General features: G+C 33.1%; 1 protein-coding gene across 2 annotated transcripts; it reads right to left on the bottom strand.

The window, feature by feature from the left end:
* Positions 1-1,172: 1,172 nt before the first annotated feature.
* Positions 1,173-13,953, bottom strand: LOC143042269 (paramyosin). Of its 2 annotated transcripts, XM_076214533.1 has the most exons (16): positions 13,707-13,953; positions 11,076-11,243; positions 10,372-10,428; positions 8,908-8,994; positions 8,471-8,637; positions 8,049-8,127; positions 7,511-7,756; positions 6,411-6,607; positions 6,019-6,151; positions 5,289-5,746; positions 4,283-4,478; positions 3,937-4,065; positions 3,224-3,595; positions 2,779-2,979; positions 2,375-2,542; positions 1,173-1,976 (listed from the first exon to the last, which is right to left on the bottom strand). In XM_076214533.1, the coding sequence occupies exons 1-15, from the start codon at positions 13,815-13,817 to the stop codon at positions 2,381-2,383; spliced, it is 2,763 nt and encodes a 920-aa protein (XP_076070648.1). In that variant the 5' UTR covers positions 13,818-13,953; the 3' UTR covers positions 1,173-1,976; positions 2,375-2,380. The 2 variants fall into 2 exon arrangements, with proteins under 2 accessions (XP_076070648.1, XP_076070649.1); XM_076214534.1 differs by lacking the exon at positions 11,076-11,243 and having other exon boundaries at positions 13,707-13,952.
* Positions 13,954-72,089: the final 58,136 nt, after the last annotated feature.

Raw genomic sequence — 72,089 nt, forward strand, 5'->3', positions numbered from 1 at the left:
AGCAACTGTCAAGCTCGATTATAAATTGTGGAATCGAATACTAGTAAGTTTGAATTTAAATCATACGTTATCGATTGGTATCGAAGTGTACTATTGAAGTAAAAGCTTTGGTGTATGCTTGTAGCCTTCTTATGTGGTCTTTGCAGAATTTTCAGCAGCTGACAAGATGAAGAACAGCCATTATTTGCTCATGTTACTTTCAGACGTCATTGCACTTAATCGATCCATTGAATGTGTAATGACTAATATTTTTATCTTGGAAAACATTGTTAGTTTGGGTGAAACTTGAGATGAGAAAGTACGAGTACTCTTAGATCGGTACTTTATTTTTGTTTCGTGTGGATCCGATAAGTCAAGCCCTTTCCAAATAATTTTTCAGAGTTTATTCTTCTGTTGTTCTTTACATCACTGCGACAGATTAGAGTGAAGCTTGGGCGTTTTCACACATATGTAGTCCGACTGTTCCCAGTCAGGAGCTTTCAATTCAGAGGTTGTCATATGTGACTGAATGATAAATTTGTTTTTGTGGGTTTCTTTTGCTTTTTTACCATAATCAGGTTATTTGCTTTCTCGTGAATTATGTAAAAATGTGTTATCCCTTAGCCTTTTATAGTTAACTATGGGATTTGCTCATTGTTGAAGGTAGTAAAGCATTTAAAACTAGTTGTTTATAATTTCGTTCCTTTTTCTTACATGGATAGTCATCTCATTGGAAATAAACCACACATCTTATCTCTTAATCATCCCTTAGTTTACCGTTATATAGTAACTATATATATAATTTTAGTCTCGATCAAATACTGCATTTTGTATAAAGAAAGATGGCACTGCCATTCTATTAAAACCTCAAACCATTATATGAAAAACACAATTTTGGGGGTACCAATCTAAACAACAAACAACACAAAGGCTATTTGAAAACAAGTGTTAACAAAATACCGAACTCCAAGTTAAATTAAAAAGAATGAAGGCCATAAAAACTGCCAACATCAAACGTTAGATTATATTAACCAATGGAACGATTGAAACCCAACTGTCATATTCCTGACAAGGTACAAGCATTGTCCGAAGCGGATGGTGGGTCAAACCTGGTTTGTTCAATCAATGTGAAGAGTTTTCATCTTTTTTAAAGGTTTTGCGCTGTGTTTTTTTTTAAATACAACAATAACAAGTTTTCATACTTCCATCATTTTATTAAAAACAATAAAGCAAGAAGTTAAAGCAACAGTGACGGAATTTATTTTTCAGCATTGGTAGACGTACATTACAATTCATGTTCGTCGGATAAAGAGCTATCGTTCACTAGCTGGACCTCTGAACTAGATCTAAATCATCTAAATGTTTAACAGGAAATGCATTATTACCTTCTCTTGTTTTTTCATTAACATCAACAAAATATCAACATTATAATAATCAGAATTAAATATTCAAACGACATATATATCTTTCTTATGCAAACAGTCCTTATTACTCTGTACAAAACTTCTTCTTCAATATTACATGTATAAAAACAATAAAAATATCTTCTCTCTGTATATCACAATGGAAAATAAATAAAAATGAAATATTGCACTTTAGAAAATAAAATATAGATAAAATTGTGCTATTTCAACAAAGCATTTCCCTGCACGTCACTAAGCTCTTTATTGCCATAAAAAGGCCACTGTAGACACTTCTTTGACATCAGTACAAGAAAATGAAAACTGTGTGCATGCTTCGCTGTGCCGAGCATTGGTTCCGACCAATTTACTTCAATTTATGACAAAACAGAAAAAAATAATCCTTTTGAAATCATGCAGCAAACACGCGCAGTGATACGCACCAGATATGAATGTTCAACAAAAATAAATATAAATCTGTACAATATAAATTAAGGGAAACAATTGGAATTATGTCTCTTATTACTGTCACGTATCAACATTTACACAGCTCTTTTTTTAAAAATGATGATTCAATGAAGTCTTTTTCCTTGAAATCTGAAAAGATAGAAAATAAATGAATTACTCAAATGTTCACAAATGATAGGATCATTTCTTATGACATATCACGTGTGATCATATTCACGATCATTAAATTGCAAACAGTTTGAATCTGTAAAACTACGATGTTAAAGATAGCAAAATTAATTTCAATTTCTTATTGCAATATAATTTCTTACATCAGATATAAGATTTGTGTATAACGAAGTCGATAATGCTTGTTATGCACTGTAGTAAATTAAAAACTGATTGTGATTTTGAAGTGTCAGATAAAGTTTTCTTGGTATATGTTTTTAAAATCTTATGTATGGGAAATATCCCTTATGATGTCGATGTCTCATTGACCTTTACACTACATTTTGTATTCCCAAACAAGGAACCAGTATTAAACTTACATGAATTTAGACCCTGACTACTCTGGTTACTTCCCGTGAGACAGACATAGATCGTGATCTGCGGACGGTTTGCAAGTTCTTTTCCGCCATATCTGCCCTCTGTTCGGCTTCATCAATCAATGATTGGGCTTTGCGGTATTTATTCATAGTGATACTTGCAACGTCTTCCTGCAATGGATTATGGGAAAAGATAAGTATATGATATGTCTATTGCTTCTGAATTGTAAAAAATGTTAATGAAATTAATTCGTTTTGCTTTAACTCTTTGATATTAAATTATTTGATACTTATGAATGTATTATCATTTCAATTCTTGTATTTGATTTTTCTTTGGAACTTATGTATTCTTTTCCTTAATTTTTCAAAACGAAAAAATGAAGGACAAAAAGCAGAAAGACACTTACGGCCTCTTCGATCATTCTCTTGTATGTCTTGCATTTCATTGTGAGTTGATCGGTGATGCTAGTGAGTTCGGCAACCTGGCGACGGTCTTCATCAGAGGCTTGAACGGTTTCTTTCCATTGACGTTCGAATTTACGGGCTGATGCGGCAGCTTCTCTAAGACGTCTCTGGTCGGCTTCCAATTCATTTTCCAAGTCACGGATCTAAAAGAGAAAATTATTATTAGTATATATGCACATTTGAACTTTTCGATTTATTTTTATCTTGTGGAAGAGCGAAGTTAATTAAAGATTTACATAAAACATGTTTTGAAGAGATAAATGGAACTTCTTATCTGCTTGAACAAATAAATGAAGCAACCGGAAGTAAAGGAATAGTATTCATACTCTTCAAAGATACTAATTGCCTGATTTGAATATTTTAACTTCTTATTAAGAATATACTTACTCTAGCCTGGAGTTTGGCAATCTGTCTCTTTCCTTCTCTTTGGGCGAATGCCTCAGCCTCTTCAAGTCTGACAGTGATTTCTCTGATCTCGATTTCAAGTTGTTTACGGAGTGATTCGGCATTTTTGTAGTTGTCTTGTTCCTGTCTGAGCTCATCAGCAAGTCTGTTGACCTCGGCTTGGAGACGGTCAGCACGTTCCTCGGCAGCTCTTTGTCCGTTAAGGGCATCATCCAAATCGCTCTGCATGGCGGCAATGTCGGCTTCCATACGGCGTTTGTCGTTTGTAAGGGCTGTTACTTGAAGTTGTACTTCGGTAAGACGGACTGTTACTTCTCCGAGTTCGTTTTCGGCATTCTTGCGGGCTCTCTCGGCCTGTAAAGTTATTAATATCCAATTCATATCTCAAATCACATTATAATTCAAACAATTTTAATTTACCGAATATGAGCAGAAGTCAATTACTAAATTTAAAGTAAGTTAATATAGCAATTAGCTCGTCATGTCATAAACAATCCAAAAAGTCCATTTAACTTTTTATCTCAATAACTTATTATAATAGTGATACAATACTTTCTTTTCAAGATTGAATTTATTTTTCAATATATTTAGTCGTATAGCCGTTTGTGCCGATGCAGCGTAAAGCAAACTAACACCAATTAATCAAAAAGCCTCCTTTTAAATTAATAATCGATATAAGTAAAACTTATGCTTACATGCTCCAATAGAGACCTGGCATCTTCCAGTTCTTGTTGGATGGTGATACGCTTCCTTTCGGAAACTGACAGTTGGTTTCTAGTGTCATCCAATTGACGTGTGGCTTCCTCCAATTGCAATTCCAATTCCTTTGAGCAGAAAATAAACAAACAATTTGTTATATTTTGTAAACAACTAAGATATTTGGACATCAAATTCCGCTTCGGAATCTTTTATGAAATGAGAATGAGTATTTAACAATTAGCCAGGGATGTCCCTTTGTCCCTGTAATTTTTTAAATAACTTATTCTTAGAACAATTTGATATATTTACAAATAAAATTATAAAAAAAGCAACTGTTATTACCCTGTTTCTGTTTTGAAGACTCTTGATCTGTTTCAAGTACTCGGCGTTGGCGCGGTTGGCGTTGTCTAATGCACCTTCAAGTTCACGGATGTCAGTTTCGTACTTCTTCTTGATTCTTGAAATTTCAGTCTTGTATCTGGTTTCTACCTCAACAAGTGTTCTCTGGAGCTCATCAATTGCACGTGCGCTGCTCTTCCTGTAAATGTAAATTGAATGTTATCGGAATTCCCTGAATTCGAAACCAAGAACCAAACAAATATAGAAACTAATCTACAGAACTAGATAATTTCTCTTCATATAGCAACTAAAAATCCGAAAGCAGTATCTTTTCTCAAGATGTTATTAGAACACAAACGTTGTGATTGGAACTGCAGCAAATGAACGTTGATGCGGATAACTTCTGCCGGCCATGATGAAAAACTGCTGAATGATTTTTATTTGGCTTCAAGAAGTTGAGAATCTGATAAAATTTGATGTATTTTTGGAATCTTGATTAAAGACTGCTGTGAACTGACCTTGTAGATATAAAATTTTATAATGAATCAGGGTGTGAGGCTTATCTATATTATCATCTTAAACCTATGTATCTAAAGAGTTCAGAAGAATCAACCTTTATCATTTAAGCTGCATCTGAGTGCGTCATTTATCTTACTTTTTGTTGTTTTTATTGCAAGGAATTTAATTATCTATTATCTAATATTTTGCTACACCCACACCTAATTGCATGGTTGCTAAGGTAAATAGGTAAATAGAAAAATAATACCTATGTTTCGGTTTCTAATTGAAAATAACAGCTGTTTCTTTTTAGCATATGTTGGTTCTTTGATTTTAATCAATCAAATTTTATAATTTTTATTAAAGAAACTTGTTTTTATTCCATAATTTTAATTTTAAATAATTGTAAAAGATTTAATAAGTATAATTAATGCCACTTTTCGGAAAAGATTAAATAGTTTCTTCCTAATTCACAATACTACTTCCGTTTGTTATTCAATCAATTTCATACCTGATGCTGTCAATTTCTTCGTCCTTCTCGCGAAGTCTTTGTTCCATCTCGGATCTAAGTTGGTTGAGGGCAGCTTGGGCGGCGGCAAGTTTGGCTTCAGCATCACGGAGTGCCTCTTCGGTGTCACGAAGAGCACTTGCAAGGTTGTCACGCTCAGCCTCCAACTGTGCCTTCAGTGCTGTCAATTCGTTGATCGTTCTGTTGGCAGCTTTCAACTCATTGTTGGCCTCTCTGAGGGCATTCTGGAGTCCAGCATTCTCTCTCTCCAAGTTGGCGTTCTTTTCTGCGAGTTCAGCGTTGGCAACCTTGAGTCTTGCACATTCGGCTTCAAGATTGGCTTTCTCGTTTCTAAGTTGACCGTTCTCGGCTGAGAGATCATCACATCTCTTTTGTAAGGCAGCATTCTCGTTCTCAAGTTGTCTGTTCCTCTTTGTGAGGTCTTGGACAATGATTTGGGTCTGCAAGGGTAAGAAAAAGAAAATTAGAGGGTAATTAGAAATTATCTATGAGACGTATACTATAGTAATTACTTCTCCTTCCGCTGATCTATGGCTAATTTCAATGATGCTGGATGAGTTAAATTTCACAAAATGCTTTGCTATAAATTCTTAGTCTAGAAGTTAGAAATCGGTCATCTGAATCAAACTTTTGATCAATATTTGCAACATTAGATGTTCATTTGATAATTAATTAAAATAAAGATAAATGAACAGAACGAAAGATTACGTACGTTCTCGAGTTCAATGGTGATTTCTCTAATTTCAACAGTGAGCTTGTTCTTGGTTTTCTCAAGAGTGTTGCATCTGGTTCTGAGCTGTTCACAGGTATCCTCGAGTTCCTGGATCTTGATACTGAGTCTGCGTCTGTAAGATAAAAGAAGTCACGTGATATTCTATGTGTGAAAGACCGATAAATCTGACTTTCGAGATGCACATGATAATAAAGATAGTAGTGAAAATACATTTCTTTTACTTTTTATTTTTCTCAGTAAGAGACATAAAGTTATGAGAAGGTAAACCATTTTCAAATAGATTATCCTTTATTTCATTTTTTTAAATTTTTACATTCAAGGAGGAAGTGTTATTCTCTCTCCAGCAAAAATAATTATTAGACAATTTGTACCTTATCTCCTCGAGCTCTTCTTGTTTGGCCATGAGTTCTTTGTCGTATTTGGTCTTCAGAGCTGCGTATGTGGCACTGAGTGAACTGAGCTGGGCACGGAGGCTGGAGGCATTTTCGGATTCTTCTTCATAACGGGCGTTCAAATTATCGTAATCTGACTGAATGGCTGCCAATTGTACTTGAAGGTTTTGTCTTTGCTGGAAAAATGTTTTGAATAAGATTTAATATTTTGCTTTTTTAAGGTAGATCACCAGTATATATTTTTTGAGACAGATTTTTTTTATAATTTGCCAAAATGAAGATTTTACTATGCTCTTTTCAAAAATTTAATAAAAAGTATGGGTCACCGTGCAATTTTTCAAGCTATGAGTCATTGAAAATTGCCAAAATTTGGTTAGTTTGTTCATAAAAAAACACATTAGTGTGCATAAAAAAAATTCTATGAGATAGAATTTTGAAATAAATTGTGAGAAGAAAGGTTTCATAATATGTTTTAAGAAAATAAAAAGAAAACATGGTGTCACCGAACTTGTTTTCTTGCTACAAGTAAATATCAAAATTTTCCCTATTAGCCCAGTATAAATTTTGTACTAAAAGAGTTCTCTCCCCTTAAATGGCTCATTTGAAAAAATGATTTTAAAACCAAAGAAAATGATATTTGTTAAAATATTTTGTATAATACAATTAATTAACAAGTTTTCTTTATATAGAAAAAACTTCTAACAATTGAATTGCAAATCTGTCTCCAAATTTGCAGATTTGGGCAAATAACTAGACCGATTTTGTACTGTGATTGTACAATCCAAGATGGCGGTATACCGTCAATCTACCTTAATATAAATTAAATTAATATAAACATACAATGATAATTTTAGTGTATAGTTTGAAATTATCTAATTATTTAATTGAATAGTTTGTTAAACAAACAGTCCAAAATCAAGTATTTTACTGTAAAAGACTTATGGAGGTATGTGGTAAGAATGCTTATGAGACAACTATCCACCAAAGTTCAAATGAAGTGGATGTTAGCATTTATATAACCATGCTTTCGAGAATGAGACTACCATACAAAAAGACCCATCGTAAAACATTTTACTGACCCTGCTCTCGTCATCAAGGTTCCTCTTCAAATCGTCACACAAAATTTGAAGTTGGGCCTTGGCTTTGGCGAGACCGGCATTGGCACCGTCCAGTTCCTGAACCTGGTGTTGGAGATCGAAATTCTCTTGCGTGAGACGAGCCTTTGAGAGGTTGGAGTCGTTCAACTGGCGAGTAAGGTCATCAACAGCAGCTTTGAGACGGCTGTTTGATCCCTCAAGGGCATCGATTTTGGAATCAGCTGACATCTATCAAGTGGAATAAAGGATATTATATTTATAGAAAAAGTAATTTAATAAAAAATAGGAAGCATACTATAGACTGAACAGTTAAAGAAACAAAAATCCTGAACATACTCAGTTTGAATATAGTATAAAGTAGAGAACAAATTTAGATGGATGTTTCGGATTTCAGACAAGTTTCGACTGGCTTTTAAATATAATTTATCTCTATGTTTCATATTTACATATTTAAGCGAAAAGTAGAGAGAAACTGATGTAATATAAAGATTTAAAAACAAAAGAGTGAGTAAAGTTATACCTTGGATTTTTGAAGACCATCATTCATAGCTTGGAGAGAATCAATCTCAATGATCAGTTGATTCTTTTCCTTCTCAGCTCTGAAATGATAAAAAAGACAATGTTTATTTGTCAGAAATGTTTATAACTGTTTTATCTTTTAATTCGAACATACAACGAGAACGCTTAATATTATATGATGAAATTCGTTTATATTTTAAAATATAATGATTTCAAAAAAGAATCACCAGTGGAAAAAAATAACTCTTTTAAGTCTTAAATGCTTGATTTTTATTACTTTATTGTTATTGGCTTTGAACTAGCTGTCAGCAACTGCAAATACTCTCAGATTTGTATTTGGTCTTGTGGAGAGTTCGCTGTTTCATTGGCAACCATACCACATCTTCTTATTTATCTTAAATAACACAAAAAGTATGTTTTTACCTGGATTTGGATTTACCCATATGTTCCAACTGGTCGGTCAGATCGTTGAGGGCTTCCTGGTGTCTCCTCCTCATGTTTTGTTCTGTAGCCTCGAACTGAGCACAGCTCAATTCCAAATCTTTGCGAACTTTGTTGACCTCTGCTTCACGCTTCCTGCTTACTTCACTCTGAAAATTGAAAAAAAAACAAATTTACCTTTCGAATGTCGTTGTTTTTTGTTATTCAGGAGAATATGTTGTCTAAAATTTTCAAATTGGATATGATAACTTTTAGAAAATAAAAAAATCACTAAATTATAAATCCTTGTCAATCATTTTGTTGTTTAACTTGAATTAAAGAAACGAATATGATCGTTACAAAAGCTTGTATTTTTACTTTTGAATTTGGAATTGATGGTGACATATATTTATAAAATGACATTCATCTTCAATACATACTACAGTTGTTGATGTTCCCATGGCATCCTCGAGTCTGTCAGCCATTTGATCTAACTGGAAGGTCAGCTCCGCGCTTTGTTTTTCATACTGGAAAACAAGAGAGACAAGAAGTCAAAACACTTAGCAGTGGTTCTGTAGGTATACAACTAAATCTGTGAATTTAGTTTTGTTTTTAATTGAAAGTTACATCGTGACTTTCAGATGCACAACAGCCATTCAATATCTCGTTAGAGTTTGTTTTTGTCAAGTGTATGTATGAACGTTTTTGTCAGGATACACAAAGTATCTGTTCTTTTCCGTTCTCATTGTTTTACAAGTATTTTGATAAAGTTTTGTATTTAATGTGCAAAAATGTGCAACAGTTTTATCATGTGTATTATTAATATTTTTAATATTGTTGTTATTTAATAATCGACATCATTACCATTTACAATTTATTATTTCATAAACTAGTGGAAGGTATCATGAAAATATTCATGGTTTCATTTATATTATTTACATTACGGTTATTTATTCATTTCATTTCGATCAAACTTTTGTAGGTAAGAACGAACCCAGCCGAAATATTTTTGGAATGTACACACGAGTGTATTGAGTTTCAGTGAAGTACTAATATAGGAACTTTACACGTGTTTGATGACTTGGCAACCGTTTTCACTCCTACACTACGAGAAGTAATTATAGCTTTTCTATTACAAATTACAAATTGCTGTTAGATGTTATCGATAGATCCCAGTAGCATCACCAATTTATGATTTATTCACTATAATTAAGATATATGTCAAAAATATATTTTGATTTGAAAAGTTCAATGATTTATTAAATAGATAATTTTAATTAATATTTTATTTATGAAGATTTAATCATTTTATTCAGGACATAAAATCAACACTTTAACAGATAATTTCTCTAGAATTGTTATGTCTGGAATGTTATAGGAAATTATCTGCTATATTGATTTTTTATGATTAAGAACAGCTGCATTTAGGTTAGATAGAATATATGATAACTAATAGCAAATGGTATTACTGCACGATTCACGCGCGGCACGTGCCAATTGTTTACACTAGATGAGGATAATCATATACCTTCAGGTTATGTGTGCAAACGAAGGGTTGAGGAAAATACATTTCTTATTAATTATTTAATGACCAGACAATAGGTGATTATTTTTATAACTAGATCTAATAACAGATGTGCACTTCCTGTTATCATAGTATTCTCTTGTTCGTTTGTATGTTTTTATACACTGACTATAAGCAGTTACATCTAAAACTTTTCAACGTGCTTGATGTAGAGACAAGGGTATATGACTGACATGTCTGCCCGTGTACCAGTTAGAAAATGTTATTTTGTCTTGATAAAATAAGACAAGTCTTACTGTATATTAACAACCCAGTTATGTTGAAATTTGTCAGACGAATTTGAATGGTATTTCTGAACTCGGTGTATTACTATACATACCCTTAATCTCATCTCCCTCTCGGAATCTAAGGAATCTTCGAGTTCCCGGATTCTGGACTGTAAAAGTAAAATAAAAATTATTAACAAATGAAAATATAACAATTACTAAAAGATGAAGCCACACATTTTATTCAAACCAAAGCGTTAATGGAAGCATTAGTTTTGCAAACAAAAACTCACAAATAACATTTAAAAACAATTTCGATACGACACTATTCTAAATAAAACTTTTACTTTTTAGTAATTGCACAATTATCATGTTATTTAAAGATTAAGTAAGTCGTAAGATTATTTATTTATTTACGAGCAATATGAAAGTTGTTGTATAACTACTTTTATATGGACACACCACCAATAACATAAAGGGTAATTGTGTATTAGAAGTGTTAAGGAAACGTGAGATAGAATAAGATTAAGGTAAGCATGCACTGAAAAACAAAATCAAAAGTCAAAATGGATGTGAAAAAACAAGAAAACAAGTAATTCAGTGGCAATTGTATATACAAATCTTAGAAATAGTTGTGATATTTGTATTTGGGATTTACAACTCAAAACATATGTTGTTTTCGGACATTTGGATATTTTAGGTAGTTTGTGCAGTAGGATTTCAGTTGACCATGGTACAGGTGTGATGACAGGACAAAATCTTCGGAAAAGTGACAGATCTTTTTTGGGTGCCGTGGACAGGAGTTTTCACCCTATACCTGTAATCTAAGTTCCTCATCTTTGAAAAACCTTTGTTGTACAGTTTCTACAGATGAGACGTTTATTGTAGAAGGAGCTGGGAGTTTTTCTGCTCGCTTTATAACCTTTGTTACTATAGTTTTTCTAATCTTGACATCGTCCTCATCGCCATCAGTTTCCGTGACTGTCTAACAAATTATAAGTGGTATCAAATATAAACTAAGGCCAGCTCACCCAATTTAATGGACCGTCAAAACCATTGATAATACATTAGTATAAACCCTTGCAAATATTTTGTAAATAGAAGCAGTTCTTTCATTTATGCATGCGACTATAAAAACTTCTAAGAGAGTGTACAAGTTTTAAATGCATGCTTTTATGAAGTTCTTGTGTATGTCTATAAACATGATAAATAATATCTTTAAAATGTATTTTGTTCAGAAAAACTAACAGGGAAGTTATTATATCTCTTTACACAAAAAGTCTGTTAAATTAAAACATTTTGGAAACACAAATTGTGTACTTAGTAATATAAACTTATTAACATGATTAAGATGATTAACAGACTCACTTTAAAAAATCATTGTAAATTTAAAATTTGATTTGAGATATATACGGATCTTGGCTAAACGTCTCGAATCGAAAGGAGAATGAGTCAAATGGACATAATATAATATTATTATATTATCATTTTTCTAGAATAGAGATAAGTTTTTTTTATCATTTGTATTCCTTGAGGACAAATCATGCTGAGTTATATGTCTTGATGATAAATGATGAAGCATTCCTTCTTAACCACTAACAGAGAACCAAATATGATAAATAGTTGGCAATGTTTCCGGAATTTCTTACTGATACAAGAATAGAGAAATTGATATTAAGATACATTGGTAAGCTATAGATTCAAAGCTGTCAAAGAGATCATGTCTAATTAATCGAGCAGACCCTCTTCTGTTTTCCTTATCTGTCCACAAAAAAAATATAACTGTCATTTTATTACGGTCTTTTAATTAAACAATAGGATTGATTCGTATGCTCTGTGTGCCAAAATATGTCATTCTCAAAGGTAGATGTTTCTCATTCGATAAACTTAAGGGAAGACGTTTGAGCTATTGATATAGCCATTTGATCAGAGGTTTTTCTATTTGAATTTTCCTCGGAGTTCAGTATTTTTGTGATTTTACTTTTTTCTAATGTAATGCAGAAAGCTATTAACATGCTGTTTAATAAAGCGTTTAAAGTGTGGAGCTCTGTACTGACAATCCAATGAATTTTAACTCGATATGTATATGAATAATTAAATAATAAGCTAAACATGCTAAATAATTAATTAAAAAAATAAACGTTTTTTTTTAAAATTGAACTAATTAATCATGTAATTCTTAATTCGAGACATTTGTAAGACATGTAAGACAACGTCAGTATGATGTGAATATCAAAGCTTTCGTCGAGTCGCTATCTATTTTGATCATTTCTAGTAACTTCTCTTAATAAAATGTTTCAAGTTATAATCAGGATATGTTTTTGTTTTTGTCTAGGGATAATCAATACAAATAAAGCAAGTATAATGGCTTCCTTATCATAATTCCTATGTATTGTATATTATTATTGATGTAATGTAACTCTCTATTAACAACATCAACGGTTGCTGAGCGCATCCTTGTAATGACCAAAATAGGCGTGGATGCCAATTGGCGGAAAGTACCGATCAATCACGAAGATGATAGCTTAGATCAGCAATATTGTATGACCTTGTTTGACCTTGCCAATTCGCAATCAGTTAATTAACTTGATATAATACAGGTATAATTAAGAATTTTTATATGTTGATTATGAATTGCTGTAAAAACAAAATTACAGAACCACTCAAGAAACATTTGGCTAAGATTTAAATTGTTCAAATTCCAAACTTAAGATAGCAATTTCGAATCCCTTCACGCCATTTTAGTAGATTACATGATAAGAAGGCAAATGTTTTAGATATAAATCGTAATGTACTTAGATTCCAAGTGAGCTTTGTCTGTGCATGCTGTGCAATCATCCACGTTAGGCTATGTTTACATTAAGTTGTAAACAGTTAATATCTTAAATCGATACATAAAACTTTATGCAAGAGATAAGATAGTATACTTATACTATCATTCAAAGAATTTCTATTGCGTCAGAAGCCAACTTGACGTTAATTATTCCTTGTTTTCCATATTGTAAAGCATATGTTGGTTAACAAGCAGTCTGTGGTGTTTTTTTTTCGAGCTCACAATGTAAAGCAGTAATATCCAAAGTATTCGTTGCTGATTGAAAACAAGTCCATTTGAAAACATTCATGGCAAAGGTATAACAATAACAATAGCATCACACGTAAAAGCAATTTCCTGGAATATTATTCCAGATGTTTCAATTCTTTTTTTAAATCCAATATTTCAGATTTGAAGCAATAGCAAGCACACATATTCGTATTACTGCACAATTACATTGGCATTTCGTATTTTCTTCTTGTATATAACATCCTAAAGCGTTATAACCTTAAAACTTTTAGGTTTGAAAACATGTTTAGAGCTTTATCGCATACTGCAGATTTCTCTGCAAAACAAAGCAAGCGAAAGACATCACAAATAAACATATTTCAACATTTTGTTCACACATTTACTCACCTCCAGTCTATTTTGGCTGCTTGGGGAGCTGCCTCTGTAAACATTGTATGAGTGTCTGACGATCCTTGTGCTGGAAACGTCTGAGTCGAGATCACGATATAAAGACGACATTTTGAATATCTGTCCTAAGGTACACTATATCCACAAAAATAAAGGTATTAAAAAACGAATGCGAAATGGAGCTATCCTTCCTTTACCACTGCTCGACACAGGCTTTTGTGAAGCTTTCTATTTTGAACGCCCGAATGAATGCTTAAATACTGCTTTACAATTTACATATATATCGCCTACCCACCGCTAGAGGGCGCTAATCAGAAAGTATGTGGAAGATGGCTTGAAACACGATACAGATAGTTAGATCAAAGGATAAAACCACGCGCGTTCCCCGTTGCTAAGGAGGTCATGTGCTTGCACGTCAGAGTAAATGCACCGTTAATTTCTCTCTTAATCAAAATCAATTCATAAACATTTACCCTTGAAGCAAGGAAAAACACCGAAGAAAACAAACATTAAAGACTTCCCCCTTAGCTTCAGGTATATACACCTACCCCCTTATTCGGAAGGCACACGTTTTACACGTTTTTGACTAATGTAATTGTAATAGAATGACGATCTAGTGAGTTTTTCGCGTAACAATCATAACATGTGCATTTTGTGTAATGTGCAGTGTGTCAAATTATAAGTAATTCAGGTACCATATATGTATCCTGATACTCAGCATGTTCGTTTCACTTTCTATGAAATTAACATTGCTGACTTCCGCATTGTGATGTTTCTTCTGTCACAACAATTAACTAATTATCTATTGTTATTTTTTAAAGAAAATTTACTTATCTTGCATGTTGATGTATATTGCGATAGTAGCACATATTTCTGTTATGTAACATTGCATTGATACTGTATGCTAGTTCAAAGTTTATAATCATGAACTACTTTCACTTTATTCAATATACGTTTGTCAATCCAGAAAAAGTTCTATGAAATATTTGAAAATATGTTTAACAGTTTCAACATTGTTCTATACATAATTACTCTTTTTATGTATAAGTATTTTTTGTATTCATATGTGATAAGTTGATTTTTTAGAAGTAATTGGTTAATTTTCATGAATTATTTCATTTCCGATTATGTAAAACATTTAACGGGAAGCAATGTTTCGGCTTAATTTATTGGATTGTCATGAAAATGAATGAAATAGTTGCCACTGAACGTCACACAAACAACAGTTAATCATCCTCATTTCATTGGGATTTCTGATATATGAGGGTCTAGGTGAGTGTCCTTCATTTCCGATTTCTTTATTTCTTTAGGTCATTTGTCTCTCTTCTTTATTTTTCTTTTCTTTTATTCTCTTTTATTTATATTTTATTACCGTACTATTCTCTATTCTTTATTTTTTGGTCAATTTTTCTCTTTTATTTATTTTTATTTTTCTTTTCCATTTTTCTGTTTTATGGGCCCATTATTCTTTTTCCTCAATTCTGTTAACCCCATCAATACCCTCAGATATGACGAGGCTGTTATAAAACCTATTTATATATACAGTATATGTACTGTCATAGAAATATAGTTCCTAAATCATTTCGACGCAAGATGATGTTCGGTGAATTTTGTCCGTTGTCTGTTCTTACCTAAATAACGCATTGAAAATCGACTATTATATTTACATCAAGAACCACACTTTTAATTTCAAACAAGAACTAGGTGACATCTTGATCGTTTACAAAAAACGGACATGCTTTAAAGCACTAGCGCCATTTATATGCTTTGGAATTTGTGAATTACGTTGAGGAATGTTGTGCCACGAATTGCGTTTCCTTTATTTCACGTTTATTTTAGCGAAACACTGTCTCTTACATGTATGTCTTGTTTCCTTATAATTATAACGATGTAACATTATTGCAATAGTATATTTTTTTTATTTAAAAAGTAAGAAAAAGGGGGGGACTGTCTTTGCATGGTCAGTTATTTTATTGTTAATACTTCCTTATTTTCATCTGAAACAGACATTCCTAATGACTCCCACGTGTGTTACCCGCAGGTGTAATCAGAAAGACAAACAAGATATTTATTAACAGACTAATCTTATTACTCATAAAGCTATACAATTAATTAATCCAATTAACTAATGACAATAAAGTCAGAAAGTGAGGTCAACGTTCGATTGATCTCTGCTGTTATACATGCATTTGGTTTGAACCTGTACAAGGTCGTGTTATATGTAACTGGCCATAAGAACACACAATCATGTACACGACAAGTATTTTCTGCCTTTATATCCTCTTTCTATTGAAAATAGAGAACAAAAAATGATACCAAAAGTAGAGAAGATTAAATAGAAAAGAAGGGCAATCCAGTAAGAATGTACTTTACAAAAATCTAAATACTAATACATAAAAAAGCGTCGAACCACAATTTATTTGACAAAAATCAGCAAAGACCCATCGAAACAACATCTGATACAAAAATCAATAACTCTTTTTGGATATTTTGATGATATTTTGACTCTCAACAATGAAGACTGCAGTATGCACACTAAAGGAATTTTTAATTTCCTATTGTTAATTATCTTTTTTAAGATGGTGACGTTCCCTTGTCACCATCTTGTGATTATAAACTCAACTTGTTCGATTCGCTCATCATGTACGTAACAACGTATTTGTTTTTAACGAAATAAAATTTCTGTATTGCGGAAAAATTATTACACTTGTGTTTTTTTTTCGATTTCACAAACTAGTCAATATTTTACTTAACTTTATCATCGATACAAGAACATCATTCGTAAATATAAATCAATTAACATGCAGACATCTTATACATTCAGACAGTACACCCAATATTTTATGATAATATTCTTTACAAAGCATAACAATGTCGGCGTTGACCTCAAAAGCTAACAAAAAAGTTTAGACAGATTTATTCAGGAGAATATATAGTTACGATACTGTTGTCAAGTCATTAAAGATGGCATATTTTGGTATTGATATTGATTCAATCTTTGCATAGGAAATAAACACATTTATTCTAAAACCAGTTGTTGGCACGATATGGGTTATGTTCTTCTCATGGATTTTATGATGGTATGGTACTTATAACCCCTAATGGGAGGAGGGAGTGTGCTTGATTTTCACATGATGAAGACATAATCTTTCAATCAGTTTAATTGAGATCTGGAGCTGGCATGTCTTTTACTGCTAGTAGTCCTTTATCAATTTATGTATCTTCATTTTGCTTAGTTTCTTTTGTTACCTATTATGACATCAGACTCGGAATTCTTTCAAACTGAGTATTACTGTGCGTTTTGATGTTTGTTTGTTTAATCTACATTTGATAGAGGTAAAGGGGGAGGGTTGAGATCTCACAAAACATGTTTAACCCCGCCGCATTTTTACGCCTGTCCCAAGTCAGGAGCCTCTTGCCTTTGTTAGTCTTGTATGTTTTTTTTGCTACTTTGGTTTATTTATATGTTTTGAACTTTAGTTAGACGTACATTTCCACTGATGAACTAGTATACATTTTTGTTCAGGGTCCAGCTGAAGCCCGTCTTCGGTTGCTGAAGACCCAAAGGTGGCCTACGGCTGTTTTTTTGCTTTTTGGTCGGTTTGTCAACACTTTGTTACATTCCCTATATCCATTCTGAATTTTATTTAATAGAATTGTCTTAAAATATCAGTCCTTATTGGATAACAACATGCGCTACATTCTTAATGTAACTCTATAAGAGAATTCAATATTCCAGAATTTGTTTTCTTTTGACGTCTTCGTTTTTTGTTTTTGCCATGGCATTGTTTTTTGTTTTATACAGAAGAATACGAATATTATACTTTGGTATCTTTTAAACAAACTTTTCAGATGTCATTGAAAAAAAAAAAAAAAAAATCAAAAAATAAGTCGTATGCTTATTTCTGTGCGTATATTACACGATAAAAAACCTCATTTCTAGAATAAACTTTCATCAGGTTCGTTCCTGACTAAACAAATCCTGAAAGCTAAAAATGTATTCAAAACATCGTTATTTTTAGGAATTATTCAACTTGAATCAATAAACGTTTCAGCAGATAAAGCTCCTAACCACATCCGATATTCATATTAGTTAGAACGGCCTGAACATGCATCAAATAATACTAAGATATAAGGAGTGGAGGAAAGTATTTACATTGCATTTATACATACATGTCTTTTGGTTGAGTTAAATCATATCGATTGAATATTTTTAAGGATTTGTGATTCGTTAAAACTTGATCACATGAACATTTGTATTTACTCAGTTTGCACGCCAAAGCTGTCGTGTTTAGTTTTTCGTAGGTCAAAAACATCATATTGCACATGGGCATACAGCATGTTACTAAAAATACATTCTAGAAATCCCAAAATTAACATTGTTCATGCAATAGTTGTTGATTAATAAAATAAAAATTGTAGCCTTTGGTTGAGGTCAGTACGATGTTATTTCGACCTCGGACTTCGTCCTCAGTCAAAATGCTTCTCTTAGGTCGATATAACCTAGTATCGACCTCATACAAAGACTATAATTGTATAGTGTCTTTCTATGTTGCGATGTTATATTATTGTTTCAGGTTGGGCGAAGGTTTAACTTGGCGCCTACCGAAACGTTTAAACCCGCTGCATTTGGTTGCACCTGTCCTAAGTCAGGAATCTGATGTTCAGGGGTTGTCGTTTGTTGATATGGTTCATAAGTGATTCTCGTTTTTTTTTATATAGATTAGACCTTTGGTTTTCCTGTTTGAATGATGTTACACTATAGTCATTTTTGGGGCCCGTATAGTTTGCTGTTCAAATTGAGCCAAGCCTCCGTGAAGTTTCACTCTACCCCATTCACTCATCGACATATTAATTATACAAGCCACAGGGAAATTTCGCTCAACCCCATTCACTTATTGATATATCAAATATACTGCCCTCAGTGAAATTTGTCTCTACCCCATTCACCCATCGACATATCGATTATTATACTACCCCATTCACCCATTATTGTCTCAAATATACTGCCCTCAGTGAAATTTCACTCTACTCCGTTTACCCATTGACATATCAATTATACGAATACTTTCAGTAGAATATCAATTATACGACCCTCAGGGAAATTTCGCTCAACCCCGTTCACCTATTAATTGACATATCAATTGAATATACTTCCCTCAGTGACATTTCACTCTATCCCATTCACTCATTGCCATATATTAATTATACTGCCCTCAGTAAAATTTTACTCTACCCCGTTTACCCATTGTTATATCAATTATTCAAGTACCATCAGTGAAATTTCACTCTATCCCATTTACTCATTGACATATTAATCATACACGTATCATCAGTGAAAGGAGTATAGATCAGATAAGGGCGAATTTCGGCCTGAAATTCAAAGTACATCTAATGAAAGATATTTGACATTTTTTTCAACACTAAAGTGTCTACTTCATTCTATTCAATTAGTTGTTGTAAAAGATTTGACTACTTTGGTCATTTAAAAAATTAAAGTTTATGCTGAAATATGAAAAATCTATCAAATATACCATTAAACGTCACTTTTCAGATGTTTTTTTTTTGTGTCGAAAATGGAAGTGGCCGCATTTGTGATCACTCTCAACATTTATATATGGTATGTTTTATCATTAGATAAAACATATCTTTATATATTAAGATTGAACACAAGAGCGACTACTTACAATTAAGTCAAAAATCGTCTTAAATTTAGCACAAATGTTTAAATTTTGAAGATATTAGTATTTTTGCATGAAATAATGATGCATATCTTATGTGTTATCAAAAACAGCCCATATTTATGTAACAATAGTATTCTACTTTTCAATAAATAGCTTGAAGTTAACAATAAGGTTCCATTTACCGAAGGAAAAGCTGGAATTGAACTTGGCGGTAACTACTCCAAAGGTGGTGGTGGTGGTGGGAGGAAGGGAGGGGGCAAACACATTTGTGGATTCTTTACCATTTTATTTAGGGTTTAATATTTTTTTCTTTAAAGTTTTTGGTAGGTTCAAATTTTTTGCTTAGCTTCAAGAAGAAATCTTCTATTGCACAGTTTGTGAATAGATTTTTAAGATTTTTGTGTCCAAACTTGCCCTAACTAATCGGATTTGAACTCTGCGGTCGTATCAGGCTGCGCCCAGAGATGCATTTTATTTTCATTTTGTTTTGCTTGTGTCAAAGTCAGTGTTGAGTATATCAGTCTTCTCTAGATCTTTTACCAATTTAGTTATCAGGTTTCTATTTAGAATGGTGTCTTGGTAATGTTTGCATGCATACAGAGCTGGTTGTTTCGAAAAAGGAAAATGACAATTCAATGCATTGATCACTCATTCACCTCAGGAGGACACTGACCGTAAGGGGGCGCTGTATTATTGGAGTTAACTACATCTTGGATTGTATGCCAACTATTTAAACAGAAACATCATTTACTATACATTAAGTAGATAATTAGCACAATTGATCATTATTCGTGCTTCGTTTCTGAAGAACAAAACAGAAAGAAGACTGGTACACGCTCTTGAGTAAATGCAGCTTTAAGGGCCACTTGATTATTCTGTCAGCGTTTTCTTCCTCTCAACAAATCAATAAATCTTTACTTATTTTTATCTTTATTTATTTTTATCTTTACTAATTTTTATTTATTTTTTATTTTTTATCATTTTTATCTTTTGTTACATATTTTTGTTTTTCATTATTTTTATCTCATATTATATTTTATCATTTCTTTTTTTAATTACCTGTTTTTTGAAAGATTTTTTTTTTCATTTGCTGTTACCTGTACGTTTGTTATTCTCTCCATGCTGATCCGAAATCCAAGATGGTCAGCACGCAAAAACGAATATTTTTTACTACATCCCATAATTCAGTTTTAAATTTTTTTTTATATCTTATCGTCGAGGGTGTATGTTTCGATGATTGCATTCAAGTTGGTTTATAACAGTAAATATTTCATTTGTTTTTAAAACAGAAGTCCCGAAAAGCGGATATGTTTCTTCTTCTTCTTCTTCTTCTTCTTCTTCTTCTTCTTCTTCTTCTTCTTCTTCTTCTTCTTCTTCTTCTTCTTCTTCTTCTTCTTCTTCTTCTTCTTCTTCTTCTTCTTCTTCTTCTTCTTCTTCTTCTTCTTCTTCTTCTTCTTCTTCTTCTTCTTCTTCTTCCGAATACGGGAGTAGACTCCTAGGTAGGAGTGTAAAACTTCCCGGAACTTGTGTGCTATGTTAATATGGACTTGCTATGTTCATATGGACTTAATTTAAAAATAATATGACAAAGCAAAATCGTTAACAATCGTTGACTCTCGAGTGTATATACAAATAAAACTGTCGCATTCATTAAGACCCGATTCGTGTACTATGTATATGCGGGCTATAGTAAATAAGAAACCTTATAAGTACAAAAAAAAGACAGAAAGAAGAAGAAAATATGAAGATCATCAATGATCTTTACCAGTATGATAGTGTCTATACAGAAGGCTAGTTGTAAACTCTGATTACCTTGCTATAACACTCAATCTAGACGTGTGTAATTCCCCCATATAAGTATTCTTTTATTAATTCCATTAATTTTGTGATCAGAAAATCAAAATGGCCCTGTATGAAAACAGATGGCCATCATGCCAACATGGATGACGTTTTTCTCTCCAGATTATGAACAAGGAAAAAACAAATTTGAAATGAGACAACAAACTTATATTTTTTGGCTGATGCAAATTTCATGCACGAGAGAGAAAGAAAAAAACCGACACAAAGACAAACAAGAGCTATTTTGTGTTTTTATTAGTACACAGTACTTGGTGTTTCGTTTTTATTAGTACACAGTACTTGGTGTTTCGTTTTTATTAGTACACAGTACTTGGTGTTTCGTTTTTATTTGTACACATTACTTGGTGTTGTGTTTTGTATTGGTACAAAGTACTCGATAATTTGTTTCTATTTGTAAACAATACTTGATGTTGTGCTTATATTAGAACACAGTACTTGATGTTTTGTTTTTATTTGTACACAATACTTGATGTTGTGTTTCTTTTTATAGATTGTACTTGAAGTCTCGTTTGGTTTATTGATATTGTTTCTATTTATGCATAGTACTTGATGTTGTGTTACTCTTTTCACTCAGTAATTCATATTTTGTTTCTATTTCATTTTGTACACAAATCTTGATTTTCCGATTCTATTTGTGCAAATTACATGATGTTGTGTTTCTATTTGTGCATAGTACTTGATGTTGTTTTTCTTGGTGTACATATTAGTTGATGTTGCGTTTTTTTTATGTAAACATAATACGTGATGTTCCTGTTCCATTTCGTCTAAAAACAGTACTTGATGTTGTGTTTGTATTTGTAAACAGTACTTGGTGTTGTTTATTTTGTACACTGTGCTTGATGTTTGATGTTTTGTTTAGCATTTACACAAGCCAATAGTACTTATGTTGAGTTTGTGTGTGTATAAACAGTACTTGATGTTGTGTTTGTATTTGTATAAACAGTATTTAATGTTGCATTTGTGTTTGTATAAACAGTACCTGGTGTTGTGCATGTACAGAATAAACAATACTTGACTTTGTGTGTGTGTTTGTTAAAACAGTACTTAATGTTGTATTTGGATAAGAGTATTTAATGTTGTGTTTGTGTTTGTATGAACAGTACCTGGTGTTGTGTTTGTATAAACAGTACTTGATGTTGTGTATAAACAGTATTTGATGTTGTGTTTGTGTTTGTATAAACAGGACTTGATGTTATATTTGGATAAAAGTGTTTGATGTTGTGTTTGTGTTTGTAATAACAGTACCTGGTGTTGTGGTTGTGTTTGTATAAACGGTACTTATGTTGTGTTTGTGTTTGTATAAACAGGACTTGATGTTATATTTGAATAAAAGTGTTTGATGTTGTGTTTGTTTTTTTATAAACAGTACCTGATGTTGTGGTTATGTTTGTATAAACTACTTATGTTGTGTTTGTTTTTGTTTAAACAGTATTTGATGTTGTATTTGTGTTTGTATAATCAGTACTTGACTTTGTGTTTGTATAAACAGTACTAAATTTTGTATTCGGATAACAGTGTTTGATGTTGTGTTTGTGTTTTTATAAACAGTACCCGGTGTTGTGGTTATCTTTGTATAAACAGTACCTGGTGTTGTGGTTATATTTGTATAAACTACTAATGTGGTGTTTGTTTTTGTTTAAACAGTATTTAATGTTGTGTTTGTGTTTGTATAAACAGTACCTGGTGTTGTGTTTGTATAAACAATACTCAATTCAATTCAATTCAATATTTTATTTAAGTCTCATCTCTCAATAATATATAATACAACATTACATTAAATGTAAAAATATGTAAATATAAAAAGAGAGCCATTCTGTACAGAATTACAAGAGACTATAACATTAAAAATTATATAAAGAATGCATCTATTATAAAACATATTGACATTAACATTATTTACAGTATAAAACATTTCTACGTCTATTTAAACTAAGATTACAGGCTTTGGCACAGCTACGAATCATATTATTATCTGTAAATAAAAACACTAATTTATGTTTATCATCAAAAGACATAAAATCAATATTAAAATGTGTTGCTTCATCAAATAATTTTTTTCTAAAATCATCATACAAAGGACACGATAAAATAACATGGGCTTTATCTTCTAAAATATTCATACAATTATCACAGACTCGATCTTTTAAAATTAATTTTTCAAATTTTCCGTTTCTATTCTTAGTGGTGCTACACCACATCGAAATTTGGCAAAATAACTCCTTTGCGAAAATGGCATTGGAATTTTACAATAAGTTTCCGTTTCAAAACTGTTCTTAAATAGATTATATGTACGAAGTTTGTTACCACCTTTACCAGATAAAGCTTTCTCTGATTGTAAATTGCCTTGCCACTGTTCGACATATTTACTAAACATTTTAGACATAACAGTATTGACAACTGAGGTACTATCAACATAATCTGTAATGATACACAAATGTTCTGCATTATACTCAGAAAACGTTTTCCTTACATAAAAATTCCAATCTTTTATACACTTATGTTTTTTACTCATAATGTGTGCCCATATGAAAATTTTTCTGTTTAAACGATCAGAACTCATATTGTTCAAACGGCACCATAGTCGAATTAAGCACTGCCATTGTTTTTGAAAGATATGTATCCACCCCATATCCCCTGCAACTGCAGCATTTGGAGTATATTTACCCACTCCAAGAAAAAATCTGCAAGCTCTATTATGGATGGCATTTATAAAAGAAAAATTTTTGCAACCCCAAATACCAGCACCATATTCAACAATTGGAAGCAACAAACTCTCATATAATTTTGAAAAGACATTATGAGTAACAGCACCTAAGATTTTGCACTTGGCTATAACAAGGCCAAGTGCTCTATTTGCAGAAGCTGCAACAGCTTTAGCAGTTACATTATAATCTAGAAATTCACTTAAAACTAAACCTAAATATGTATAAGTAGTAGAATATTCAATGATATCACTCCCACATTTAAATTCAACATGTGACTTATTAACAGAAGGTGTTCTAAAATGCGAAATATTACACTTTTTGGAATTAATGGTCATATAATTATCTCCACACCATATATCTAATGCATTTAACAGAATTTGTAATTCTTTTTCATCGTTTGCAAGTAAAACCACATCATCAGCATAAAGCAAAATACAAACTTTTTCATCATCAATATCAATACCACACTCATATGATTTCAAGAATGAAACTAGGTCATTAATATATAAATTAAATGACAAGGGAGATAATGGACATCCTTGTTTAAGACCACTGTTAACATTAAACCATTCTGATAAATGGCCGTTTAATCGTACTGAACATAATATATTTGAATAAATAGACTGTAAAGCATGCAGCACAAAAATTTTCAGCCACCCCCATTACATTTAACTTGATGTTGTGTTTGTATAAACAGTATTTGATGTTGTGTTTGTGTTTGTATAAACAGTACTTGATGTTGTATTTGAATAACATTATTTAATGTGGTGTTTGTGTTTGTATTTACAGTATCTGGTGTTGTGTTTATATAAACGGTACTTATGTTGTGTTTGTGTTTGTATAAACAATATTTAATGTTGTATTTGTGTTTGTATAAACATTAATTTACTTGGTTTTGTGTTTGTATAAAAAGTACTTGATGTTGTGTTTATGTTTGTATAAACAGTACCCGGTGTTGTATTTTTATGAACATTATTTGATGTTGTGTTCTTTTTTGTTTAACAATACCTGTTGTTGTGTTTGTGTTTGTATTATTAGTTACATAGTGTGCTAGGGACCTAGTACGGTATACATGGGGTCAGTAAATTCCATGTGGGGTGAGAGCGAAGCTCGAAACCCCATATGAAATTTACTGACCCCATATATACCGTATTAGGCCACTAGCACACTATGTAACGAATTTATCTTACTTACTATCTTAACGTGTGAAATTTAGACCCATTTCAAAATGAGCAAGTCTTCAATCATGTTAGCATTATGAGAGAATGCTTCAATTGATCCTACAAAAACAGATACCAACAATAACATCTTGTTAGTTTTAAATGTGTTTTATGATTTTATTTCAATCATAATCATCAATTTCTTCGTCTGTTGAAACCTTTACGATTTTTTTCTCATTACCGTTTTGTTTTTATAAAGGGACGTAACACCACTACTAATCGTGTATGAAATAAGCCCCGCCTCCCTACTACCTTATATGGAATATAAAGGGACGTAACACCACTACTAACCGTGTATGAGATAAGCCCCGCCTCCATACTAACCTAATATGAAATATACAGGGCTTTTAACTAATCAAATTCCTAGAAATGTATAGGAAGTAAAAGAAAGAACAATACACCTTATCACAATACACCGGCTGCTTGAACTTTTAACGCATACAACAATCACTTTTCAATTGTGGCGTCAGATATTTTGTTTTATGACGTCAAAATTTTACGGGAACCTGTGTGATATCCAGTAATGGCGGACAAGTAGCGATAAGGTGTATACTAGTACTTGATTCTGTCTTTTGTGTTTGAATAAACATTATTTGATGATGTGTATCTATCTGCACCCAGTTATGTTTTATTTTCACAATATACTTGATGATGGTTTACAATGGCACTCATTATATTATGCTGCGTTTATATATGCACTCAGTATATAATACAGGCATTGAATGTCAGTTAAATAGAGATAATTCAAAAACTAACATTTTGATTTCATACGACAAACGATATGGACTAAAATGTAACATCAAATATTTTCAATTACATAGACATTCGGAAGAAAGTATTTTGATACGATTCATTAAAATTTTGAAGATCAATTTCTCTTAAACCGCTCTGAAAGCAGCTGTGTGGCTTTCATCAAATGTAGAGAGTAAATTTCAAGTAATAGATTTTGTATAAGCCCATGCTGTAACTAATTGCGTATGAATTGAAAATTAAACCTATACTAGTTTTCTATAGAGATTACAAAATTTATTGAAGGAGGATGGCATAAATGGTACATGTTTAATGCCATTCAAAATTCGACGATGCTCTTCTTTTTAATTTGTAAGGAGGCTTTCTGGTGTTCTTTTTTTTTAAATTCCGGTGATCAGTTACACCGACAATAAAGGTTCAAATTTACTTGCAAAAAGAGGCGAAAGATACAAAACGGACATTCCACCTCGTAAGTCGAAAATACACGGTCAACCGCCATTACTTAAATCGAAAAAGACAAAGAAACAACAGTTCACAAAACACAACATCGAAAACTAAAACTGAGCAACACGAACCCCACAAAAAGACTTTGGGTGATCTCAGGTGCCTCGGAAGGCTAAGCAGATCTTGACCAAATATTGCACCCATCGTTTTACTAATGTCAGTTCAAACCTGGCAATAAGTCTAATTCGTTAGGTTACTTTCGATGAAAGGGGAACGGGACTGTAGTTATGACAATTTTATCATATCCGCTATCATTTGTGAAACAAATGTTTTATTAACGGTAAAATAGTATATATATAAAACTAACGTTATCCTTTCTATGCATGTACACTTAAACGTATTTTCGTTGTTGAAAGAATTTTCCGGCATAGAATGTCCAGTGCAGATTAAAAAATCTTGTTTTATGAACTAATTGTTAAACTAAAAAATGTACTATAACATCGTTAAGATGTTTGGTTATCTGTTTTGTTGATATACCGTTGTCACAAATGATATACATATAAAAAAGAAGATGTGGTATGATTTCAAATGAAACAACTTTCCACAAGATACCAAAATGACACAGAAATTACCAACTATAGGTCACCGTACGTCCTTCAACAATGAGCAAAGCCCAAACCGTATAGTTAGCTATAAAAGGCCCGAAATGACAATGTAAAAAAATTCAAACGAGAAAAACTAACATGTCTTTTTTAACAAAAATTGTCATTCATTTTGGAACCAAATGTGCTCCTCTTCTCATCGGTCGCCAAATCGTAAATAATTTTTTGAAACAGAGTGCATGCAGACATGAGCGTCTGTAAAGAAATGAAAAGAAGTTATCATTTAGACTATGTAGACGAAACGCTCTTCTGGCGTATTAAATCATAAGCCGGGTACCTTTGCTAACTATTAACTTCGTGAATAATTCAAAGTTTGGGAACTTTTGGTTTTATAGATATATTTGTTGATACCATGTATCCTATTTCATGAATGATAGGTGTTTAACTAGCACACATTTTTCTTTAGAAATGGGAATTAGAACTTGCAATTATTCATTGTGTATATATATATAATTGTAGATTTACTTCTTGGCATTGATGAACACCATACATCTGTGTATAGATCAATCGAGGAAACGTTATGAAGTATGCTGTTCGGTACATTGACATATGATGGTTTACTTTTACAATTCATGAGTTGGATGGAGAGTTGTCTCCTTGGCACTCATACTACATCTTCTTATTTCTATATAGAATATGAAGTATATCTTTGAGTTGAAATGATTTTCTAGACCTTACGTTTCCCTCTGGATTTCCTAGATATATATAATTATATATATGCATTGCCTGCAATCTATTTTATCAAAAATCAATACTGCAAAACAAATCTTCGAATATTCGCAACTGCCGACTAATTTTGGTTGGCTGTCATATATTACGACGTTATGTTCGAAATCAATTTTGTTGTAGCCACAATCTTGTTTATTCGGTTAATTTTAATGTACGAAACAAACCAAAAATTGTTCTAAAACGAAAAATAAAAAAAATCAAATATGCATTACTTTATAATAAACTATTTATTTACTCTTTTCAATTTCATTTTAAATGGGTTGATCAGTTTATGTCTTCTTATCCGTTCTTAAATATAATTAATCATACATGTATCTACATTATATAATTACATATAAAGTTACGATTAAATTTTCTTTGATTTTTGATTAAAAATGATTCTAAAAAAATGTTGTTTGATATATGATATATGGTATATGGTAATAGCAAAGAGCAAGTAAATATCGTGGAGAAAGTTAGAGAATATGTATGACTATTATATACTGGTGTAGGGTCAGTTAGACGAAAAGTGAGAAAAGTAAATTACAGAAGAAAGACAAATAAAAGCAAAAGGTAGGGTCAGCAGAACATATTTTTTTTGATGTGCGCCTCGGTTACGTGAAGTCGTAGATTCGAAGCGCGGCCTTGACACATTTAAAAAATAACTTGGACATTGTTATTTGCTGCATGCATGCGTCCCCTTTTGTTTGCTCACAGTCGAACAATGTATCTGGGTACATGGTATTTGCTTTATTGTGGACGTTTTTACTGTAAAGATGTCCGTCATAATCCGACTCAACGTGTATGTCTAATACAACACAGAGTTCATATGAAGTGCATTTTATTTTCGCCACTGGACGTTAAACACTGATTTGTCAGCATCATGCAATTGGTTTTTTTGTTCTATTACTTAATCATAATTTTGTTTTTTACAAATCATTCTAAAGAAGAAAATAAAAACGAGCGAATACAGCTATATTTGATAATTTTAAGTTTTAACTCATTTTATTCTGTTTAATTAATTTTTACAGAGGAGTGCAGAGGAGTTATGCGCAAGTAAACTTCTAGCAATTGTCACCAAGTTAAGTAAATCGCAATCCGGTACTGTTTTAAAATTCTATTCTAGAAATTTTGTGTTGTATACACTCTACAATAGTCACAGAGTTATCGGATGTTGCTATTGACGGGCAGCCAATGGTTATCGGACTGCAGTTTCAGCATTCCAGCGAAACTGTATGAAGACCGCAGGTGTCTATATGAATATACAGTGATAAAATTGTAAAGCATCTATATAGATATCGTTGTCTATACTATTAATCTAAAAATAAGGAGATGTGGAATAAATGCCAAAAACTGTTTTAACAATCATCTACGAGGGTCTACATAGTGAAAAGGGTTGTTTTATGTCTATATTCTTATGAATTATTCTTTTTTTTCTATTTTTGTGCATTGCATTACTCTCTATTTTCTTTATCTTCTGCGTCTCCATCCAGATTATCATGTATACCATATGGGTCCGGATTGATTGGGGTTGTTCATTCCTGTATTCTTTAAATTGCCTTGTCATTTTTCTCTACATTTAGTTTATTTTGCTCATTATTCTTTCTCTATTCTTTAAATTTTAGCAAACCATTGTATTTTTTGTTTTATATTCTTCTCTCTTGTTTTTGTCCCTTTTTCTGTGGTATAATACCGTATTGGTTCATGCATTTTCTTTTCTGTAAACCCCGTACAGACCCTTATACTATTGAGCGTGTTACACACATGTATTTTTCCTTTGAAGCATAAAGTACAAACGAATCAATAACACCGAAATTTTAAAGAAAATACACGCGAACGAAAATTCTACAGAGCAGTTTCATCTCGATTGATCTATAATGGTTTTCATCAATGTCAAAAATAAAGGAATACATTTGTATTAGCTAATGATGTACAGTAATTGCAAATTATATCTTACAGACTATCCGATTGGTTCAAAGGGAGGTTATATTATGTTCAATGTTAGACTTGCTACAATTCCCTTTCTTATATTTTATATGTTTACTGATAAGTGCCAGCCTACTGATTGCGTCCTGCAGATATCAGTATAATTGTAATCTCCTAGTTATAGCAGTAAAATTATTAAAGGGGCAAAATTGAAAAAAAAAAATAATAATTAGGAAGGGACATGTAGCAAGTCTAGTTCAATGTCAATAAAAGCTCTGATAGATATTTTTAGGGCGGTATGGGGAGTTTAGTTTTCTCAGCAATGGCAGTTTGTTTTAGCATCAATGATATTTTATAACTTGATGATTACGTAATAAACTTATCGTAAATTGATGAAGAGCTCTCGATAACCTAATTTCAACAATGCAATGTTTTATATAGAGTGTCTTTACTGGCGTTGTCATAAGTCAAGGGCGGATCCAGGATTTTTGAAATTGGAAAGCAGAGGCGGAATTCCAGAAATCAAAAAAATCAAATTAGACGATTTATGATAAAAAGAATAATTTAATTTCCAATAAAAAAGGGGGGTTACGCCCTCTATCTTCTTGATTCCACTGTATTTACACATTTGCACGAAGCGTCTTGTTATAAAGGCTAAATTCTGATGAAAACTTGTCGGACCGAATAGAATAGAAAAAACAACAAAGGCGAAGAACAACACATTTATGGTGCAGAAAACTTGGCCTGGTACTGACACATATAGAATGAAATTCAAAACAGTGTGGCTGTGGCCATTGATTGACACATTGAATTCATCCATTGACTGGGACAATTTAGGTGAACGTTTGTGTGTAACGATCACTGCTCACTATGTACTTTTTAAAGACACTTAAACTATGGGGTCACAAGAGGTTTTCAACACCTTAATTAAGTAATTCGAAAAACTAATCAGAAATAACACGATGTTTTGATTTATATCAATTATATAAATCAAAACATAAAGGTTATTCCTGATTAATTTTTGCATTCTTTTATAATTAAAGGCGTTAAGAAACCTTTGGTGACCCCACAGTTTAAATGTCTACCGTAGGTACGTCGTGAACAGTGGTCGTTACAGACAAACGTTCATGTAAATTGTCCCAGTCAATGGATGAATTTAATGTGTCAATCAATGGCCACAGCCACACTGTTTTGAATTTCATTCTACATTGTATTTAGTATGGTGAAACCAGTTGTTCGTGCGCAGAAATTTCTCATTATGCTTACCTCTACCACTTATAGTAATGTAAAATCCCCAATAAGAAACCTGTTAAAGGTTGACTGGGGTAAAGAAATTCCCGGAGTTCTCGCATATACTGAAAGAACTCACGTGAAAGCTATTTGAGCGGTCCACAAATGGCGTGTTGGAAATTAATATTTTATGCTCTATTCAACATACCCCCTTTTCCCATGTAGTGGCAGTCCAATTTCCTGCATTACATCTTGGTTGACCCACTTGGGAAAGCCTACATACTGAAAAAATTGTCAATTTGTACTCGTTCTGAAATATTTTACACTGTACGTCAAGTTGTACTAACTTTAATCAATCAATCAATCCATCAATAAGCGTTTAAAAAATGATTGCACTGTCCAGCTACAGATGGATGACCAATCATTTGAGCGAGAAGACAAAACTGAGTCACAAGTTATTTGGAAAGCATGGTAAAATGTGCTTGCTTCTTTATACACGAAACCGTATATGAGCATGGAATACTGTCAAAGAAAAAAAGAAGGTTTCATAAATTTTCATCACAAAATATGTTCGAAATCGACAGTATTTATGAGAAACCATTAGGTTTAGATGTTACATCATCGAAAAAAGAAAACATTGTAGTTGTAATAAATAGTTATTTTGAGGCTCGAACAATATTATGAACATACCATGTTGTTGTGGTGTACAAGTACCCGTTCACATCAACGTGGTTTTTTTTGGTAAACATCTGATGCGTGAAGCCTTCTTTAACTGATGTTTATATTTCGTTCGTATTTTGTACTGTTTCACCACTGTCCCAGGTTAGGTGAAGATTAAGGATCCCGCTACAGTTTTAAACCACCCACCCTACCCCCCCCCCCCCCATATTCTGTATGTGCCTGTCCCAAGTTTGGAGTCCGAAATTCTGTGGTAGTCGTTTTTTGCTGGGTTAAATATTCGTTTTTTTAGCTCACCTGGTCCGAAGGGCCAAGTGAGCTTTTCTCATCATTTGGCGTCCGTCGTCCGTCGTCCGTCGTCGTTAACATTTTACATTTTTAACTTCTTCTAGAGAACCACTGAATCGAATGAAACCAAACATGGCATGAATGTTCCTTATGAGATGCTGACCAAGTGTTGTTACTTTGTAGCCGATCCATCATCCAAGATGACCGCCAACGGGGAACTTAGTTTAACATTGGACCCTATGGGAAATGCATACAAATGACTTCTTTTAGAGAACCACTAAATGGAACGAAACCAAACATGGCATGAATGTTCCTTATGAGGTGCTGACCAAGTGTTGTTACTTTGTAGCCGATCCATTATCCAAGATGGCCGTCAGCGGGGGACTTAGTTTAACATAGGACCCTATGGGAAATGCATACAAATGACTTTTTTTTTTAGAGAACTATTAAATGGAATGAAACCAAACATGGCATGAATATTCCTTATGAGGTGCTGACCAAGTGTTGTTACTTTGTAGCCGATCCATCATCCAAGATGGCCGTCAGCGGGGGACTTAGTTTAACATAGGACCCTTTGGGAAATGCATACAAATGACTTCTTTTAGAGAACCATTGAATCGAATGAAACCAAACATGGCATGAATATTCCTTACGAGGTGCTGACCAAGTGTTGTTACTTTGTAGTCGATCCATCATCCAAGATGGCCGCCAGCAGGGGACTTAGTTTAACATATGACCCTATGGGAAGTACATACAAATGACTTCTTTTAGTGAACCATTGAATGGAATGAAACAAAACATAGCATGAATGTTCCTAATGAGTTGCTGACCAAGTGTTGTTACTTTATCATCCATTAAACATCCAAGATTGCCGCCAGTTGGGAGACTTAGTTTAACATAGGACCCTATGGGAAATGCATACAAATGACTTTTTTTTAGAGAACTGTTAAATGGAATGAAACCAAACATGGCATGAATATTCCTTATGAGGTGCTGACCAAGTGTTGTTACTTTGTAGCCGATCCATCATCCAAGATGGCCGTCAGCGGGGGACTTAGTTTAACATAGGACCCTTTGGGAAATGCATACAAATGACTTCTTTTAGAGAACCATTGAATCGAATGAAACCAAACATGGCATGAATATTCCTTACGAGGTTAGCCGTTCGTAACCTTATAGACCAATCTCTGGCGCACGGTTCATATCCGTCCGTTCCATTCTATGTATCCTTACTAGATAAATTGTCTCAAATCTGGTCAATATGAAGCGTAGGTATCAAACTAGGGAACGGCCCTCGTCAGTCTACACGTACCCTACATTGAAAATGTATCAAATCACAGTGGCAGATCCAGACATTTTAAAAAGGGGGGGGGGGGTCCCAACACAGAGTAAAAAGGGGGGGGGGTTCCAAGTATATGCTCCCATTTAAATGCATTGATCGGCCAAAAAAAAAGGGGGTTCCAACCACCGGAACCCCCTCCCCCTGGATCCGCCACTGAATCAAGTGGCACATTCCCTGAGGGAATATTACGCAGTTAAAAAAATTATCTGAGTCCCGCGCCGGAGATTGGAAGAACTTTTATACAAATGTCTAAAATAAAGAATAAGTCCCTTGATGAACTATTATGTATGTATTTTACGGCATCTTTAACCATAGCAGCAGTTTGAATGTTCTTGTGTAAAGCAAGAAAAAAACCCTGCTTTGAATTCCTTGCTGTACATAACAAGAATGTCTGGCACGTTACAGCCAACCCACTATACTGTATATTATGGCGTAATCTGTATTGATATACATTGACGGAAACTCCTCAACAAATTAATTGTTACATAGGTATGGAAAAACTGCTTCGCTTGATGACTAAGATAAGAAAGATGTATTAATTAGCAAGAAAATGTATTTGGAGGTTAATTTCTAAGAGTGTCTACTGGTACAAACGATTCAGTTACTATGTCTAATCAAAATATGTTGACGAATCAAAATAGTTTGCAATGAGTCTGAATTATGACTGAGCATTTTTTATCTGCAGTTCTGTCGTCTGCTAAAAATGCAGTTCTGTTGTCTGCTAAAGAAAACACTGACAATTTCAACTTGGATTAATAATTCTTCTATGGGTAAACGTGTGTTGGTATATACTTCTGTGATGTTTTAGTTCTGTGATAACACTTTTCACCATTGCTTTTTTAATTTCTGATTTTTTCCGATGTATAATATTTTTTGTTCATTGATGTTTTTCTTAACAATTTTACTTGTTTTTTTTCAGCAATTGATTGAGGGTAATATAGCAAAAAAAATGGGACAAGCACTCAAGCGAGGACAAGAATTAAGACGGTATCTATTGTCAGATAGGTAAACGATCATAGTAAAGTTGGATTAAAGTCTTATTCCTTAAGGTGCTTTCTTTTACCATTGTTTTATCTAGAAAAGTAAATATACTTGACATTAGTTTTGACGAAATTATCGCAAGTTACCATGTCATGGCAATTTGGTAATTTTTAACGAAATTAATGCAAGTTACCATGTCACGGCAATTTGGTAATTTTTAACTAAATTATCGCAAGTTACCATGTCACGGCAATTTGGTAATTTTAAACGAAATTTTTGCATGTTGCCATGTCACGGCAATTTGGTAATTTTTAACGAAAATATCGCATGTTGCCATGTCACGAAGTGGTAATTTAGCTATTTTGACGAAATTGTCGCGTGTTATCTGACACGGATTGACAATTTGACCGTCTTGACGAAATTTTCGCATGCCAGTAACCATTACACAGAGTGTCAAAGTGGCCATTTCAGAATCTAAAACAATGTATGGGTTATTTTATTGTTTTTACAACAAAATGATAATAAAGTTGTGCCATTAGCTAAATTTCCATTATTTCGGACCTTATTTAACCAATCACGACGTGTTGGTGTTCACGTTTGAAAATATTACCCAGCATGCATTGTATTTAGAAACGGCAAATAATAGTAATTTTTGTGTTGTGTGCATGTACATTTAGTGTTCTTTTTAATCGAGTGCTCAGATAATTGAGGTATGCGTTTAAATGCAGCAGTATGCACTTTCTGCCGTCTTCGTTGTTCTGTGTGCTTTTAAATAGCAGAAATACATTGCATTGTGTATAACGTTTGACAGAATTTATTATGGTTTATTTAAAAAAAAAAGGCTGCAGATTATGTAAATAGCATTAAAACAGTTGTTTTGTAATCTTCAACCCTGATATCGATGGTCATGCATGCTATAGTAAAACCTTTGCCTTCGTTTGATTAAAATAACATTATATTCACGTGGTGTCTTTTGCATGCAAGTCAGCAAGGAATGCTTATACTAAATCTACAGTTATTTCGTCTTGACCATCAGTCACAAATTTCGTGTTTTATAGTCCTTAAAATGGATTTACTTATTTCCGCAATTTTTAAAAATTAAAGCTTTTGAAATTAATGTATTTTTCTTAGAGTCCTTAAAATTGTTTAGAAATTCAGTCAGTTTAAAGGGATACCCAACACTTTGAAATAAATAAATTTCGGGAGATAAATTTGGATCGTTTACTTGTCATACATTTTTATGACAAAATCAGGAAAATATCCAATAGATATATATCTATATATCAATATAACAAAGACTTATTCTGACCTATTCTGACCACTGAGAAGCTTCATTTCTCTTTACTAATTATAGTAAGTGATTTAAAAAATACGTTCAATTGATTTTTAAAGAGTTAACCCCCCATATATTGTGTCCCCTTAATCTACTTGCAGAAGTCATACGAATATTTGCATTAGAAATCAAAGGATAATGAATGTATTCATAATGTGTGTTAGATAACTGTTCGAACTTGTATAATTTGCAAAAGGAATACAGAACATTAGACATGTGCTTCTCACACAGCTCGTTCAAGTTGGTTTTAGCATCATAAACAACTGTATTAGAAATGCTGTCACGAGTTTGCGGAATCATTAATGTCAATTAGTCTATTATTAGTAACAGAACCCTAGTTGCAATAGGTAAAAGAGCACGAAGTCCTTCTTAATTTCGTCATATATAGCCGTCTCATATCTATTCGTAATCAGATACACAATTTTGAGGGAAATCATATGCGGCAACTTCCGTCAACACGATAATTCGCAAGTGTGAATGTTGTAACTAAGAATTAACGATTTTGGATTCGCTAATTTATATACATTTTTTTTTCATGACTTTTTCTTTTGATTGATTTTCATATTGTTTTGTAGGACATCTTCTCATATTTTTTTCCGATCCAGGATAAGGGATTTTTAACCTACATGTATTAACCTAACAAAAGTTACTGCTACCATTTTCGTCCACAGCTTTTATGTATATATTTTCTCAGTTATAGAAATTACAACTGTAATTCTGACATCATTGCTCGAAAAGACGACTTGCAACTGCTATGAGTTAACACAGTTTGGACATTTTTAAGGCTAAAAGTCAACCTGAGTTGCAAACTTCTTAAATGGTTTGATATATCTGGTGGAGAACTGTGGAGCAGGATCTGCTTACCATTCTGTAGCACCTGAGATCACCCCCAGTTTTTAGTGGAGTTCGTGATGCTTATTCTTTAGTTTTCTATGTTGTGTCATGTGTACTATTGTTTGTCTGTTTGTCTTTTTCATTTTTAGCCATGGCGTTGTCAGTTTACAAATGTATTTTCAATTCATCAGTTTGACTGTCCCTCTGGTATCTTTCGTCCCTCTTTTGCCTCATTTTGTATACACAAATGCTACCGCAGTTGACAGAATTTCTCAAAACATTCATTTAAAATAAGATGCTAGTATTTTTCACTTACTTTGATATTCTTAAACACCTCACTGCAAAACAACAGTTTCATTTAACTGATCAGATGTGAATACAATTTTAGCTTTTGCAAAGGTACTATTTCTGTACTTATAATCTGTAGTACTGGAAATGTACTTTTGATATTTAGTACTATTTCTTTACTTTAAAATTATTGTAATATTTAGGTACCTGTATTTTACAGTACTTGATTTGTACTTTAAATGTTGGTACAGAAATAATACAAACAGTGATCACTATATTCAATGCATGTTTGAAAATCATAAATGTAAGAGATTTGAAATAGACAAACTTTCAAAAAGCTGAAAATGTAACGGTGTAGCCAAAAATATGTAATACAAACTAGTACTAAATATTGAAGGTAGATTTCCAGTATTACAGACTTTTGGTACAGAAATAGTACCTATGCAAAAGTAGCTGTTTAGTATTACAGCTTGAAATCTGATTTTGAAATTGTGTTATCGGATTTGTAGGTACATTTAAGTGCATTGACAGGTCAGTACATATTATAAAATTATACATTTTTTTAGACGAGGTTATTTGTGTGTAGACGGGCAAACTAACTCACTGATTGAATACACGTCCAGAGGGAAGGTTGACACTGCGAGTCAGTTGTCTAATGAACACACGAATAACTAGACACAGAATTGTTTAACTAATTCTATAATTCTCAAACAAAACATTTGTTAATTTTTATTGAAGTTTCTCCTTTTCGAAAACCCTTGGGATTCTATGCATCGCGCATGAATTTATCATAATTTAAACAAGACATTGTTTACACTGGTAACAAAAGTAGTTCCTTAAAATTGTATTTCGAAGTGTATACCAAGGAAGGTAACTCATATTAATAAGAATCAAATCTTGTAGAATTATGAATGAAATAACTTCAGTTAATTGTGGTAGCGATACAATGGCTTTCATTATCTAATTTTGGAAAGGGGACAGAAGTTTAATGTTGACACGATTTCATGTTAAGGAAATAAAAATTAACAAACTTGATCAAGAAATGAAGAAATTGAACATCCCCTCCCCTACCCCCCCTCCCCCCCAAAAAAAAGATATTATAAAAAAAGCCTGGTTAGCAATGGCTGCAAATTGCAAACACATTTTCGCGCGTGTTTTCGCTAAACCTCTATTCACTGTCACAGTTTCGTCAAGAAACGCAAACCCTCTTTCCCTCTGATGAGCAAGTGTTTGCTTTTCTCATTTATTTTTCAGATAGTATGGTTAAACAGATACAAATGTATTAACAGTAGTGTTACGATTGTCTGGTATCATCAACCAGGGGTGGATGCAGGAATTTTCGAAAGGGGGGGGGTGCTAACCCAGGGCAAAGGGGGGTGCAGGGGGTGCAAAACATATGTCCCGATACAAATGCATTGATCGGCAAAAATAAAGTGGGGGTGCGCACCCCCGGAACCCCCCCCCCCCCTGGATCCGCCACTGTCAACAACGGCAGAATTGTTTTATCGACAGAGACAATACACCTGATCGCTATTTGTTCGTTACTGGATTTCACACAGGTTCCCTTTTAAAAATGTTGACGTCATAATACAAAATATCTGACACCACAATGGAAAACTGTTTGTCGTTTGACGTCAATAGTTCAAACGGTACTGAATCTCGGGTCAGCCTGGAATAACGATAAGGTCACGTCACGGTGCCAGATTTAGGGGACCAAAGTTCCTCTTATGGAGCAACACATAGACTTTTCGAACGTTTACTAGTCTGAGAAAACGGGGATTCCCCTTTGTTCAAAATCCTCAGTCTCCATCTGATTAGGTTGGTACCCTCCGTAAAACATTCAGTATGCCTTCGGAATATACAAATATTATTGTCAAGAATTTCAATAACGGCCGGGAAACAGACTACCATATGATCAATGCAGAAAACACAAAAGGAGTTTTTCGAATTTTGTGTGTAGACATTTGTCTCCTGCACTTCAAGACAATCAGTTGACATAATTGGATATCTAAACCAACATAATAAATTTAGCAGTGATTTATTCACGTGTTTTGTTTCCATTTGATGTGGATCTGCCTATATGTAAGCTAGGAATTGTTGCACATTCAGTGTCAGGTATATGTCAGTGTCCATTTTTCATCAAATTTTTACATGTTGATAATTTTTGCTTGTTTTTTAATGTTTGATATATGTTTTTTGAATAAATTCAATGCCAAATATTCTATCAGCAACATTTTAATATGTTTGTTGTTTATGAAGCATAAATATGCTGTCTTTCCGAAGTAAACATTTTTTGGGGCCTTTTATGGCTCCTATGTGGTATGGGCTAGTTCATTGTTAAAAGCTGTACGGTGACCTACCACAATTGTTAATTTCTGTGTCATTTGGTCTCTGGTTGAAAGATGTCTCATTGGAAATCATACCACATCTTTTTTTTTTATGTGTAGATATACATATTTTACTTATACATTTATTAATTGAAAACAAAATCTAGAAGTTTTGTAATATTATGGCATGTCTGCATTGATTATGAAAAACACGATAGGACAAAAACGAAAGGAAAAATGGCGAACAATTTTGTTATTTTGACATTCATATTAACTTTGCATCAACGAACATGGTTCTTGGTCAACAAATTCAAGCGTGGTACAACAGTATTTTATATGAAGGTCGGTACCACTGGGGGTCCTTCATTTCTGTATTCTTAAATTTTTTAGGCTATTTTTTTCTATTCTTACATTTAATATAAGTTAACATTATTCTCTATTCTTTATTTTTTGGGGTTCATTTTTCTTTATTCTATATATTTTTTGTCCGTGCATCTCTTTTCAGTAAAAAGCCATCAGCACTCTTTTATATAACTCCCTGTGCAAAACTTACAATTAAGTCAACCGAAACATATAAAAACAACGTTTATTTTCAGAAATGCTTAGAAAATTCAAATGATGTTCGCTTCTCTTTTTTGATTTTCGACTAAACTGCTACGAATATAAAAAGAAGATGTGGTATGATTGCCTATGAGTCAACTCTCCACAAGATATAAAAAAACGGCACAGAAATTTACAACTATAAGTCACCATACGGTCTTCAACAATGAAGCTTTTATATTTTTGTGAATAGGTCAACGTAAGGAAAGTACATGTATCAAGGAAAACGCAATGTACATGTTACAATGTTATTGTTTTCACATTTTCGCAGGGAGTTATAAAGAAAGTGAGAATTCACCTCTCTATGGTGCCTACAGAGAGGTTTTAAAACCATCTGTAAGAAAAAAGTCAATAGAGACATTTTCTATGGTGCCGCAAGTGAGGGGTCATTTCAGCAGGTGAAGTAATTCAATGATCGGTAGAGACACTTTCTACAGTGCCTATTTCTGTATGATATCAGAAAGAACATGAATTTTTATGCCCCATTTATGAGCATTATGTTTTCTGATCTGTGCATCCGTTCGTCCGTCCGTTTTATGTATGATATAAGAAAGAACATGCGTTCTTCTTTACAGCGATACATGATACATAGCAAAGTATAGCATTAATGAGAATTTGTATCACTTTGAGTCCAGAAACGAGTTTATTTAAATATACTTCCACACAAAGCATCATTAAACAATATAGATGTTTGAAGATTCCCGTACTATATCATTATACATTTTTGAAGATTCCCGTTCTATATCATTATACATGTTTGAAGATTCCCTTACTATATCATTATACATGTTTGAAGATTCCCGTTCTATATAATTATACATGTTTGAAGATTTCCATTCTATATCATTATAGATATTTGAAGATTCCCGTACTATATCATTATACATGTTTGAAGATTCCCGTACTATATCATTATACATGTTTGAAGATTCCCGTACTATATCATTATACATGTTTGAAGATTCCCGTACTATATCATTATACATGTTTGAAGATTCCCGTTCTATATCATTATACATGTTTGAAGATTCCCGTACTATATCATTATACATGTTTGAAGATTCTCGTACTATATCATTATACATGTTTGAAGATTCCCGTTCTATATAATTATACATGTTTAAAGATTCCCGTACTATATCATTATACATGTTTGAAGATTCCCGTTCTATATCATTATACATGTTTGAAGATTCCCGTTCTATATCATTATACATGCTTGTAGATTCCCGTACTATATCATTATACTGGTATTCATTCATACAAGCAAAACAAGTTATAGATTTTTTTTTTATCTATGATGAATGACGTCACTATTTCGTATAGTAAATTTAGGAAACTTTCTATGAAGCTCTATATTCAATCAACTCACAAAGAAAACAAGATTCCCTTATTCAAAAACCCATGTGCGTACGTATATGGTTTACCACTTACCACTTTGATAAAACATTATGTTCGTATAACGAATTTTTTAGTGGTATATTATTTGGTATTTCCAATGCATATCTATGCAATCTTATATACACACGGTTGTCCCTTCATAATTCAAGCAAATATTTCAATAAAATGGATCGACCTACAAATCTGACCAGTGGTACTACTGGTTTACATGATTTCATTATAGACTCGAACCAACGACATTTAGCATCATTATCTGCATGGTGATCCTTCATTTCTGTTTTAATTTTTTTGCCATTTTCCTCTAGTCTTTATACATTTTTTTCCGATTTTACTCTATTTTATATTTTGTTGGTCCATTTTTCCCTATTCTTTATATTTCCCCCCGTTATTCAGTCTATTCTGTAAACCCCGTCTACACCCTCCTGCATTACAGTTATATAAACCACTGGATGTCTTCTTATATATAAGGGTATACTAATATTGATACCTAATTTCTGAAAATGAATCGAACAGTCCCTATTCGAATGCAGCATTCTTTATCTTAGTAGACATGTCGTTGACAAGCAATACTCTGAACCACTGACAGTGTCTGTAAAGATTCCATGTGTAAAAATTACAAAACAAGGGTACAGAGTATTGTCCCCGCTAACCTGACGTGTGCACTTTCTGGGGTCCCCAGTGAAGACATGTTTTTCTCGGTAAAAACATTTGAGGTACACAGTCTTTACAAAATGAAACTTAAGTTGAAAAGATGATGCTCGTTTTGGCGTATACTAAAAAATTAAGTGACTAATTCGGAACTGCGTAAACATGAAATGAGTCACAAGACAAATGCAAACAGTCTCGTAGTTTGAATAGGCAGAGTTGCCCTTCATGCAAATTGACACACAGTCCCGCAATGCCCCAATGATCTAAAGCATAATAAAAAAAAGTATCATAAAGTTCACATTAAAAGAAATAACATAACTTAAATTTTTAGCCATATATTTGTGTATGTAAACACACAGGACTAAAAGTTTACATACATAAAAAATGACAGGAACTATATTTATAGTTAACCGATTACGAGCGACCAAACAGGTCACATTTACAAATATGGTCATTTCGTCATTTTCTATATAGTTCATTCAGTCTCTCTTTTACTTTTTTTTTGCAATTATTTATGCATAACATAACATCTTAACTTATTCCCCCCCCCAAAAAAAAACCGAACAACAAAAAAAACAAACAACAACCCCAAACTATATATTAATCGAAAACTGTACCAAGTGAGAAAAAAGCTGCTATCATTCGTACAAATTATTGCCTAATTGCTTATTTCGGGGTTCAAACCCTACATGCCCTACACGTGGTAGCTTGGTTCGACTCCAAAACTATGTTTGTCAGTTTCCCAGCCGATGGTCCGGGGTTCTTTCCGGAAGCTCCAGCCTTCTTCACCATAAAAAAGCTAGTATCCATGAAATAGCCAACAAAATGACTAAAGTGGCGTTAAAGACCGATAAATGAATATAAATTAATCTTTTTATTCAGCCATTTTACACACAGATATTATTTATGTTTAACAATATAAAAAAGAATGAGACAACTGTCCACAAGAGACCAAAATGACACAGACATTAACAACTATAGGTCACCGTACGGCCTTCAACAATCAGCAAAGCCCATACCGCATAGTCAGCTATAAAAGGCCCCGATATGACAATGTAAAACAATTTAATAGAGAAAACTAACGGCCTTATTTATATAAAGAAAATGAACGAAAAACAAATATGTAACACACAAACAAACGACAACCACTGAATTACAGGCTCCTGACTTGGGACAGGCTGATACATAAATAATGTGGCTATTTTTATATAGGGATAAGGCTATTTTTATTTGAAATTGAATTTGACAATAGGAATTTTACAGCATTGAATAACGATGAATCCGGATAGGACTGTAATATATGCCGCTGGACATTACTCCAACCTCTATTCGAATGCAGAATTCACTATCTAAGTAGACATGTCTTTGGCAGGCAATACACTGAACGGCTGAAAGTGTCTGTAAAGATTCTATATGCAAAAATGACAAAAAAAAAAAGGGTTACAAAGTATGGCCCCTGCTAACCTGAAGTGTGCACGTTTCAGGTCGGGGTTTCCCAGTCAAGACATTTTTTTTCTCAGTTAATAAAACATTTGAGGTACACAGTCTACAAAATAAAACTAAAGTTGAAAATATGATGCTCGTCTTGGCGTTTACTCGGAACTGCTTAAACATGAAATAAAGTCACAACACAAATGCGAACAGTCGCTACTTGAAAAGGCAGAGTTTCCTTTCATACAATTTGACACATAGTCTCACAATGCCCCAATGATCTAAAGCATAATAAAAAAAAGTATCATAAAGTTCACATTAAAAGAAATAACATAACTTAAATTTTTAGCCATATATTTGTGTATGTAAACACACAGGACTAAAAGTTTACATACATAAAAAATGACAGGAACTATATTTATAGTCAACCGATTACGAGCGACCAAACAGGTCACATTTACAAATATGGTCATTTCGTCTTTTTCTATATAGTTCATTCAGTCTCTTTTTTACTTTTTTTTGCAATTATTTATGCATAACATAACATCTTAACTTACTCCCCCCCCCCAAAAAAAAAAAAACCGAACAACAACCCCAAACTATATATTAATCGAAAACTGTACCAAGTGAGAAAAAAGCTGCTATCATTCGTACAAATTATTGCCTAATTGCTTATTTCGGGGTTCAAACCCTACATGCCCTACACGTGGTAGCTTGGTTCGACTCCAAAACTATGTTTGTCAGTTTCCCAGCCGATGGTCCGGGGTTCTTTCCGGAAGCTCCAGCCTTCTTCACCATAAAAAAGCTAGTATCCATGAAATAGCCAACAAAATGACTAAAGTGGCGTTAAAGACCGATAAATGAATATAAATTAATCTTTTTATTCAGCCATTTTACACACAGATATTATTTATGTTTAACAATATAAAAAAGAATGAGACAACTGTCCACAAGAGACCAAAATGACACAGACATTAACAGCTATAGGTCACCGTACGGCCTTCAACAATCAGCAAAGCCCATACCGCATAGTCAGCTATAAAAGGCCCCGATATGACAATGTAAAACAATTTAAAAGAGAAAACTAACGGCCTTATTTATATAAAGAAAATGAACGAAAAACAAATATGTAACACAAAAACAAACGACAACCACTAAATTACAGGCTCCTGACTTGGGACAGACTGATACATAAATAATGTGGCTATTTTTATATAGGGATAAGGCTATTTTTATTTGAAATTGAATTTGACAATAGGAATTTTACAGCATTGAATAACGATGAATCCGGATAGGACTGTAATATATGCCGCTGGACATTACTCCAACCTCTATTCGAATGCAGAATTCACTATCTAAGTAGACATGTCTTTGGCAGGCAATACACTGAACGGCTGAAAGTGTCTGTAAAGATTCTATATGCAAAAATGACCAAAAAAAAAAGGGTTACAAAGTATGGCCCCTGCTAACCTGAGGTGTGCACGTTTCAGGTCGGGGTTTCCCAGTCAAGACATTTCTTTCTCAGTTAATAAAACATTTGAGGTACACAGTCTACAAAATGAAACTAAAGTTGAAAATATGATGCTCGTCTTGGCGTTTACTCGGAACTGCTTAAACATGAAATAAAGTCACATCACAAATGCGAACAGTCGCTACTTGAAAAGGCAGAGTTTCCTTTCATACAATTTGACACATAGTCTCACAATGCCCCAATGATCTAAAGCATAATAAAAAAATATATCATAAAGTTCACTATAAAAGAAAAAAACATAACTAAAACTTTTAGCCATATTTTTGTATATGTCAAGACACAAGACTAAAAGTTTAAATACATAAAAAATGACAGGAACTCTATTTATAATCAACCGATTACGAGCGACCAAACAGGTCACATTTACAAATATGGTCATTTCGTCTTTTTCTATTTAGTTCATTCAGTCTCTCTTTTGTTTTTTCTGCAATTAATTATGCATGTCATAACATCTTAACTTAATGTTTTAAAATATGTACTTATGCATTGTGCATCAATTTGACAATATGAAGTAAATGCCAATTATATAACAACCTAGCAACATAAATCAGCAAGGATATGTGCTTTGTTTGAGTGTGAGCCAGGTATACTCAAGTTTCCCAAAACGAGACAGCAGCTCAACGACAAAAATATCTTATTAAGAGCTATGCATTTAGCTACCGTTTGTTTTTTCTTCAATTCTTTTTAAAACCTAGCTATTGCTATACTTAATTTAAATAACAACCCCCCCCCCCAAAAAAAACAACAAAAAAACCCACATATATATTCATCGAAAACTATTTCAAGTGAGAAAGGAGCTGCTGTGATTAGTACAAATAAACTCATCATAAATACCAGGATTAAAATTTTATATTTACGTCAGACGCGCGTTTCATCTACAAAAGACACATCAGTGACGCTCGAATCAAAAAATGTTTAAAAGCCCAAATAGAGTACGAATTTGCAGAGCACTGAGGACCAATTATTGCTTCATTGCTTACTTCGGGGTTCGAACCCTACATTCCCTACACGTGGTAGCTTGGTTCGACTCCAAAACTATGTTTGTCAGTTTCCCAGCCGACGGTCCGTGGTTCTGTCCGGACGCTCCAACTTTCTTCACAACAAAAAAGGTAGTATCCTTTATATAGAAGGGTGGTATGTCTATCATATTACATATGTGGCACCCTTTTGTTAAAGTCTTGTACTAATTTAAACTTTTACCAGTTATTCAAGTTCTATTCCTAACTTAACGTAGATATCTTGTAATGTTGAAAATCTATTTTGAATAGAAAAATCTGAGAATGAACCTAACAGCCCTATTAGAATGCAGCATTCACTATCTTAGTAGACACGTCGTTGACAAGCAATACACTGAACCACTGACAGTGTCTGTGTAGATTCTATGTGTAAAAATGACAAAAACAGGATAACAGGGTATTTCCCCTGCTAACCTGGCGTGTGCACGTTTCAGCTCAGGAGTTCCCAGTGAAGACACTTTCTCTCAGTTAATTAAAACATTTGAGGTACACAGTCTACAAAAATGAAACTTATGCTGAGTTCACACGTAATTCGAATTCGATTCGCATTAACTAATTCGAATTAGTTTAATTCGCATTCGAAACGTTTTACGTCCTAACGTCAATTCTAATTCGAATTACAATGCGCGTCTAATTCGCCTTACTGTCCAAACGACGTTAACTTTTAATTCGTATTCACAAAAGCGTATTTCTAATGCGAATTAGATAATTCGAATTAGCCAATTCGAATCAATTCGAATTTAAAATAAAAGAGTGTGTGAACGCGATTTGCGAATTCGATTCGCATTTCGAATTAAATGTCCGTGTGAACGAGGCATTAGGTTGATAAGATGATGCTCGTCCTGGCATATACTTAAGAATGTAATTACTAATTCGGAACTGCTTAAACATGATGTGAAGTCGAAACACAAATGTGAACATTCGCTGCTTTGCTATGCAGAGTTGCCGTTCAAACAATTTGACACATAGTCCTACAGTGCCCAAAGGATCTAACACATATTAAAAAATTTATCATAAAGTTCACTATAAAAGAAATAACATAACTAATACTTTTAGTCGTAGATTTTTATATGTAAAAACACAGTACTAAATGTTTACATATATAAAAAATGACAGGAACTACATTTATAGACAACCGATTACGAGCGAGCAAACAGGTCACTTTTGAAAATCAGATCATTTCGTCTGTTGTATGAGGTCTTTGAGCCTCTCTTTTGCATTTTTTTAGTACTCAATTATGCATGACATAAAATCTTACCCACTCAAATTATGAATAAACTTGAAGGGTATTTCTTACATAGAAAATATGATAAAAGATATTTACTATACACTGAATGTAGATAAAAATTTGGGTGCGATTCCTCTCTGGGAAACACTTTTAGAACAAACACAGGGTTGAGGACCCTCTGTTTCCTACATGTACATAGGTCCACGCACTTCAAAATCTGAGGTAGGAACGGTTTCAAAAAGTCATTCACCTCACAAGCTTACTATTCCAGGAAACATAACCGATATATCTGATTCTTTCAAAAAGAGATATATACTTTGAATGAGTATTGCTGAGAATATTAACGCTCTAAGATTTATTAATAACAAATTCACTTCTAATACTATAAAATGCCCTGTTATCATTACATGTCACAGTAGTTAAAAGAATTTAATAAATTAGTTGCAACTTCATCAACATGTATCAATAAAAAATCCTCGAACGAATAGAGTAGTGACTCTAACAAGTTTAGTTTTTTTTAGATTAAAACTGAAATAAAAAAAATCATTAATTACATCTATCTATAACTATTCACTAATGTTACAATTTTAACGATTATATTACAAACACGCTCCTTTTTTCTGCAACGCTAGTTTTTGCCAGCCATGTTATCAATGCATTTCATATACTACATGTGGTGAGAGAATGAATTTATCAAAAAGGTGAACAATGCAACAGAACACAATATTCATTTCAACAAAATACTAGTCTGGAAATACTAGTAGTCTGTCCTCTGGATACTAGTGGTTAGACTTAATGCTTACACATTACAATGTGCCCATTAAAGAAAGTCTCGGTCCAGAAGTGTTAAATCCGTAATCAGGGATTATAGTTCATGAGACTGCAAGAATGCCAGTCGGGCGAGTTCAAAGTTTTCTAATAATTGTAAAGCAATACCAAGAATATTGTAGGCTCTATAGTGTCCACTATTTTCAGCTATGAAAAGTTTTAAAGAGTGGAGACAATCTTGACATTGTCCGACATTATTGAGTTGATAATGACATAATTGTTTTAGAAAATAAGCATCCACTATTGAGGAAATTGAGTGTGCTCGATTTACCACTTTCATTTGTAGTTCATTTGGTATAAGCCAAGAGTTCTCTAAAAAAACCATATGGTCTTTTATTTCAAGTATTATTTTCCACAATTGTACAATACTTTTGTTCCGTAATAATTTCAATTTAAACAAGTGGTGATGGATATCCGACATATCCATGAAACGGTATTTTTGCGGGAGTACATTTCGATAAAGAATACACGAGGATATGCAACGCGTTATTGTATTGTTTTGTCTTATAGAAACACGAAGCTAACATCAGCCATCCCAAAACAGCGTTATGATCAGTACTCTGTAGCAGAGTACAAAGACATGATTTGCACTGTTTGTATTGGTGTTAATTTTTTTTTGTACCGTGCAAAGGCATAGACTGTACACCTTCTGTCCACACCATAATGAGATATAGTATATACAAAAGTATGTTACGGAAGATTGGTGACAGGAAACTATCTGCTGTATTCCTATTTTGTATTTATTAGGGGCCCATTTGCCAAAGATAATAATTTTGAATTAACGGTTTTTGCAACCTCGATAGTATTAGTCCAGCCGATCGGTGAAAAAATTGCTCAAATAATGAGGAAAGCACCAATTTGTGCATGATGGTACATGTTTGTGTACTGAGCAATAGTAGCTATGGACCCACCCTCAAAATTCAATATGGCGGCTTATTTCAAGATGGCTGCCATACGTTCTAAAATATTTTCTAGTATTGCACAAACCACAGTGGATTTGATACTGGAAGCACAAAAATCAACATATTTGAATGACTTGGTGTACTTAGCAAGATTTTGTTTTGATCTATCTTTGAAATTCAAAATGGCGGCTATTTTTAAAATGGCCGCCTTGAAAAATAATCAAATATTCATTATTGAGAATTGACCTGTATATAAGTATTTTATTGATGTATATTGTGATTTAGTATCTGTCCCAGATCTGTCCTTTTTGATTTTGCCTTGCTTGTCATTTTTTTACACAAAGTAGTAGCTTTCATAAAAAGCGGCAGTAGTAGCTTTCATTAATGGCTGCACTATTTGTTGTCTTGGGTCACACATAAAAGCTGTGATTTGGGATTTATCTGCCTTAAGATATTATTCAGTGCCTTTCTTATTATTTTGAAATTTGAGATATTAAACTGTGAATTGAGAATCAGTTAAACACATATCAGTGAAATGGCAGGAATTGAGGACAACATGGACAAGAACATTGAAATGGCAGAAACTGAATCATTTGGGGATATGGCGAAACCCACAGCTGAAGACGCTTTAACAGAGGACAGCTCAGAAATGACTATTAAACAATTGTACCAATAATTTTTAGCAGATACACAATCTAATGCTCAAAGAACAGCTGAGATTTACAGCAATATAAAACAGAGCGAAGCGCGAATTGAAAAAATATGTGTTGGTCTCAATACGTTTCAAGCTGAACAGAAAGATGCAATGCATATTAATAACGAACATATGAGAACAATATCTCAGCAACTCCGGCAGTCTGAAGACAGGATAGACCACAAGGCTAGTAATAATTGCTTGGCGGAATTGATGGTCAGACCAATAAGATATTCCATGTTGTGGTGAGACGAATGGAGAAGCTGACAACCACTGAGGAAGGAGACACAGTTCAGTTTAAAAGTGCATTTGAACAGCAGGGTATCTTCCAACAACTGGCATCTGTTGTAAATGAAACAATAAAGACGATCAAACCAGATTAGAACCGAAGCATTCCGTCGAGGAGGTAAATACAAAGATTCTTCAAGGCATGTAAATAGTTATCAAAGGTACCAGGATTATAATTTAGTACGCCAGACGCGCGTTTCGTCTACATAAGACTCATCAGTGACGCTCAATAGAGAGAGACCCAGACACAATCAACAAGGCGTTTAAACAATTGAAAGCCTCAATAGCAATCCAGATGGCGATATCTGGATCAAAAAGTGCCACTCATGACCATTGACAAGTCTACTTTGCTGATGGCGCAGTATAACCGACCGATAAAGAAAATATGGGTAGTCTTTTTGGATAATGAGGTGCAGAACCTCACACAAAATGTCTTAAATCTAGCTGATGTTATGCTTTCAACTAATCAGCATAACCGTGGATTAGCCGATCAATATAACCTCGGTTCTTCTGATCAAAATATAATCATGGAAGATCACCAATTCAATGATTGATCACCTTATCAATATACACGTGGAAGATCTCCTGAGCAATACATCGCGGTAGATCGCCAAATAGAAATACACACAAGATTGATGCCTATCGATCAGCGACACCCCCACTTAGCTATAATATAGTCCCTAAAGACAACGGTTAGCATCTCCACGGACAAACTCCAGAAATACCGGTTATTTCAGACAACGGTCACCTTCACCAGGATACGTAGCAGATCAAAGTGCAACTACAACAATGGATTCTTGAAACAGCAAAGGGTCGGGACAGTAGGCCAACGCACGATTCCAAAGTCTATTGGCCATGAAACATCACCTCATCACAAAATCAAACAGAGGCCCACGGCCTCGTCCGATATTGTCATCAGACGAACAATTTGAAAGAGCTTAGCAGTACGAGGTACTAAACATGACCAGAATGTGTGCATTGTTGTGGACACTGCCGCAATGATATGAAAATATGAAATTAATTCCGGCAAAAAATGGAAATTTTGAGACCGTAACGCTATTTGGTTTGGGTTAACAGCTTGTTATTTGGAACATTATAAAGAACGACTCTCCACATTAATAGAGTAAACATACATGAAATGTATGCAAAGAGCCATTAACTGACGATGTTATACTTAGGCTAGTTATTTTAGACACACTGAGCGCAGTGATAAACCTGAGTACTCCCACAATTACCATCAACAATAAAGTGATAAATGCGGCATTTGTTAACATTGGAAACTAGATTTCAACTCAGCAAGTTTGCATTAAACGAACCATCACAGTTCCGCCAAACTAAAAAATGACTTTTACCATTAAAACTAATAAAAGTGCTGACCAGGAATGCATCTGAGGACCACGCTCGTTGAAAAGTTGCGAATTGGTTTTGCACGTAGTTGGAAAAGGTAATAGTTCCCCCTTAACCGTTTTAAATGATGGCAATCGTCTAATTTGCCTGAATAAAGATACACCTATTGATTACATAGAATAATTTGACGATGTAGTGGGTACGGCAGATGAAATCGCGATAAGTGACGTACGACGTGGCATGGAAGAGACACGAGACAAGGTGCCCTCAGCACTGCCCCAAAGTTCAGATGAGTTACCTATTATTCCACCACATTTAACCGACCTACAATCGACTCGTTTAAACCTATTTCATTCAAAGCATTAAAACTGAAAGCTTTTAAATGAACAATTACAATAACATGTAACATATTAATTAACATTTTGAATTTCACTAATTGTGTTTGTATATGCAGCCATATTTGCAAATGTATGTGTTAAAGAAATAATAAAATTATGTTTTTTATATTTTAAAGTTCATTGATAACAAATTCAAGAACCTGAAGTCCATTTTTAAGGAATCATTACTTTAATTTCCGAAATTATATAGAATACCTTTAGGACAATCTTGATATCTATACCGTGTTTCCGCCATTTTGAAAATTGCAGCCATATAGGATTTTTCAGAGTGGGTCCATAGCTGAAATCAAAGGGTATATAACCAAGACCTACTATGCAAAGTTTCATGCTTTCCTCATCAAGTGAGCAATTCTGCTTTATATCTGCACCAATCGGCCGGACTATATACAATGTATATGGTTCAATTGGAAACATCCACGTTGATACACGAAATTTAGATAATTGATCAGAAAAAAAGATGCAACGCCATCCATAACTATGAAGAGTATAAAGTTTTTGTAAAAGTATTTAACGATCCCGTCCCTCTATTTTGTTCTCGAACAACTTATTTTCTGGAATGTGGTAATGTAGACAAATTGAATAGTCGACAGAATAAACTAGTCTCCTAAAACATCGCATAAAACAATGTATACGATTTTCAGGTTTCCATATTGATTGTGGTAATTCTTCTGATATCCAGAACATAATTGTTTTTAAGAAATATGAACATAATAAATGTTCAGAATCCGTGAAGTTTGCAAGTATATCTTTCGAAAGAATTTTCAAGAGGGCATAAAATATTAATTGAGTGTGTGTAAAAGTATTTATAAGTAATTGTTCACCAACAGAAAAAGATATTCGCCATTCTATATTCTCTTTTGGTGAGTTCTTAACTCCGATTGGTACAAAATGTGCCCCATGTTTCAAAATACTTTGTTTAACATTATAACTTGACCATGAGTTATTTGATCTTGATATTCACTGTGATGCTTGTGATATCCATGTTGTATAATGTAAGCATATGGCATGGTCGAACATTCCTCCTTTGTCAGAAATACATGGTCCATTAACTACATGATATGTATCACGCGAGAGCTCTATTTTATGTAATGTGCTCGGGAAATAACGTTTTCCATAAAGTCCCTCAAAGTATGTACGTGAAAATAATTGACAATTCATTTGTTTTTCATGTTCTACTAGCTTTTTATGTTTTATTAGCAACTGAGTGTAAGCAGGTTTGACATCATCTGTTTCCATTGACAAATATATATATAACATTTGACTTATTAGGCGGTTTTATGTTTTCATACACCATATTTTTTTTTATTTACATACGTTATATCTAAATCACTACCTCTCATCTCAAGCCCTTCTCCAAAACTTCCAATTGTGATAGAGGTTAGAACCTTGTCACATGTCATATTATCCCTAACTGTATTCATCAGTCTGATATTTTTAACATGATTCTCTGAACAAACTATGTTCTGACACATATAACGATACAGTACCCTAATATGGGTTTTGTTGATTCGTCTGATAAAACATAAGATAAAAAAAAATGGTATTTATCATAGGGAAGGAAATACCTTGTTCACCATATTAATGTTAACATAGAACTTATATTGTAATGTAGCTTCAATGAGTTGTTGCGATGTCAATTTATCTTGACTATGGATAAGCTTTTGCTATGACTCTGTTGATTGTAATAACAAATTGCGTAAACCATTTCAAACGAAAGGTAAAAGATACAAAAGGGATAGCCAAACTCACAAGGTGAAGATAAATTGACAACGCTAAGGCAAAAAAAATACTTGAAAAAGAATCAAAAGACAAACAACAGCCTATACAAAATACGACAGAGACACTAAACCGGAACAACACGAACCATGCACCAAAAACATTATTTTTGGGGATCCTAGCTACGTGCTCTCGTAGGGTAGGTACATTTTGTAGGCACCAAATCAATCATTTTAAAGTTGACTTTATTAATTTCTCAAAATCTATTTTATTTTATAATGTAGCATAAGGGTAATTTATACAAATAATTGCTTTTGAGATATATATTATATATATTAAAACATGAAAGTACGGATAGGCATTTAATTCTTATGTCTTTAAACAACATTATAATCATTGTATAGCCATTAATTTGTTCTTCTTTTTTCTCCAATTAGGGCATTTTTTAGGGGAATGTCCTTAATTTTTCTTTGTCTTTGTTACATTTGCTAAACATTTGTTTTGATGATAGACGTGCAAGTTTTGCTTTCATGTTTATTTTCACTTTCAATTTATGTGAATAAGAAACATGGTGACCTTCTGCTGTTGTCTGTTTCTATGGTCGGGTTGTTGTCTCTTTGACACATTCCCTATTCCCCATTTCCATTTTCAATTTTATGATATACGTGGAAGACAATCAATTGAAGAATATTCTTAAAATACGTACCTGCCATTTTGCTGTTTAATTAGATATTTCCGTTCATTAATTTCGTTTCTATTCTCAATCAAATATTGAAACAAATATGTTTATTTCCGTAATAAAAGATCCTTAAAGGAGCACTATCTGCGAGATATATAAAGAAAATCAAAAGTATTATTTTGTTTTGTTCAATCATTAATGAAAGTGAAATAGTGAAATAATAATTTGCTTTAACTGCTAAAATGGTTCAATTTTGTTAAATTAAGCTAATAAACATTGATAATGAATTACTCACTTGCAAGTGAATAATTTGACCTCATTAAATCCGTATTATGTGAACTCAAATTTGACCCCAAAGAAAGAGATAGAATAACGCATGCATTGTCCGTGTACGGATATTTAAAGGAAAAGAATGTCAACATTGCAAGTGAAACAAAGGTGAATAATATGATTAACTGATTCGATCTACACACAATTATTCTTTTGAAGGTAAAAACGACTATAAACATACAGTTTTAATGTATTATACAAAATTTGACAGACCTATAAGAATCTAATTTTACGAGTTGCTTAATATATTTATATCTATGTTTATGTTTACATCTCTTTTATGGTCATATAAGGTCAACTCGGTAGTAAATAAGATGGCGTTTTAACTAAACTTCACACGAACAAATCTTATTGAGATCATGTCCAGTAAACTGTTTATATTATACTTTTGATAGTTTGGAAACATGTTTTTACATTGTTATAAAAAAAATATGAGAATTTGAGTCAAATCGGTGAACATGAATTTGGTAGCTAGTGCCCCTTTAAGGTAATATAAAAAAAAGACAAAAATATATACCAACAAACTTCGATAATTAATCTTGGTCTCCTGTTCTTAATTTATAGTGTTAGCTATTTCACTATAAGTTAATATTTACAAATTCTGTGTATGCATTATAACAAGGCACCTTACATAAATAATAACTTTACACAATCTTAAAAGTAGCCGAGCTTACACACTTTGTTAACCTTTATAAGGGCTTACTGGAAGTTTTTTTTAGCCTTTTTATAAATAATCAATTGTAGAGTATTTCGTGGATTACGCTTTAAGGTGCCGAATTGACTGAAATGCAATATTTTTTTCAGTTACTAGTAGTCAAAAACAATTGCATGAATTAGTGCATTTCAAAAGTAGATCAGAAATCGTTTTAGATAACAACTATCCGATTATTATCGAAAATGTAACATAGCTGACAAGTTTTTATTATTTTTAGAAATACTTGAAATTATTTTAAAATTGAACATGTACTCATATGAGTAAAACGACGTGTGCCACATGTGGTGCAGGATATGCTTACTATATTGGAGCACATGGATCACCCAAGTTTTTAGTGGTTTTTTTCATCTTTTTTGGCCATGACATTGTCATTTTTTTTATGACTTATGAGTTATGAATATTCCTTTCGCATATTTTGACTATCGTTTACTGATATAATGATGCCTTAATGTCAATGTCTAGTAATTAGTGTATTGATGCTTATATAAAGTACTTGATGAAATATAAATATGTGTCTTATTTTTCTCACCTTTCATTTTCTCTGGTCTGTTTGGGTTTGATGTGATTCGGTTTGGATAGAGTATTTATGACATTTTCTCTGTCCGAATTTAAAAAAAATACACAATGTTTCATTGTCCTGGGTAAAATGTCCTAATTGATAAAATATCAATAAGTATTGTTAATATTTAGTTTGAATTTATTTGTTTTTTGCCTATTACGAGCGGAGATCTAGTTTTTAAACGTTTCTATCTTCTGCGATTAGAAACCTCATATGAGTTAAAGTCATATAAAAATGAGAAATGAAAATTAAAATTGAATTGTGGAAAAATTAATATATTATCTAAGTGCTTATTAGTGTTATCTTTTTCATTCTTGTCCATTCATTCTTAGTAATGCATTCCTATTTGCGTTAGCGTAGGAATGTTTATATATTCTTTTTCTTTTGTGTGATAGAAAAAATTTAAATATACCTATCTTTGATTCGATAGTTATACCAATAACTTGTTATCTATCTTATAAAATAATACGGAATTATAAAACCGATAAGTTCTTATTATATATAAATGTTTTTAAAGACTATTCATTCTACTTCGAATTTCATATAAACACTAACGAAAATCTGTATGATACTGTTTTAATCAGCAAAAGATAGTCATACATACCTTTGAGCTGGAGGCAATAGAGAGAAAGAGGAGGGAGTGAGAAAAAGTTCTGATGGCTTCAACTGTGCATGTTTGGTAAAAACAAATTGGCAAGTGAAAAAAGTGCCATGGTTAATTGATGCAAGTTGATTCAAGTACATATTCAAAGACATATTCAAAGTTGGATTTTAATATAATATGTCCTGTGAATGTTGTAATATTTATTAAGTTTAATTGTAAACTTTCGTGTACTTGTGAGAAGTAATTTTAAGATACATTTAATTCTATTTGGTTGTAAACGCAATGAAACTGGTTACCGTTATATTTAAATGTCGGTCACAGAAACCGGTTTGTTAAAGTACATGTGACATGTGATGCACATTTCACTACACGATTGAATGAATGAACATTCCATAGTAAATGTGTATCTACTGTTTATAGTAACACTATTATATTAGGAATCGTTTGAACTGTATTAAAATTGTCTGTGATATAAAAGGTGTATAATATATTCTATATGTTACATGAACTATCATTAATGTTTATAATTTTGTTATTTCAGAGTTTCATTCTCTGGTAATAAAGTATCCGAACCTTAGAAAGTCTTATAGTTATTAATCACCTATACCGGAAGAGACCCCTTTCACATTTGGCGCCCACGAAGTATTATGGAATGATGTGGCACAGAGAGATCCGTCAGATGTCCGATGTTCCAGAATTATTGTCTTTCTTCCCGTAGATGTTGATGTTTACCAAATAGTGATGTCATACATATTTTCCAGATCACGTGCACGTGTTGATGTTTACCTCCGTTAGCCATGTGGATGTCCACGTGTATTTGTTTACATACATATATACCGTATATAACCGACTTAGAAGATTGTTGTACCGGAAGTTACTTTATTGTAACTTAGACTTTTTAGTTTTCAATATTTGAAAACTTGACATTTGCTTTTGGTTATTGTACATTGTGTTTGTGCATTGATTATTTGTGTTGGAAAATATTCTTATTTATAAGGTAGGCAATTTTACTTTATATATATTGTAGCTTGTATACAGCATAGTTTGCTTTCAACACTTAGTTTTTTTTCACACATTTTTACACAAACCTGATTGAAAAAGACACTTTGAATCTTTTTTTTGATTTTTTTTTTCATTTACTTTTAGGGTATAGTGTTATACTGTCACTGACTTAGTCTACGATTGATTGAAACACCACGTTTAGTGTGAACTGGTAGTGGTGCATCAATACTTACACTTAGTATACATTGACTTTAAAAAAAAAATGTTGGTGCATCAGTACTTGGTCATAGCACTTGACGTTTTGACTTTGTCATTTCATTTATTTTTTTATTTTTTTCATACACACATGCATATACACAGTAACAGTTAAGGTTATAGTGAGAGTAAGTTTGTACTGCTAGTAAAACCATATGTGACTTATACAGATTAAAGTATACACAGAAAGCAAAACTATCGTATACAGTTATAGTATATAGTACTTATACATTATGATGTGACACATAAACACATAAATTAATGTTCTGAAATTGGTATTCATCTAGATCGTAGAGTTATTATATATTGTTGGGTATTTTAGACTTGTGATTATACATTGTTGTAACTGAGTAAAACTGAAATAGACTTAGCAAATTTAAAATTTGTTAAAATATTTTTGGAAACTGGTATTTTTTTTTCTGCCAGTGGTATACTTGAGTATACAGTTGTATTTTATTGTTTGATAGTTTGTTTAAATAATGTTTATCTGACATTAAGTATTAACTAGATTTAGTTAATATAACTGTATTTGATTATATATATAGTGTGGTGTATTGATTATTGATTATTAATTTGAATTCTTATAAATAGTTTGATTATAAGATTGATTTTGATTACTTATTATAGTGTGGTAGTATAAGACCTATAAGTTAATAAATACATAGGCATTATAAATACATGTAGTTGAACATATATTTTTGAAACATATTTTGATTAACCTAGCTTGATTATAGAGAGTGTAGAGTTTAGTATAGTTGTGAGGTTATACACACAGTTTAACATTACTTGCATTAACACTTAGCTTTATCACATCTGATCAGACTTTACTTGACTTGACATTGCATACCGGAAGTGTAGTTGATTCTTGGTATTTCTGTTTAGGACTTTGTGTCTGAGGTATACTTGACTTAGTTGGAGTTATTGCCCTTAGTTCTTTGATTGTGTACTTGAGATTTACTGTGGTTGAAGTCAGTCTTGACTTGTTGCATTAGTCATTTGTTACTCATTCTTCTTGACGGCAGTTTAGGTATTTGCATTTAGTGATTGATTGTTATTACTTGACTTTGTATACTGTACACAGAAGGGGAGATAATTTGAACTTGATTTTTTTGGGAAATATTTTATTTGACTTGAATATTATTAGTGACTCTTAGTCATTAATATTTTTAAAAGTTTTTGGCATATACAGAGTGTACTTTGTATTATATCGGATTTTTTATCGTGTTTTATTTCTACTATGGAGCCCACTGAGTACCAACCTGATACCCAGCAACAGTATGGTTTATCACGTAGACGACGTCGACGACGCAGGAACCGCAGACAAAGACCCTACTGGGACAACGACTACTACCAACCAGTACAACCTGCATATCCACCTGCTCCGACTTCAACATTTCAACCTAGAGAACCTATTATCTGTTACCGATGTGGTCAAGCCGGTCATTTTGCCTTTGCATGCTGTGTCAGACTTGACCATTCCAGACAAGCATACAGCTACCAACAGATCAACATGGAAGACAGAGCATTTGCCTATCCAACAGCATCCACTCCAAGATACAACAGGTCTCATAGGCAACGCCAACGAAGTAACTGTCAAGATTAATGGTATGAAAGTAACAGCCTTACTGGATACTGGTTCAACAGTCAGCACAGTGAGTGAAGCCTTCTACAGAGAGTATCTTGCTGAACAACCCATAGAGACATTAAACAGAATCCTCAACATTGAGTGTGCTGATGGTCAGAGTATGCCGTATCTTGGATACATTACAGCAGACTTAGAGTTGCCAGGTACATCATCAGATAGACAACAGCCATGCATACTTCTAGTAGTACCAGACAGCACTTACAACAACACTGTACCACTACTCCTTGGAACGAATGTCCTCAACACAGCTATGGATAATGTTAAAGCCCGTTTTTGAAACAGATTTCTCCAAGATGCAGACTTGTTTACACCATGGTACATCACTTTCCGCTGCTTATCATTACGAGAGAAAGAATTGCAGAAGAGAAGTAACAGACTGGCAATCATCAAATGTGCAGAAGGGAAGACAGTACACATTCAACCTAACAAAGATATAGTACTTCAAGGTTACATGGACCATGAGATACCATACCATCCTGTCTGTTGTTTGCTACAACCCACAAAAAGAGCTGCCATACCAACCGATTTAGACGTTGCTCCATCATTAGTCTCCTACAACTACAAAGATAATCGACTAGTTTCAGTACACATCAGCAACGTCACTACTAGAACTATCACTGTTTCACCAAACGCCATCTTGTGTGAAGTACAGCCAGTTGCAGTTACTGACATTGAAACACCTGATGCCAACAACCATGATGTACTGTATGATGTGAGTTTACCAACAGATCTACTAGACGATGAACAACTAGAACAAGGAAAGAAACTACTTCGTCAGTTTAGAGATGTCTTCAGTACTTCAGACACAGATATTGGTCATACAGATAGAGTTCACCACAGAATAGACTTGAAGGACGAAAGGCCATTTAAACAACGACATCGACGCATCCCACCTGCAATGTTTGAAGAACTTCTGGCAGCTAGTATCATCCGTCGATCACATTCTCCATGGTCATCAAATGTAGTTCTGTGTAGAAAGAAGGATGGGAAGCTAAGAATGTGCATAGACTATAGGCAATTAAACAACCAGACTTTTCGGGACTCATACGCACTTCCAAGAAGCGAGGAGATTTTAGACCCACTTGGTGGAAACAGCTTTTATACTGTACTTGATATGAAGTCTGGATATTATCAGGTGGAGCTTGAAGAATCACACAAACAGAGAACAGCCTTCACAGTAGGACCGCTAGGATTCTATGAGTTCAATCGCCTTCCATTTGGACTTGTCAACAGCCCAGCAACATACCAGAGAATGTGATCGACTGATGGAAGATATCCTAGACGACCTTCATCTCAACATCTGCTTCATATACCTAGACGACCTCATCATATTTTCGGACAGCTACGAGGAACACCTAGAACGTCTTGAGAGAGTACTGCAGAGATTACGTGAAAGTGGATTGAAGTTATCACCTAAGAAATGCGCCTTCTTCCAAGAGAAAGTGAAGTATATTGGCCACATTGTCTCCAAGCATGGTATTGAGCCTGATCCAGCCAAGTTAGAGAAAGTAAATAATTGGCCAAAACCAACATCACCAGAAGAAGTTAGACAGTTTCTCGGCTTTGTTGGCTATTATAGAAAGTTTGTGAAAGATTTCAGTAAGATCGCCAGGCCATTAACAGATTTAATGCCAGCACCACACAAGTCTAAGAGATGCAAGACCAACTACAAACAACCATCAAACTGGATATGGGGTGAACAACAAGACAAAGCCTTTAACAACTTAAAGTCACTACTACAGAAGCCACCAGTACTTGGTTTTCCACGCTATAACCAACCGTTTGAGCTGCATACAGACGCTTCCATGCTAGAATTTGGTGCTGTACTCTACCAAGAACAAGACAACAAGAAAAGAGTCATAGCTTATGCCAGTCGTGGACTTAGTAAAGCAGAACGGAACTACCCAGTACACAAGCTTGAGTTCCTTGCATTGAAATGGGCTGTCACTGAGAAGTTTAAAGACCACCTCTACATGAACAAGTTTACTGTGCTAACAGACAACAACCCGTTGACATACGTCCTTACAACGGCCAAGTTAGATGCTACTGGACATAGATGGATTGCAGCATGATCAGCATATGTCTTCAACATCGTCTACAGACCAGGTAAAGCCAACGCTGATGCTGATGGTTTGTCAAGGTTACCAGGACTGCTCGGAAAGACCAACACTTCCAGCATGTTTCCTGAATCCGTGAAAGCCATCTGTAACTTGCAACACGTTCAGCCATACCTGCAATGTTTGTCAATGTCAACGACAACAGCTGATGATCCATTCTTGCCACCAAAGTCTACGGTCAACATCAAATCAGCACAGAAGAACGACAAGATAATGAAAGAATGGTTATACTGGGTCCAAGAGCATAGAAAGCCAGCCAAACATCAGATAGAAAGAACGCCATGGAATATCTGGTTTATCAACAACTTTGTCAAGCTCATACTAGAAGATGGCTTACTGTACAGAGAAATCAACATTGACCAAGAGCCAGTGAACAGGCAAGTTTTACCAGAAGCCTGTATTACTACAGTCCTAACAGCACTTCATGATGATATGGGACACCAGGGCCGTGACAAGACACTTTCACTAGTCAGAGACCGCTTTGTATGGTATGGTATGACCAGAGATGTTGAAAATTGGATAAGCCATTGCAACAGATGTATACGACGCAAAACACCAGCCAACGAGAAAGCACCACTCATCAACATAGCACTAGTAACCCGAATTTAGCTTGAACGGACAAAAACGTGTTAACGCTATTTAAATGAGATTAATTGTTATTTGATAAAAATTGACAAAAATTAAAAAATATTTTTACTTCATTCCAATTCATTTCAATTCATTTTAACGCCAGTCAAATAGATTTCTTTGCGGTGAATCAATTGAAATCAAGTTGCTGGTAATGTACGTCCAACTATTAGGCCACGCCCCCGTTAAACTATTTCAAACAGGCATCAATTCGTTTTAAACATCGTAGAGACCCGAGCTTTGTACAGGTAAATCACTCAAGCAAGACAAACTTTATTTATTTATCGGGGTTTTTTTTCATCCAATTTTATCGGATTCAGTTAAATGTGTGTATTCTTAGTAAAGTCGCATGCTTCACAATTGTTAACAAATGAATGAACAATAGATGTGACATTTTTAAAAGAAATTTAAATAAAAACATTAAAATATTGATGCACGGTTTAAAAAATGTGATTCTGTTGAAAATAAAATAGTAAACTTGCAAACTTTCAATTCATTTGTTCTCATCGAGGTCCGCGTTCATGTTTCAATGCGATACGTAACATGAAAGTCCAATATGTTACAAATGTAAAGACTCTACGATGTCCGAGTTCTGTCCGAAATAAATAATTGATAGCACTTATAAGACATAATGTTGGAATATTTGTCTTTTGTTGAAGTCGACACGTCTCCCTTTAGATGGCTTTCGGTTATTTCCGTAGTTCGGTTGCTGTCTCATTGGCGTATATCTTACATCTCCTTTTTTTTCGTGCATCACTTATTTATCATGTGCACTGATGGCTGAAAAAAATCTGATCATAAACCTCGATAGCACTGCCTGTCACGTTTCTTTTGCATCAAATAGAGCGGTTTGATTTGGATTTGAATGGGTTTTACTAAACGTCTAGTGGCAAATATTTCACCCATAATACAGCCATTATGTCAGTGGCACATCTGACGAAAATTCAAACCACAGATTACAAATTGCGTTTTTTTTCTGAAGTTTATTAACGAATGATATGCTGCCTTATACTCTAATATCAGTTACCCATTCGTGAACGTAATGGACGTATGATGAATGAAGTTCCATGTTTTATCTTTTATATAAAATTTAAAAGGTTCAACCGGGTTGAATTATTACATTTACAAAAAAACATCATTTTATTTTTAAAATAAATTCAACAACAATATAAGTATATTTTAAAAATTTAATTGACAGTTTATATTGACCATTATATACATATAAAGACCGATGTCGAGAACTCCATTGATCTTTTTTATCGTTATATTTTTAGCACGAAATAAATACAGGAGTTAATCATATCATAGAAAAAATATCAAACAACGTTAGTTAAGACACGATGGATAAAATCTAATGGTTTATATTTCAGTTTCGAATCAGATTTTTTTAGGCACAAGTGCTACTACTCATTTTGATAAACAGTGAGACGCTTACTTGTAATTCGGAATTGACGAATAAACGTAGCGAAATTACCGTACTTATAGATTATACTTTTGTTTTCCATCTTAATTGTATTGTCATTTTAGGGACCGTTATAGCTTGCTGTTCAATGAGGACCAAAGCTCCGTGTTGAGGCCGTACTTTTGACCTCTAACTAAATTATACCATGTGACTTGACGGAGAGTTGTTTCATTGGCACACATACCACATCTTCTTATTTACATTAAACGGGAGCAGTTTATTACATTTTCATTTAGATAAAAAAAAAATATAAAAATTCAGTGAATCAAATGAATTTGTAGCATATTGTTACATTCAAAAGTATTTAATTTTGATTGATAGTATACATTATTTTTATTGCATTGGTCCACAAATAATGCCCAGTGTCAAATATTACACATCGATGACCACTTAGATTAGTTACTCTAATTAAACTCATTTCCTTGGCTGGTAGTACACGCTTGTATTTTGTCCTTTAAAGTTAGTCTGTCGGTTTAATCATGGAAGTAATATTAAATATTAATGAATCACAGTTTAAGGAGAATTCTTCGTCATTTGCAAATAGATAAAAAAAAAAGTATGAAAATTTGCTTACGACTGAATTCAGGCCGAGAGAAATATGTTTTGTTTTATTTCAGATTACGATTGAATTCAGGCCGAGAGAAATATGTTTTGTTTTATTTCAGATTATTTAGTACATATACAAAAATATTCTTAATCTTTTACAATTTACAAATAAAATTTGATAGTGCTTTTTATGCACATGGTAGATGAAACCTGTATGATCTAATTTTTTCAGAGGTTTGTGAAATATTGAAAATAGTACGTTCCGGCAGTGTCTCTGATTCCGGAAAACACAATTCGCTATATAAAATGCTTGTAAAATTCCGTTACATGTGGTACGCTCATATTTGAATACCTTCCTATAAGAAAGTGAAAAAAAAACAGTTTTTGAAATTCACCTAAAAAAGATTAAACGAATAGTTTAACTTACTTTTCAAATATCGAATACACAAATAAATCTCTAATTATTCACGCTTGAAATTTGTTTTTACTGACAGGTGTCTGCTGGTATTCGATTGGACATCAGTATCAATGTAGGCGTAACAGCCTATCATATTTATCCAATCAGCTGTCTTGTGTGCGATGACATACGGTCCACTTTTTCCTTGTAATGAATTATAAATTGATTGCAATAAAAATTATTCAATACACTATAAAGCAAACAATGTCTAGCCCAAAAATGACTTACACGACGCTATACTATACATATTATACTTAATAATTATTTACAAATTAAGACAGCGTAAAAATAAAATAATAACATTTATTATAATTACTATTTAACGGTAGAGCTCTGAAATTAACGGGGACTACTATGTTATTAGTATGATAGTCCCAGCAATTTAACAAATTGATCATCAAAAGGACGGTTGTGCAATTGTGGTCCAGGAACTTGCCGGTACGTCTAAAACCCACCCAGGCCGCTTTGGTGCACTAAGCCCTAAGACATTTATGGAACACTACAGCGAACTTTCTAGACAAATTTGATATTGTCAAATAAAAATAGCCAACGCTTATATTGAAGAATAAACAAGTCATGAAAAGAAATATTACTATACATTGTACGGACATTTTGACTAATTCACTAGCTTTGATACAGCGGAAGCAAAAACATCGAGCGTAGCAAAGATAAAAAAAATAATAATGCTAAAATTATGTATTTTTAAATCAAAGGACAAAGCGTACGCAATGTCACCCGGAATCCGAATCTGACTGACGAGCAAATTACTACAAAATTAAACCAAAAAAAAAGGAACAACGTATGTTAGAATCAGGAAAAAAATGGATTTAGATTAGATTTGTGATCATTGGAATTTATTAAGACTTTTTAAAATATCTATTTCTAGGAACTTTTTTTAGATCGAAATTAATAAAGTTCATATATAAGTCATGATGTGGTACAGCTCACACCGATAAATATATTACGGCATATTCATATAAAATTACAAATAAACCTTTCAATAATGAATTCTTATAAGCTGATGTTAAAGCTCATAATATTTATAAGAGATATGGGATATAATTCAATTTGACGGCAACCAAACGACAAAAACACTATAGATAAATCAAGACCGCATGTTTAGTCTTCAACAAGAAACATGTGTCTACACGAAATGCCAAGCTCTAAATCGTCATGAACTTGTAGATACAATATTCAAAAAACAACAATATTAAAGTCTAAATAATATAAATATTCATTATTCACACATATTCTAGATTTTCTAAATCGTTTGAGACACGTATGCAACGCCCATGTATTTTCCGTTCACATACTGTTTTGACGGTTTTCCTTTTTTATTTATAACGTCCTACAAACATTGCTCAGACTAGACAGCATGAAAGACTAATTTTAAAACACTTTTATAAGTCAGCGTATAGGTTTATTCCTTGAATGCCAACATCCTTTGATCAACCGACAATTTACCTATAAATAATGTTGGCTTTCGAGGAATAGGTGCAAAAAGTTATCACAACACGAGAGCATGCTTATCAAAAATGGACATTTAGAGGTATAGGGGGAGGGTTGAGATCTCACAAACATGTTTAACCCCGCCGCATTTTTGCGCCTGTCCCAAGTCAGGAGCCTCTGGCCTTTCTTAGTCTTGTATTATTTTATTTTTATTTCTTGTGTACAATTTGGAAATTAGTATGGCGTTCATTATCACTGAACTAGTATATATTTGTTTAGGAGACAGCTGAAGGACGCCTCCGGTGCGGGAATTTCTCGCTACATTGAAGACCTGTTGGTGACCTTTTGCTGTTTTTTTTATTTAGTCGAGTTGTTGTCTCTTTGACACATTCCCCATTTCCATTCTCAATTTTATTTAATTCGAATTGAATTCGAATCGAATGCCAATCGAATTCGCTAATCGCGTACATACACGCTTCTTTTTTATTCGAATTAAATGTCCGTGTGAACGAGGCATAATTAAACAGATAGTTAAAATCTAATTCATGTTTGTTACGTTGTTGAATTTTTTTTCTGATGATACTACTTGAACGAATATGGATTCTCTTAAAATGAAACTTTGAAAAGTGTTGCATCACATGTGCATATTGTGAGAAATTCCAGTTTACACAAATGTGAAGCCTCTTTGGACTTTGAAGGTTTTTTTCAATATTTCTGTAGTTGTGTGTGCTGTAACATCCTACCATATTACTTGATTAAATTTCTTGAAACTTTGTATCACGTGTTAGAATACTATTGATGTATTATGTTCAGTTTGTAATAATACTACACACTTTTTTGCAAGTGATTCATAAAATGATACTGGTAAGGGGTTTATCGTGTTCGCAAATCATCGGTGTTCTTATAAAACAAAGTAATGTAGTTTGATTGGAATTGAGACAAATTTCCACAAGAGACCAAATGACACAGAAATTCACAAGTATAGGCCACCGCACAGTCTTCAACTATGAGCAAAGCCCATACCACATAGTGGAACTAACTATACACATCAGATGAAACCGGTTTAACTTATCAGATGTAAATAAATAGAAATACTACACAGAATAGACGTGGTCAGGTTCTTGTATATCCCAACAAACAAAAAACACTTGTAAAGTACATCCTCTGAGAAAACTTGCAGTTACTGGCAGCTAGTTCAAAGCCACAAACAACTAAAAAAATCAATCCGCTATAGACTAAATTCTTGTTACCCTATTTTATGATTATTGTTTAATTAAAATATTCATATAATTCATGTATATATACGTAACAAATAAATATTTATAATAATATGGAACAAAATAAAAGTAGTGTGTTATGAGACTGCCCTCCGTAATCTCTCCCACAATTTTAATTAGGGAGATTACGGAGCCCGTAATCCCCTCTAATCTTCTTAAGCCAGCTTATAATCCCCTCTAATCTTCTTAAGCCAGCTTATGGTACGATTTAAAGCAGCTTATGATGCAACTTTAAGCAGCTTATTATGCAATCAATCGGATAAAGATAATCCTTATCTTTTAATCTAGATTAGTGCTCCTCAATGTTTTTGTTCCTTTAAGCACATCATTGTACAATCAATCGGATTAAGATAATCCTTATCTTTTAATCTAGATTAGTGCTCCTCAATGTTTTGTTCCTTTTTTTTTTATCCCGATAAGAGTTAACAATTGCTAATTATAATCTATTTGTTTTCGGATTAGAGAACCGAGTATTAACCCTTTTAATCCTGATTAGGATAAACAAATGCTAATTATAATATATTTGTTTTCGGATTAGAGAAACGACTCTTAATTTATATCCTAGATTAGAGGAATGCCTTTTGATAATTAACCAGTTGTTTCCAGACAATCAAAATCCAATTGTTTTCGAACTTAATTAGCGGATCCTTTGTTTGAATAAAGGGAATTAATTGTAACGGAAGGAGAGACAGGCTATTTTTTATTTTTACAGGAAATACTCTACACAACAGATTGCAAGAGAGAAGAAATATTAACAAACCGCTAACTGTATTTTCTAACAAACTAGTTGAGATAAGGATATTTAAAAAAATGAAAAAAGTTTTTCTTTCTTTCTCTTTGTAAATTCTTGATATTATTTTCTTTCTTTTCTCAATTAGTTTGTTTAAAAATAAACACCTCGTTGTCTCATCTATATATAGTTTCTTTTAACACAAAATAATAACACATTTCATGTATTAATCATTTATTTAAAATATTCTAGATTGTATTTGTTTTTTTTTTAGTTAAAACATTTAAATTGTAACCATTTTTTTTCTCTTCTTTTTTATTGTAAATATACTGTTTATGTCTCGTTGCACATACATTTTCTTTTGGGTTTCCAAATTAGTTTCTGTCTTTTTTGTCTTTTTATTCCGTTGGATGTATTCATTGTCACTATCTTCACTGTATTCATCTGTTTCTTCTTTCTCCTTATTTTCTTCTTCTGTTTTCTCATCTTTATAAGAGGTAGACTCGAATCGTACTTTGTTTGTTTTTTCGACATTCCTAAACAAACGAAGTGGAATGTTAGTAGACTTCAGAAATTGGTAGAATTGATGTATACCAGCTGTTAGTTTTCTACGACCAATTGGAACTGTTGAATCACGTATCAAGTCAACGATATGAGTGTTTGAAATAACTTTTCCGTCAATGCAAACTTCACCTTGTTCGTCCCACTTAATAGATGGTTGTTTTTGTAAGTAAAGCAAAAGTTGCAAGGCTTTGTCTTTATATCTAGATGGAAAAGTGATATTGATTAACGATTGTAAATCATCATGTAACGGTTTCTGGTCATAAGACAGATTGTGTTGGTCATTGTCTCGAGGTGGAGTGTCATGTAACACCACTTCCGCTTTCGATTGATCTTCGTTTTGTTTTTGTAAGACAGCCTCGAATTTATGTTTAGGAATAAGAATCATTTCCTTCGTCATTTTAAGTGAGCAAGCACAATCTTTACTACTATAGGAATGAGATTTGATCGATACTTTAAAAGAAGTCTCTTTCGATGTAAACGTTGGGTGTCCTCGGCAGTGATTTTACGAATAACCGTTTTGTACTCAAACAGTTTCTTTTTATTTAGCGGAGATAGTGTAACGACTCCATGTAAAATGTTGTATATACATTCTAGTAGGATCTTAAATTGTTCGTTATTCATCGTTTTTATCAATGCGAGTCTTTGCTGATCCTCAGCAGAAGCCAAAAAGGATAGAAAATTAACGTGTCTAATCACTTGCTTACTCATAGCTTTTTAAGTATTATTTCGGAAGAAAAACCACACAGTTCTCTCCAATGAATATATTTGTTCTAAGTAAATAAAGTTTGTCTGTGTGAGCGCTCAAATCAATCGTCAAGTATCCGTACTTTTTTTTGGTGGCGAGTTCGTAGGCCGACATGAAATATTTCACCTGACCTGGTAAAATTTGTTTAGCAAGTACGGTTAACTGGTGTTGATCACGATGATTTTTCAGACAAATAATGTAAGATGCATTCAGGGAAATGGTGCGCATGAATTTACCCGGAGAATGATATAAATTCTGAGTAAGCATTAAAAGACTTATGTTTTGATGATGAGATTTTACCGTAAATAAATTTAAAACTTCCACATCGTTCACTGCTGTTGCGAGCAAATCGTCTAAAACCAGAAGCATATGTTCCCTTTTTTCTGACCATGCATCCACTTGATCACTGCTTGGTAAACCTTCATGAAAAGTTATATTGTTTATTTCTTTTTCCATACTTGTGAATAATTCTTGATAAACAGAATAGCAATATACAATTTTTACAGGAGGGGTTGAAAACATACCTCCAGCTTGTTTAATTATGCGAAAAGTCAACATAGTCTTTCCACTTTGTGTCGGTCCCACAATTAAAATAGAACATGGTGCTTGGAAAGGTAAAAGCGTACGATCTCCACTCGACATGGTCTGAGTTTTTTCAGTTTTTATTTTCCCACAAATGACTGAAATAAAGTTTAAGTTCGAGTTTTATATGTTTGATACATAAGTATTTTTTGTTGATTTTTCTTTTTACATGTATTTAGCTCCTTTTTTATATTTTGGTATGTTTTTTTTTACGTGTTTGGCATCGGTGTTCCTTTTTGACGTGTTAAGCTTCCGTTCTCAACCAACAATGCAAAAACTGTTAAAAATCATTTGACCACAGAATATTGAAAACCAACATTGTAAAACCAAATCGTGAAAGAAAAGCCTCAGTTCTACCAACAAATTGCAAAAAGAAAACAAGTTAAGAAATATTTATTGAACGCACAAAATTTCAAACATGAATACAAGAATATAAATAATAAATAAAATTACATACAATGTACAATATATGAAGAAATTTAAAAAAAATAAAAATGTCATATTAAGTTTTCACGTGATTTGATTCTTTTTTCCATTAAACGGTAAACATTGTCTTTTATTGTTTGACTACGTAGTCTGTCCAATACGATCACGTTAAGTAGGAAGTAATTGCACACAAATTCTGAAGACATGTTCAGTTTTTTTACGTCTTCTCTGAATTTAATCAACACATCTAAAAGTAAAAACGAACGACATGCTGTTTCAAAATGTCTTTCCAAGTGCTCCTGCTCGCTTTTCATCAAACATTCGTGGTTATGTTGACTGGGGTGTTCAACTTGGCAACCAGAACACGTTTCTTTCGTTTTCTTTGTAATCAATTCCTGTAACACCTCGGCAAAAGAATAGATCAAGACTGTAGTTAGAAGCTTCTTCTCCATGCCCGACATGGCGATTGTTCTCAAAACAAATGAAGTTTAGTGATCTTCAATAAAAGAATGTAGAAACACTATACTCTCTTTCAGATTACACAATTTTAGCCACACGTCTCTGTTGATTTTGATTTTTTTACCCTTTACAACGATATGAATGAATGTCTTTTGCTGTAGTCGTCTTCCTGTTTTCTTAATAATTACTTTAGTCTCGTCGTCAATGGTAAACACAGCTTCTCTCTTCAATAAATTTGTGTCGAGGTGTTCGTAATCACATTTGGTTGCTTCTCTCACCAAATCAATTTGACACTGAGTCATGATGACTGTGGTGTTTTTATATACAGTGATTTAAATACAGGTATATTCATGCGTAGGGTCATACCATATTCGTGCATGCATAGCCATGTTTTTTTAATTAAACTTTTCGGATGGATGGATTTGGTAAAATATATCCAGTACACCCACTCAATAAACTAATCCATAATTCAGTGTTTCCATTTTGCATTGTTATATTAACAAGTGATGCTATAACAATTGTTATTACAATAATTATTTGACAGAAATACACGATTTCTGCTTTGGGAATATTTTCTCCCATGAAGCGCCAAGTCGTTTGTGTGCTCTCCGTATTACTTCTTGTCTCTTCCATGTTGGTAAGTATAATAAAGGAACCACGTCGCTTATCACTCATACCTTTAAATACGTTTTAAAAAAAGTCAATTTTTTTTTCTCTTTCAATTAATTATAGGTAACGAACACATTGGAAAGAAGATCCTTCTTCCACTGTTCAATTTGCTTCTTTTCCTCACACAAATGATATAGTTTAATCAATGTTTGTTTTTTTAACTTACAAAGATATATATACATTCTCCCTTTTCGCTCCTCGAACACGAAAGCGTTATAAATCATCTCTATCTCATTCATTATTTGTATTAAATGGAAATTATGAAACAAGTCTTAAAAGAGGGGCTAAAGATACAAGAATGACAATCAAATTCATAAATTGAAAAAAAAAAATATCTGACAACATCGAGGATAAAATAGACGAAAAGACAACGTTTGTTAAGCGTACAGTGACGAATATTACATACATATTCATTGGCACATGATTTACTAGAATACAGTTTCGCACCTCACGTGTATAAAACGTACAGTGACAAATATAACATATAGCACATACATATTCATCGGTATCATTAACGTTTGTTAAAATTACAGTGACAAATATTACATATTGAACATACATATTCATTGGTAAATGATTAACTAGTATGAACTAAAAAAAAAACCTTATTATTAAAAAACACCCAATCATTTTAATTAAATCAAACAACAACAAGCATACCAACAAATTATACACTCTTCTTTTTAATAAATTGAGTGGTCTTTAATTTAAATGGACCTTACGCAGTTGTGTAAATCTTTTCTTCATTTCTAAGCGGTGTGTAAATATAAGTGCGTTAAAATCACGACTGTAAAAAAAAATATTAGATATAAATTATTCGTGGTCTTCATAGAAGAATAAAACATTTGTGCTATGTTACCCAATCTCCATGTTCCAACTGGTCAATTTGATTGATGATCTTAAATATCTTTTCATACTTTTCTCGCTAGACAAAGTCAGAAAATGTTTTTTTACTTTCTTTTCCTGTTTCTATTTTGTTTACTATTTTTTTTTAATTTAGTGTGTGTCTGCATTTTATATATATTTTTTTTATCTTGTTTTATATTTGTTTTGAAAATAAAAATGTACATATTCTCAACTTGTTATAGTTTAGAAGAAGAAAATTAATACAAGCATTAAAAAACTCTCCAACTCTAACTAGTAGTTTGTTTTTTGTTAAATAATAATAACAAGTGTTTATTGGTGATACTCTAGTG

The sequence above is a fragment of the Mytilus galloprovincialis genome, chromosome 8 (genome assembly GCF_965363235.1).
Source record: "Mytilus galloprovincialis chromosome 8, xbMytGall1.hap1.1, whole genome shotgun sequence".
Lineage (NCBI taxonomy): Eukaryota > Metazoa > Mollusca > Bivalvia > Mytilida > Mytilidae > Mytilus > Mytilus galloprovincialis.

Excerpts from the sequence above, each read along its gene's own strand:
- LOC143042269 (XM_076214533.1), bottom strand. The coding sequence starts at position 13,817 with ATGTCGTCTTTATATCGTGATCTCGACTCAGACGTTTCCAGCACAAGG. Across the intron at positions 6,608-7,510 it reads ACCTTGATGACGAGAGCAGG|CAAAGACAAAACCTTCAAGT; the intron begins GTCAGTAAAATG and ends ACATTTTTCCAG. Across the intron at positions 4,479-5,288 it reads GAAGAAATTGACAGCATCAG|GAAGAGCAGCGCACGTGCAA; the intron begins GTATGAAATTGA and ends TTACATTTACAG.